This window comes from Gavia stellata, chromosome 9 (assembly GCF_030936135.1).
Source record: "Gavia stellata isolate bGavSte3 chromosome 9, bGavSte3.hap2, whole genome shotgun sequence".
Classification (NCBI taxonomy): Eukaryota; Metazoa; Chordata; class Aves; order Gaviiformes; family Gaviidae; genus Gavia; species Gavia stellata.
Window position 1 is genome coordinate 4,897,337 of NC_082602.1, and position 71,626 is coordinate 4,968,962.

General features: G+C 41.4%; 4 protein-coding genes across 4 annotated transcripts; all 4 read right to left on the minus strand.

The window, feature by feature from the left end:
• Positions 1-3,975: 3,975 nt before the first annotated feature.
• Positions 3,976-17,068, minus strand: KIFBP (kinesin family binding protein). The gene is made up of 7 exons (XM_059821248.1): positions 16,718-17,068; positions 14,166-14,264; positions 10,294-10,373; positions 10,002-10,185; positions 8,753-8,837; positions 6,250-6,362; positions 3,976-5,513 (listed from the first exon to the last, which is right to left on the minus strand). The coding sequence occupies exons 1-7, from the start codon at positions 17,066-17,068 to the stop codon at positions 4,635-4,637; spliced, it is 1,791 nt and encodes a 596-aa protein (XP_059677231.1). The 3' UTR covers positions 3,976-4,634.
• Positions 17,069-17,725: 657 nt separating this feature from the next.
• On the minus strand, positions 17,726-32,292 carry LOC104260491 (nucleolar RNA helicase 2-like). Its single transcript, XM_059821310.1, has 15 exons — positions 31,705-32,292; positions 31,201-31,491; positions 29,646-29,721; positions 28,431-28,609; positions 27,167-27,284; positions 26,305-26,490; positions 24,754-24,899; positions 24,351-24,500; positions 22,899-23,060; positions 22,213-22,332; positions 21,641-21,714; positions 20,348-20,507; positions 19,373-19,507; positions 18,489-18,533; positions 17,726-17,982 (listed from the first exon to the last, which is right to left on the minus strand). Exons 1-15 carry the CDS (start codon positions 32,290-32,292, stop codon positions 17,788-17,790), a joined length of 2,625 nt encoding a protein of 874 aa, XP_059677293.1. The 3' UTR covers positions 17,726-17,787.
• Positions 32,293-32,659: 367 nt separating this feature from the next.
• On the minus strand, positions 32,660-48,367 carry LOC104252967 (nucleolar RNA helicase 2). Its single transcript, XM_059820977.1, has 15 exons — positions 48,243-48,367; positions 47,384-47,650; positions 46,009-46,084; positions 45,109-45,287; positions 43,427-43,544; positions 42,322-42,507; positions 41,621-41,766; positions 40,462-40,611; positions 38,541-38,702; positions 37,651-37,770; positions 36,778-36,851; positions 36,423-36,582; positions 35,982-36,116; positions 33,791-33,835; positions 32,660-32,983 (listed from the first exon to the last, which is right to left on the minus strand). Exons 1-15 carry the CDS (start codon positions 48,345-48,347, stop codon positions 32,780-32,782), a joined length of 2,127 nt encoding a protein of 708 aa, XP_059676960.1. The 5' UTR covers positions 48,348-48,367; the 3' UTR covers positions 32,660-32,779.
• Positions 48,368-49,990: 1,623 nt separating this feature from the next.
• STOX1 (storkhead box 1) lies at positions 49,991-55,547 on the minus strand (the record flags this gene model as incomplete). Its single annotated transcript, XM_009814956.2, has 3 exons — positions 49,991-50,030; positions 51,155-53,462; positions 55,373-55,547. Coding segments are annotated over 3 exons (2,523 nt in total), but the record flags the coding sequence as incomplete, so codon positions are not given.
• Positions 55,548-71,626: the final 16,079 nt, after the last annotated feature.

Genomic DNA, 71,626 nt, shown 5'->3' on the forward strand with positions numbered 1-71,626 from the left:
AACTAGTAAGTCTCTTACAGCAACAATGAGCATATGAAAAGACTTTAAGTATTTTGTGTGTACCAGCTGCAAAAAAAAAAAAAATATCAAGCACTAAACACTTAAAATATTGCTAAAAACACACGAATTATTAAGGTCTGTGGCGTTAAGGGAACACATTATCACTTCTCTCTAAAGAAATGCTCAATACCACAGACATTTTCTGTTCTGAAGGGAAGTAATGTGTTTGCAAAACGCGCTGTGTTTAGTATCCCAACAGTCCAACAGTCTCTCCGGCACATCATCCAGATCTTCAGCTGTAAAGACACAGTCGTACAATGGTTTTGGAAAAAAGGCAGCCAGGCAAATAGTCCTCGTCAGGAAACCACAGACTGTTTGTACGCCTACCCGTGACAAGGAAGAGCTAGAAACCACCAGCCAAACTGCAAAATGAAAAAGTACTAGCAGGCACTTTGGACAGGGTTCCTGGGAAGTACATAAAAGCAGTTTTCAAACCAAATTTAAAATCTGCATTAGTCATTTGTGGCAAGCTCTAAAGTAGTCAAAGATGTTGCAACTGAAGAGGAAAGAAAATTGACAAATGCTTCTCACCACAAATTTATGCACTTGATTTTAACATAACAGTCTTGAGTTCTGTAACATCAAGACTACAGAAGGGCTGGCCTTGCGAGCTGCCAGTCTGGCTAAGTCCTCCTTCACAGGACTATTTCTGGGCATCTTATAATGAAAAGTTCCACGGAAAACATCTACGTAACACCGACTATCTCAGTCTTTAAAGAAACACACGAGTAAAGCTCATCTTCGCTCCCTCAGTGCTGAACGAAAGGACAATACCAAACAAAACTGAAATGTGTAAAGCCATGCGTTAACAAGATCAGTCTTGTTTCTCGTTGTCTGATGTCGAGCTTAATCAGGCTCCTGCAGTATTTCCGGATGTGGAAGTGCAGCAGCAATCACACCCAGTGCGAGCGCCGCACTGATACATTGAGGCATCTCCGTTTTGCAGATAGAGAAGGAAACCACCCGCCTCGCCAGGACCACGCCAGGAGCCTGTGCCGGGGCAGGACCAAAACTCCCCACGGAGGAGCTTTCGGGCGGGTGAATCGAGTGAACCCAGCCCAGTGACCTTTTGCTTTTGCCACACCGAGGCAGCAACCGCCACTGGCTGCTCCCCTTGCAACACGGGGGACCGGCTTTCCTGCTGCGAAGGGGAAGTGAGGGCTGGCTTCTGCCCGCTTCCCCCGGTATTTCAGCTGGCTTAAGAGGGGAGAACAGCAAAAGACACGGCTGTCACCTCCTGCCGCTCTCCTCTGGTCCAGTCCCCCCAAGGGAAAAAAAGGAAGAGCCTCCTTTGACGGGCTTATAGGGAGAGACAGAGAACAAGGCACTGGTTTCTTTCTCTCCTGACATATTTAAACACAGCACAACCTTCCTGACCGACCTGTTTTATAACACATACCATGTCACTAGCTGGCATGAGAACTAAGAGCATTTCAATTAAAACAAAACTGTGTTTTTAACCAAACCAAAATTACTTCTCGTAAGTATTATGCGCTATTTGAAGAAGTACGCTGAGGTTATAGCCTCCGACTTCAGATCTCACACTCGATACAAATTCTGCACAAACATGGGCTTCTTGTAAACCTCGCTGCTTTATGCAGGCTACGGAGAAAAAAACCTAGAACAACAGAAAGGAGGTTTCAGTTGTTGAGATTTTTTTGCCCTACAAAAAGGAATAGAAATGCAGGTTAAATGGAGTTCACAGGAACCTAATCTTTAATTAATCTTTGAAATAAATGCCTGACCTCACACATACTTTACAGTTAAAACTCAACATTCCTGAAGGGAGCTTTGCTGCCTAATCCAACAAGCTCCCCCTCTCCTTTTTTTTTTTTTTCAACTAAATACAAAATCTTAAGTTCATTCTCTCAAATCATTGAACAAACAGGAATTATTCAAAAAGTTTTCTTAAAAAGACATGCCTCAAAAGAACCACAACGTAGCATGTTGTGCTGGGCATCTGGCATGATACAGTCTCCAGTAATACAATATACTTAGCTGGGGGTAGTCTTGAACATTTACTATAGGAGATGAAGAATCGGCATAATTGGTTTCTGTAACTCCATATGCATTTATATGAAATGTATTTACATCGTACTGCACAGTTTTTAAGAAGAGCTGCAAAGCTGAAGCATTCTGGGCTATCTTCAGAGGAGAGAGGTCTCCAAACCACAGCGCCAACCACATAGCTGTGTTGAAAAAGCTCCGATCCCTCTTATTTCTGGGCCTTCTTAACTACGGACCCGCTCCCACCTGTCTGCTGAGCTCTCACTAGGATGTCAGTGAATTCAGGGTGTGCCTCTGCACACAACCGCTGGTTAAAAGGGACACATTGCTCCGCACTTCACTTGGCTTTGCCTACCCTGCTGCAGCTAACTTTTAATACTCGCTTCAGACCAGTATTTGAAGGATATGACAGGAAAAAAACCAAACAAACCTTCTTTTGTATGCTGGGATAGCCCACAATCTATCCTTCCCCAAATGACAAGTAGACTAAGTTTGATGAGCCAATCCTTGCTCTAAAAAAATTTGCTCAAAGGCCCTCAAGGGTGGCATATTGAAGTATACAAGAAAAAAAAAACCCCAAAAACGAAAAAAGCCCCCCACGTTTCGCCACCTTCTACTCAAATATGAAGCTGAAAATTAGTAGAAAAAAACATTAACTGTCAGATTATGAGTTCATGGTAAAAGTGCACACTAGTTTTAATTGAAATCATAGACAAAAATAACGCACAGTACAGCCCACTGAGAACTGTTTCACTGAGAAACTACGGGCTGCCTACCTTCAGGTCACAGGAAAAACTGAATAAAAGATCTGACAGCAAAAAAGAAACTCCTAAAGGCTGACTAGACAATTATTTAGTAAAACAGAAACAACGCACACACGCACGTGTACACACTCTCTCCCTTACTCTATATGCATGCAGGTAGCTAGTCTAGTTTTGAGTTTTGCTGCCTGTTGTTTCCAGGACCCACTTGTTGGCCTATTTGTGGTTAGAAGTCTTCTGTGGAGAACTCTGCAAGCTAGAGATTTTTACCACGCGTAGAAGATGTACACGCTTTCTCACTTGTGCATGCTTCTTCCTCACCCCCTCCAAGCTAACGTCATTTTTCTCCTCCTCATTTTCTTGTGTTTTCCAGAAGAATCCAGTTATTTTGACGATTCTCCTTCAACGCCCTCTATTGCTGGGAACATCTTTCCACGAACTTGACAGCGATAAGACTGCTGGTGCACAGAGTAGCACACAACTGCACACCCCACCACCTTATCAATTCACTTTCCCCATATCCCCTGGCATCTCTGACCGTACTCGCTTAATATACGGCTGGACAATGTGCTTAGCCTACATTTTATCTAAAACAGGTCCTGCTTCATAATCCTTCTATGGATACCAGAAATACAAAGACAACCTCTGTGTACATTTTGGGTCAGAAATGCAACCTGGTCTTCCATAAAGAGTAAATAGGTGGCTAAATTAGAACAAGGCAAAGGTAACAGGGTGTGTAAAACCAGGAATGTTACCAGATCAGCAGGTCTTTAATGACGATCAGGACAGCTTTAATAGAGAAGTCAGCAATCGACGGCACACAGGCAGATTTTGAATAGCACCTCGGCAGCACTGACATCTGCAGTAACTTTAGAGGGGTCCCTACCGGCAGTTCCTGCTAAGACAGCACCTGGGCTCCCTGACCAACACAAGATAAGAAGCATCCCATGACATCCCAGGCCTTTAAGCAGTATTTGGCAACTGTTTGGAGCGCTCAAGAACAGCGCCTCTACCCTGTGAATTCTCTGCAGTGTATTAAGAGCAGGGTATCTCCTCCCACCACAAGCAAGGAAGTTTGCTGCTTTCTTGCTCTTGGTTCTGGCACTTCAGCTGCTCACATGTTTTTACCAAAGACACTCACATGGGAACACTTTTGCAACTATTTATTTTGGCCAAAGTTGTAATGTATATCGTATCTCAGTAAAACACAAGGAAACAGAATTCTAAGGACTCTGAAAAAACATTTAGCCAAGCTAGTCCATTTATTGAGCCTCTACCAACTAGGTTTTGATTAACAGGGGAAAAAAGAAAACACTGAGCAACATACAAAATAAATATTGAAAATAACATAAAGTTCCCTTCATATGGATAAAGTTTTCTGGGGACAAAGGTTAGAAGAGATATATTCTAGTTGGAAGAACGCGCCTCAGGTTTCTTAGAAAAGTTTTCCTAGAGAAACAGATTCTCTTAAAAGAAACAATTTTCATACAGCATTACAGTTAGAAACTGAACCACAGGCCAAAGGAGAAAACCATAAGGGAGAAAAGGTTTATATTTACATAGAGGACAAACAATACAAAGCATTAGCTGGACATTCACTTTACATTTAAAGTTTATACCATTAGTGTGGGTGAGCTACTGAACTGGAGAGCTCCGAGTTCCTCACAAACTTTTATTACTGCAGGCCCTAAGCGGACTGCCGAACTGTAGACACCTTAGTTCTATCAATCAGTAGGGAAGCTGTCTGACAGCTCTGGTTTTGACAGGTACCATTTTAATAGTGCACATGTCCTTCAAGGCAAGTATTTATATGAACGGACACAGCTTTGCTCTTAGCCTCTCCATTCTTGTTGGAAGAAGACCCACCATCTCCTTACTGAGTTCTAGTTCAGTTTCAACAGCACGGACAGCATCTGGGTACTTCTCACAATAGTCTACCAGAAATGTGTAATATTCCAATGACGTCTGCATATTTTCCAGCTGCTTTTTGCTATCCGAAGTAATAAGCTTACCATATAGTCGTGCAATATGAAATTTAGCCACCATTGCAGGGCGAAGAACATCTTCCTTGAGCTCTTCGGGAAACACCTTATCTGGGTTCCTCAAAGAATCTAAGAAGAGTTCATAATATTTGATCGCTAACTGAGCCAGAGAATTAATTTTTTTAATTGTGTGGGAGTCTAGCTCCTCTAACCTGTTACCAATAGCTACCTTTAAATCCATCATCTCATAATAGGTGTCGGCTAGTTCAAACTGAAGCTGCCTACTAATCAACAGATAGTACTGTGGATTCAAGTCTGCATATATAGGCTCCAGCATGTCTATTCTACGCTTGTGCATTTTGCAACGTCTCTCATAGTCTTCTTCAAAGAAAGCGAGTACCTTAAACAAAGCACTGTGATCCTGAACAATTTCGATATGGTCAGTAACATAACCATCAAACTGAAAGAACTCTTTTGCTTCCTGAACATAGTTCTGACCAACGAGGAAGATTTCTCTGGCTTCCTGAAAATCTAAAGGATACACACTGCTCACTTTCTCTTCCACGGCTAAGACAGAGTCACATATATCGCTTGTCCCAAAAAGGACAGCTTTTTTCCTGCCGTTCTCTTTTTCATCCTCTTCTTTTTTCCTTTGGGCTTTAAGTTCCAATTGCCTGTCTGGATCCAGCTCTCCTATGTTATCCTGAAATGACAAAGCATACTAATTAAAAATGCATGTGGCTTCAGAAGAGTGACTTACACTCAATCATTTTATTTATGAGTTACCTTTGAAATACAAACTAGTTAGCAACAAGACAGAAGACACGTTGGCATATTAGACCTTATATTCACAAAAAAATCATGTAAATTACAGTCTCGATTCTGTAAAAACGTAAGACTAAGACAATGTAGTCTCCCTACCCTGTGTGACAATACAGCCAAAGCAATAGATGTAAAGCCCAAAGACCTTGCTTCTGCAAAGCACTTCAGCAAATGCTGAGTTTTAAACACTCGAATGAATGATTAAATGAATGAAGTGAACGCTTGAATGAATCAAAGGCTTGAATGAATGAGAACACCGGCACACAGAACTGTTGCATATTAAGATGTTCTTACTAGCAGTTAAATAAGGAGTAATCTGCCAAATCAAGCCGCAAGAAAATGTGGCAGAGAGGATGGAAATTTGTGAAGTTGCTGTACAAGCTGTACAAACTGATGACCCTACAGAGCTGATCTCCTATCCATGTTTATTTCCAAGGGCCGCACTAAAGTCAAAGCATACTATGAAATGCCTGCTACACTGCAAGCATCTATTGTATTATTCATTGGACAATTGTTTATCATTTGCTACCAACTATGAATCAATTCCTGTTACACATATCAAAACAGACGTTGTTTGTTTTCAAACAATGACAGCTACAGAACAGATTTTCTGTTACCTCAAGTAATTTCCGAGCACTTTGCAGGAGATTCAGGCAATACTTAATCCAGCATCTTGCAATTTCAGCTTTTCTCTGCCGAAGGTCCTGTTGGTCTTGCTCCGTTTCATCTACTGAATGGACAGAAACACATAAAAACCTTAAGAAAAGCACTCCAGCAAGAACCTCAAATGTTACATGCAAAGAATACGTTACTTGTATTTAATTATTTTTTCCTCATTTTTAGACAGAAACATGTTCTCCATGTTAGTTCACATAATAATTCTGTAAACTGTCATTCTGATAGAAAAGCATATAGATTAACATGGATTTGTCATGTATACATTCTTCCAAAAAAGTAGACCATAATGTATGTCTAAAAAAGACCTTTGATCTTGGAGGTGTTTTACTGGAAAAGATTTTCATGCGTCTTTGTAACAAGAGAAAGAAATCAGGACTATTTGTGTTCTGAGATTCAGCTGCCTGCCCAGTAATTGCTTCTGAGGATGATTAGGGCATTTGTATTGCAATGGGCCCCAGACTTGGTACCAAAAAGGGGAACAAAAGTAGGAGAAACCCCCTTTGGTTAATCTACCTGGTACCAGCATAAGATTTATTAGCTCTACAACTTCTGTATTTTTCTCCCCACAGCCTCCCCACTGTTACAAGCAGCAGGACTGCTGATGTCTCAAGATAACGTTTTCAAAAACCAAATGATTTTCAGAGAGGACTCACTTCCCAGTGTCTAGGCAGAAGGCAGTGAGTTAGCTGAACAATGAGGGGATGCTAGCATTCCTGTTCACCAACTAAAAAGCCAACTTCAGACTCAGATCCACTCTGTTCATTATCTTTCATTAGAGCCAACGAAGTTGCTAATCTAACAAAAGGCACCTTTAATAAATATCTCTGTGTTTATTTATATCCCGATTAACGTGATAAAATGAATGTGCTTGAGTGGCCAATGCTGCCTGTGTATTAGTCTTTCTGTAAGTTAGAACCTTCTGCATAAAGATCTTCAAGTCCACAGCCCAGCTCTCTGTACTGTGAAAAGGAAGGGAAAATAGGATAAACGTTTACTCCACTGAAACAAACACAAATATCACTACTCCTGTTTGGTGCAGGAGGAAGTCAAGATAGAAGTTGTTAGTCGACTTGACCAAACAAATCACACAAGGAATCTATAAAGTACAATTAAAAATAGGACTCTTATCTACCACTTCCAGTCTTGCACCTGAATTTGTGACCACAACTGACTGTTTCTACACACCTACCGAAAACATAACCTCATTTTTTGGCTTAAGTATCATATTAATGAACTCTGACAACTGTGCAGTCAGGTAGCTATGGAAGCCCACAAACACTGATTCAGACCTACTGAATATTTTGTAATATACTGTTTTCAAATAGCCTAACAGATTAGCATAACCTGACTCATGACAGCCCTGTTTCCCTGAAACTAAAAAGCTTTTGGACATCATCCTCAAAGTACTTAAATAGTAAGAAAGGCAACTGCATAGAGTTCTATATTTTTTGAGCTAAGAGAAATACTACAAGCAATTAAATTAATGTACTGTCACTGAACTTGAATTAAATAAAACTCAGTTGTGTCTATTCAGGTTACATTTTAACTTGAAATAAAAACATCAGTGGATTAAAGAGCTTATGTTCTAAACAGCTCAAACCATTAGAAGTTAACCAATATATTCACTGTTCAAAGTCAGAGCTATGAACTCACACAGGGGCTACCCTGAGTACTTGCTCACTCTCCACACTTTAAAGCTCTATTGATTTGAAGCTTTCAGTCACCCAAGACACAGAATGTAAAAGGCTGTGCTGCAAATAAGCAAAGAGTAAGCCTAAAACAGAGGATTTATGTTGAGTACTGACACTATCATGTAACCACAGGTCCTTAAAATTGTGGCCAGTTCTCTAGAAGTTTCTTTTATTCATCTTCATGCTGAACCATGAAGTTGTTCCTTTGCATCAATACCCAAAACAACAAGGAGGGGAGCTACAACTCCAAAAACATGAGGCTGCAGCATCCAGCAACAAAAGACAATACAAGTAACTTCTGGATTTGGGGTTTTTAAGAGCTGCGGTTTCCCTCCCTCTTTTAAAATCATCCCCAAGAAGCATCTGTTTTGGTTCATTGAATCATTGCCCTCTGATTACGGAGAAGCAAAGGTAAGCTGCATTTTAAGCACATGTACAAGGACAAATGGGTTAACAGAGACATTGCCACTACTGAAATGGATATTGGTTTAAATTTCACTTCTATTCCAGTATGCTTTCTGCAACACTAGCAAGAAACACTTGAGTTTTTCCTCATAGAGTTTACTCATAACGAATATTAAGCTGCAGTAGCAGCTCTTCAGAAACAATCCACTTTATTGTTAATTAAAAAGATCTTAGAAAGTTAACACTGGCATAAGTTTTGTAGATACTGCTAGTCTTCACTTCTACCAGTATGTATCAATGATGCTTAATTTACAGTATTTTATTGAAAATTTTTGTATGAACTTACTGTCTTCAGCAGACGGCACCTGCCCAGCTTGGCTAAAGATGACACTGGCTGCTGCTAAACAGTGCCGGGACTCCATAAAGCATTGCTGAGAGAAACAGAAACAGCAGCGTTTATCACTGGTATAAGCAACCCCAACATTGCTCTCAGCTTGGCTAAACACCTCGCCTCAGACAGTAAAGATACATGAACACAAGAGCAACGATAGAACTGAGAGGCTCTGGAGCATATTCCCCCGGACATTGGAAGAAAAGACAATTTTTCCATATCTGCTACTGAATACAGTATTTTCTAACCAATCGTTTTCTTTCTACCACAGCCACAACAGCAAGCCTTGCTTTTAATATTAGGTACATACATTGTGAACATTTTCACTGTTTTGATCTACGCTGCTATCCTCTCCTTGTGGTAAAGGAAGTGGTGTCTTGTGGTAAAGATTGTATCACGGGGTGTTAGTCGGAATGAGCTGGACATACAAGTCAACGTTATGAGTCAGATTTAGATTCCTTTGCTTGTATTTGGCAATGCATTGTTTAATGATTAGTGCTATCAATGCATCAAAAAGACATGGAAATTACAAGTTACTATTGAAATTAGCATTAGCTGTCTTAGGTATGGCAGAAGTCTTTTAAGCATCAGAAGAGAGCATCCCAATAGTCTGGAATATAGAAATTCCTAAATAAAACTGAAGCATTTCCTAACATAATGGATTATTTAGAGTCAACACAGATGTGTGGAAGCGAACAGCTACCATCTTACGCGTTCGCTTCAATGTTCACATAGGCTCAAACAAGTCTTAAGCACATGCTAAAGTATGAAGGACAATAATTTATAGGAAACGTACAACATGCAATACCTCAGTCCTAAGATGTTTTTGGTTTTAAACTCTGTATTGTAAGAGAACAGTATGATGACAAGAAACAAATTAAGTGATTATTTAAGTTTTACTTACAAGCATCATGTCACATCAGTGCTAAGACTTTTCTATAGAGAAACTATAGAGCTTCTCTAATGTCTACACCCCTGCTCATTTTTCCCACTGCCATCACAACACCACGGGAAAGCAAAGCCAATATATGCTTTTCAGAAATAAACTAACAGATGTTTCATGTCAGAAGACAGCTTGTGCTTTTACAGGAGGACATTTTTAATTCAACATGGTAACCCTTCTCAAACAGCTGTTTAAACAATTGTCTTATTTGATAGTTACATTTATGATGTAATTACAGCAGAAAAACATTTGGTGTATTACCTTAGAGAGATAGTACTGTGACAAAGTAGCAGCATTGAGTGCCCATTCTACCGGGTAGTAGCCACAATACTCAAGCTGTCGTTTAAGAGTAGTATGGCAATACTGAGCAGCCTTCTCAATCATCTCCAGGTGTTGGTAGACTTGTGCCAGATAATATAGAGTATGCGTATAGGCTTTTTCAAATCTGGAAAAAACAACAGTCTCTTTATACATCTTTCTTTTTTCCTCCTCTAAATACACCCTCATAAATTAAAAAAGTAATAATAATCTAGGTATGCTGTAACGCACCCACCTTTTGGATCTTTCTTGGTCTGTGAGTTTTTCTTCTTCTGCCATGAAATGTTCACTGGGATCCAGGGGAGGATTGCCATCCTGCAAGAATACATGATATAGTCTGTAAACTACATTTCTCTTACTTTGTAACACAGCACTCCCTCTTCTGGCTGCAGATGATTTACCATTTTTCAATCCCAAATTCAACAAAACTTCACATGATGCATCTGCACCTATCTGAATGTTGCATCTCTGGAGCAATTCCATAAAACTCTGGAGATTTAGAGGAAGAAAGCCACAATTCCACATGGAATTACAAGGTTTTCAGCTTGTAGAAGACTTCTGGTTAGATACTTTAAAGCCATGCATGCTGTCTGCTGGATTCTACAGGACTATAATTGGGTATATTTAGTTTGTACTATAACATAATGGTTTTTAAAGCATCAATTTAATACTAAGCATGCCTTCAAGCGTGAAATATTTGTTTGCCCAGCTGCACTAATCAGTAACGAGAAAACATCCTGCAGGAAGTACTGCAAAGAACATTATGCGCAGAGCGCTCAGAAGACCTGCGGTAAAAACTGTGCCACTGTGAAATGACTCCCTTTATTCACAAGCTGGTAAGACTATTTACTCAAATATATGAATGAGACAACAGGCAATGTCTTTGGAGGATGAAGCTGCTAAACCTTGATATAAGGCATGACCTTATGCAAGTTATTAATGATGTGAACTACTTCATTTTAGAAGTGCTTTTTTGGTGTTCAAACCATGAGTTCTGTCAGAATCCTTATACAGAGATAGATCTCGTGACACATGCAAAATAGTTTATTTTCCTTGATCAAGAATGGAAAGTAAGATATTGCTGTGCACACAGAAGTAACTCTGATTTTAAACTTATTTTTGTGCATTCTGTGACATTAGTTTCCGAGATGAATGCAGAACGGTGACAACTATACATCTTTCAGCACTGCTCTGTTCAGCCTTTCCTTAAAACAACTGTCAATAAAGTTACGGTCAACATAACTGGCAAACCCAATGGATGAACATTGCTTATGGCAAAGTTTTATTCGTCTGTGCTTATCTAATTTCCTTTGTAATTGTGAATAAGTTCTAACACACTTCAAATGAAGATGTCTTTTCTAAAGGTGGCTTTTTACCATTATACAGTGCATCCCAAAGGGTGTTCAACGTGTCTGCTAGCAACAAAGCCCCGTTTAGCATGCAATTTTCCTAGTCCTTTCCTAAACCCATTCATATCTTAGCCCAAGACAAAGTAAAGCAATAAATAAGCAGCAGTCCAGAGAAATACTTATCATAAGATAAAAGGGACTCAAGCAGGGACAGGATAAACAGTAGAGAATGCATTAACTTTAAAGGGAAGACGACACACTCTCTCGTTCATATTTCTTCTCGTTAAAAAATCCTGAAAGGATTTGTTTGTTTGCTTTAAATGGAATTTTTTTATTAATCTTCAAAGATGGAAAAAATGGGCCTGAAACAGATAGTGACAAATAAAACTGTGTTTAACCTATCAAAGAGGTATACATTTTTATATGACCTTTTGATCTTTAGGGTTTTCTGTTTATACCTCACTAGTTTTTAAGTTGTGAATTTATAACCCTCCATCTTGTTTTCTTTAGAGATACAAAGGCTTACAATCTTACAAAGGCTCCCAACCTTCCAACAAGATTTGCAGTATATTCTGGCAAGACTACAGCTGATACTCCTGCAAAGAAAGCAACTGAAATGACACAGTAAGCTAGACCTTTGTCTCCTTCCTATATCTACAGATTTATCCGCTGATGTCAAGCCTTACGCCTTTAACCATGCTGAGGAAGAGCTCTGCAACTCTCCTCTTCTAGGTGGACTTTATTAGCCCAAGCTCCTGCCCATAGAGTTTAGCACCCTCAGATTTTCACTGTACTGCACTAAACAATCAAACAGCTTTCCTAATAGCAAGATGCTGTTACAATAACTAATTATTTTTTGAAAACAATTTAAAAATAGATGTGAACTCAAAGCACTCAGGAGCAGAAGAAGAATCTTTTAACTCTACCACAATAAATTTTTTCTGGCAATTGCCTTGGTTGGGTTCTTGTTGCTTTAGCGGGGGAAAAAAACCCAACCACCCAATTTGTAAGCTAACAAGACCCAGTTAGTAAACAACTAAATCCACCAGTTCAGGAAAACACCTCAATCACCAACAGTTTACCAAAGATTCCCAGACAGGAAGGCTTCCCGATAGCCTAAAAATGGGGAACGTTAAGAAAAGTATATTCACATTTTTTCAATTTCAGAATGATGAATGTTGACACAGTTGTACAAATCCTAAAGATCAAACACCACTGCAAGGAACTCAAGTCCTCTTTATAAACCATAAAGCAGCTAGACAAGCTCCCTCATCCCCTGCTTTTTTTTTTTTTTTAATTCTTTGCAGATTATGTCAAATACAGTTCAGTCTTTTCAGAGAAACATGACACAAGCCCGATAAAGTTACCACAGAAACAGTCTTTTGGTGTGGTTGCTTTTTAAAAAAAAGTCTTTAGACATAGATACATTTGACTATATAATGACCTGAAATATAAGTGGCAAATAAAAAAATATTGGGGAAAAAATGTGACAAGTGATGTGATGCGGGCTTATTGACAGTCGTGTATATATACCCTAGCCAGGCAGCAAAGCCCCAGGAGGAATATTCACTAGTCATCACCCAAAAAGGAATGCAGATAACTAACAAAAATTAACCCTTTCAGAAAAGCTCACAGTAAAAACACAACGCATTTGGGAGCATTGTTTAATCCACTGAAATATATGGTAGTACTGGTACAATTCCATAATCAGTGGAGCAAGCGCCAAATCTTTTAGAGGCAATGGGGAAGCCAACAATATCATGCTTGGCTGGGTATAAATTTCTAAGTTAAACATCAGGATTTAATTAGAGAGAGGGTCTGTAGAGAGATGTGGGATTTCTAGCTAGATCAACTTATTCAGAGGCCGGAAAATAAACAGACAAGCTTTTCAGCACAGGTGGTTTTTCTTTTTTTTTCCCGGATCCACTACCTCTCCTATTACTGTAGACCACATGGCTAGAAAGGTGGTAATACAGCAGGATGTAACTGATAAAGACTAACCCATCCTAAATTTCCACAAGAATAACCCGTGCTATAAACTAAGTTCATGTAAAACCTGAACTGCAATTTCATTAAACTAAGTTCTGTCCAGCCTTTATAGCTCTCCTAAGACACAGATACTGCTCCTTTAAGGCCACAAATGTTTTTAGCTCACTCACAAATGGCCCCTGAGGCAAGTCAGTGTAGGAGTTTTGCAAAAAGCTTAAAAATAGCACAAGGGAGTCTTTGTTGACACACAGCAGAATCCACATCTCAAAAGGTTGTTTAATATGCATGAGAGGTTTAGCTGTTTATAAGATTGTCCTCTTGGATATGGAACTAAACTACTTGCCTCTACCCAATATTGTACAGTCAGAGCAAACCATGCAAGTATTACGGGTTTGTTTCCTTTTCCCACTGAAAGCAATGGATTGACATTTTACAGCATTTCCAAAGTAAGATTAAGACTAGTCTTAATCAAAAGCCAAATTCTACCTGGCTTCAACTTTGGATTATCAATTCAAAGAGCTTTCAAAAAGCACCACTATTTTTGAGCAAAATTATTTTCCTGAATAAATCCATTTTGAAATTAGCAAGCAATCCTCTAGTTGGTCTCTTCCTATGCTAGCAGTACAAATCATATCACTAGCCAAAAGTATCATAGCAGCCAGTATAAAGCTCAGAAACTCAAATTCCACGATATGCTTTTTCAAAGATTACTAAAACTACAAGTGGCACATCAAAGTAAGACCTGCCACAATATTAATAAACACAGTACCTCTTTCATGTATTGATTATACAAGGCTTCTGCAGATTCCAAGTAAGTTTGTGCAGTTTTAATTTCATCCCTTTCAGACCACAGGATACCTAGATTGTTCTAAAGGTGAAAGGAAAAATAAAATAGTTATCTTCTCATTATGTTCCATTTACATTACACATTTTCTCCAAACAATTTATCAGTCTTCATCCATATATATATAAAAAAAATACATGAAATGTATGTTCTAATACAATGGATTTGAAAAAGCAAAAATTGTGCCCATTTTTTCATGAGTTGCTCAGAAAGGAAGGTCCTCACACAACAGCAAATACATACAGAAGTCACCTAACAAACTGCAGTTTTCTGTGTTTACTCTGGTGTGTTCAAATAACAAGCTGTTTCCACACAGTATGTTCTGCATCTGATTCATGCAGCTTTAATATTATATATATTAATATCACATACAAATATCATAAGAGCAGCCAAGGAATTAGAAATTTGTCATCATGACTATGCTAAGAACGAATGCCTGTACATTTTTAACAATGAAGAGAGATGAAAAGAACTGTTAACGTGCAAAAGCTATGGATTACTGCCTTCAAATTTAAATTACATCAGTGTACACAGTAACTTATTACTTCATCCGTGAACCCACCTTTTAAAAAAAAAAAAGCACCTCTAATTCTATTAATAAAGATGAAGGCATAATAACAATCCATGTCCGATGTGCTAATTTAATTCGTAGGCAGTGTTGTTACAAAATCCAACAGGGCTAAAAAAAAAAAACCCAAAAAACAACCCAACTTAAAAAGAGTCAGAATGTGTAGTTGTGTGCCAGCCCTGTGTCCCTTTCAATTCCATTTATTTTATTATTTTAAAAGAAAGCACCACATAGCATGATGTTTATGAACAGAAATACTTTTCCCACGGCCAAGCAGTGAAATGGACCAAATTTAAATAGACAGAACCGGTCATACACATCCTTATGCAGAAGCTGAGAAATTAGAAGTAGGGCTACAGAAATAGGCCCAGCAAGAAAACAGAAGTCAGTGCCATGACAACATACTCTACGCAACCTAGAACGTGTCGATGGAGAAGTACAGCCACTGTTGACAATTACTGCTTTTGTATCAGACTTTTTTATTTATTAAATACTCAAGTCTTTTACAGCCCTGGGGACAGAAAGCTGAGGGCACGCTCATTTACCATCATTGCTCTCAGCTGCGTGCCTGATGATAGCAGTCTTCTGTTGGACCACATCACTTCACATGCGTAACACAGAAACTTTATCCTGTTGTTTCCTAAAGGCCCTAAAACCCATGTAAAGGACAGCATTTGTCCCATAGAGAAAAGTACGGCTTTCCAACACACCAGTTCAAAAGCACAGTGGAATCCTTGGCCCTCAACCACAAAAGCAACAAAACCCCACGAACACACATTGGGAAGATGTTATCCTTATTTTGACCGGCTTCTCAGGCAATCTCCGATCCTGTAATGGGTAATAGATTTGTGGTGGTGTACCCAAGTGTCACACTGAAGGGCTATGAGCAGGTGTAACCTCACGAAATCCAGACAACTCAGATAATTTCACCAATGTAAGACAAGTCACTGTTTAACTAGTGCCCTTCCACATGAACGCACAATTCCTTGACTGTTTTGCAATGTTTGACAAGGAAGTACTACCGAGCCTTTTCTAATTAAAGCAGCCATTTTTGACAGAGACATCTAAATAACTGCTCTATTTAAAGTCTAGAGATAGATATCTAACTACATCAGCTGCCACGATGGAGCGGCTGAACAAAGACCCATCCCTTCTGCGAATCTTCATTTGACAAGTAGTAGTTTTGTTAACGGTGTTATTTTCTTCAATACAAAGAGGTGGATATTATTAATTCTAGCCCTACAAAACTGTATTCACTCATCTGGAATAGAATACAATACAAGAGATAACAGGCAAGGCTGAAAAGCAAACAAGTGACAACTTTGGAGAACAATTTATCTTTTCAGGACACTGCATAAGTAAAAGCACCCCACAGTTTTACTTTGACAACAAGTAACAGTTAAGGAATCACAAATAAGTTCTGGACATACTGATGTCTTCTGCTAATTTATTGTTGCTCAGTTGTTACAAGTTCTGTCTCAGTCTATCCTGAAGAGTACACTGCTTTGTCAACACCCGGTTTCTACTAAGAGAGCACGCTGTTAGATGCTCTGCATGCCCAGAGGCACCAGCAGCAAGCTTGAAAGAGAACAGCATCCCTCCACAGCCCTCACCTGTGAATTATTTCTTCGAGCATGAAATAAAGGCCAGCAGCCCCGACATTTACTATTATTAAACAAGCCATACACGTCAGGGGATCAAAGCGCCATGAATCCCCGTTGCCCTCTTTCCAGCTCGTTGCAGAGACCCCGCAGCATGGCCCACAGACAAAGCACGGCCCCCCCGCCACCCAAAGACACCCGTGCCTGCCAGAACCCCTCAGAGCCTCTGGCCGCCCGCTGCCAGGGCAGCGCACACCTCACAGCCTGCGCCAGAGCCACCCCAGTGGGCCTGCACAGCCCCAGCCCACCTGGGCCTGTATGTAGAGGGAGACGCAGTCTGGGGAGAGGCGGTGGGGCTCGAGGAGCTGCGTGCAGCGCTGCAGGTGCTCCTCGCCGGCCGACAGCTCCTCGGTGTCGATGTGGTTGACGCCTAGCTCGTACTCCAGCACGGCCCGCCGCACGGCCAGCAGCCGCGCCTCACCGCCCTCCTCCGCGGCGCTCAGCTGCTGCTTGACCTCCTGGAGCAGCGCCCGGGCGCTGTACTTGGAGCGGTAGGGCTCGGTCTCCGGGTCCTTGCGCGACTCCACGGCCGAGAGCGTCCGGGCGGTGCGGAACTTCTCGCACACCGCGGCCCAACCGCCGCCCGCCACCGCCGCCATTTTCCCTCACCAGCCGCCCAGCGTCACGCGCGCCGCCGCCTGACGCACCACCGGCCAATCACCGCCGCGCGGCGGCGGCGGCCCCGCCCTCTCCTCCCGCCCCGCCGTCATGGCGGCCGCAGCGGCGCCCCCTTCCCGCCGCCACAGCGGGGACCGGCCCCCGGCCCGCTGCGAGCTCCTCGGGGGGTCCCCACGCTCCCCTCTCCTGCTCTTTCAAATCTGGGCGGTTTTCCCCACAGCCTCGGCGACGGGGTTGAGGGCAAACGGTGCCCAGCGTGCAGAATCAGCAGACGACGATGGGCAAGCGGGAGCACCCCCGTGGCCACCAGAACCCCCAGGCCCATGGGACGCTCTCGAGGAAGGGTGCTGAGGGGCTTGAGCTCAAATTTTTCCAGTTTTTTTACACGAGGGCCGCTGAAGAGGTCGGGCACAGTAACTACATGTTCGGAAGAGCATTGATCTCCCACAGCGCTGAGTATCCGGTGAAACGCTCACCCCTCGAGCGGCATATGGCATTTAACAGCAGGGAAATGGCGGCAGCAGCTGGTTTGCTGGGCAAAAAGAAAAATCTTCCAAAAAACCCAGTCATTTCATCAAACATGATTTTTAGCCATCCTCAAAGATAGGCTGCTTTATCAAGGAATAAAGACAAAGAAGGATGTCTAACAGGCTTTTACTTTTTGCTAAAAATCAGCTCAGTCCCATATCTGTACCAGCGGTTAATCATGCGACCTGTTAAAATCGTGTCCGCGGTTTCCATTCTTAAACCAGTTGTTTCTCTTGAAGCCGCCGTCACCTTGCTTCCCATTTCCGAACCTGGAGAACCCTCTTCCCGCCTCCTGGGGGTACTCTTCCAGCTCAGGCAACTCCTTTGCCACCGACAGCTGCCAGCGCCTGGTGTCCCTCCACTGTTCCTGAAACAAAACCAATGTAACGAGACTTTATGTGCCTGCAGGTGTGTCCAAGGTACCCGACATCATTACAAGCAACACTGAATGGAAAGGCATTTCCAGACCGATCCCACCCTCGCCAAAATAGGTCAGCAGATCCCTCTTGGGAGACAACTTCCAGTCCTGTGACAAAGGATAAACAATCCCAAAGGGACAAGAGGAGTGAAATCAACAGAGAACTGGTTAACTCTCAAATACAGTGGAGACGTCAAAACCCAGGCTAGCCAAAGAACATAGGATTTTGTTTAATAAAATCAGGTAATATGAGACCTGAAACGAGAAAGAGGCATGACAGGGTATTTTCTAATGACTGTGCTGTGCTCTTTCTAATGACTGTGTTGCCTATGCAATGCCCTTATTAAAACACAAACCTTATCCTCCCAAACCACCCTATATTCAATCCTATATATGGCAATCACCAAACTCAAGATTCCCAGGTTCCAAAGCCAATTCTGGCTACAGAAACATACCTGTATGTTACTCAGTTCGTCAACAGGGATATCAAAGCACACCCCCTATAACAGGAAAAAAAAAATAATAAAGGCATTTGTTTTCCAAAGACATACCCGAGAACAGAGACAGGTAACTCCAGACAGGCAGCACCTGCAACTGCTCATACACAGTAACAGTAGAAACCAGAAACGGTAGAAAGCATGGTCTTTTGGGGGAAGCTTTTTATAAGCTGAAAAAAAAAAGCAGTTAAAACACAAAAGCTCAGAACAAAACACAGATTTCAAATGCTCTGTGCTGACAGCAACATTGCCTGCAATCAGCCTGTCTGTTTGAAAGTAAGACAGGCGCCATCTGGCCCCACAAGCTCTCCGAGAACACACTTGCACAGGAGACAAGTGTCAACAGCCAGGCTGACAGTCAGGTGATACTGTACCAATCAGGCAGTCAGTCACTGCCCTGCTCTACAGCTGTCTTTTCAATGCAGTGGTATATACTGTTAGCACGAGTTTACAATGAAAATAATAAAGGTCTCAACAACCACTCCCACAATATACACATTTCTGATGCCTTTTTTTTTTTTTTGAGAGAGAGAGAGAATTCCTGCATCACCATTTAGGAGCAATGTCTCCATTCAAATAAGTGTCTTTTAAAATACTCAACTAGCTGTAAGGTTTTGGGTTGGTTGTTTTGTTGGGTTTTTTTGTAGTGTATACATAGACAGCAGTTACAGGGGGCCTCGTGATATGTTACCATGTTCTGAGAAATGAGATTGAGTAGGGGTAGAGTGAGGTATCAGCATTTGTATACTGGGACTTCAGAACTCCTGCCCCAATCACTGCAAAAACTGGCCATATGTGTACACACACGCACATCCTCCTTCCCCAAGGTTGGGCCATCTTACCGTTTTCCCCTTGAGGAAACGCATTGCAGATACTTTGGCATCTACTTCCTCACCGAGCTGTTCTTTTAGTCCTCGCCAGGCATAGCTCATGGTACGCATTTCTATTGAACACTTTAACACCATGGTCACAAAGCCCTTCAGGAAACAAACAGAGAAAACGTTTACAAGGCTGAACTTGGTTGGACAGCCTGTAACTCACTAACTAATGAACTACGCAATAACGTGTTATTGTAATGTAGTATTTAATCCTAAGAAATCAGCTTCCCAGAAGTGAAGCAACTAAAAGCCTTCTAAGAAGCTGAAGGCATCCATCTAACCTAGGACTGCCCACTGATATAAAGGCCAATAGCTTTTCTGTATTTTAGCCAGAAGCAGAGACACATTTATTCAATACACACAGAAAGTTACTGCTAGAAAAGGGGTTAAAAAAACCCCCCAAACTGATACAAGAAGCACAGTCCAGTCAAACGCTATTTCCAAAATTGTTTTACCACGCAACAAACTGGGCCAAGTTCTCCCTAAATGCATCAGAAAAAGGAAGGGCTGTACTTTTCTTCTGTAAAGATCTCTTCGAAATCAGGTAATCACATGCTAGACTTACTTGAAATATTACAGAAGTGTAAAAGCTTCCTCGGAAGGGAAAACTGCAATAGCATGAACCAATCTATTAGCTTGCAAAATGTCATTCGTTAAATTCTCTTAGAGCATCAAAATCTTCTGGCTCTTACATCTCTGGAGAAATTATTTTAACTCTCATTACAAGAAAATTTACTAACTGATTTCAAGTTTCTCTGGTTTCTTGTAGAGTGCCAGTAAAAGCTGATTTCAGCTAAGGAACGAGCAACAAACCAGAAGCTGGAGATAACAGCTATTCAGAAACCCTACTGAAAGAGCCTGAGAAGATGATGCCACACTTGGACTGGATGCAAGCAATTCATTATCCATTCTTGTTAACACAGGTATAATGTTATTTACCGCAGTCGAGTTGAGTAAGGAGCGCTGCTGTATGTAAGATGCCCCAGAAATATGGGCTAATGCTGCAGCCAGGGCAGCAACCGCCCCTTTTTCATCTATGAGCTCTTGGGCAGATTTTCTGAAGTAGTCTACTGCAGAAGGAGGAATGGCCTCCAACAACCTACATGGTGACAACAAAAGTTTAAAAGATCAGCAAAGGCCAGTGTAAAGCGCAGTCATGTTTAAGACACAGACTTCAGATAGCTTTCAAGATCAACAAATTACCTCTAAAAGCCTTGGCTATCATGCTCATGCTTCACTGCCACTCATTTAACTCAACACTTTCAGGATGCTGAATACCCACCTTCTCTGTTCATTAAGCCAAGCCTCTTGAAAGATGTGTTCAAAACTGAGGATGTACAACGTGGCGTGTTCAAGAGCATTGATAAAAACATCAAGGGAAGGCTCTAAAGTATCAGCATTCTTAAGGCCATACCCAGGAATCCATAAGAAAGTGCTGCCAGCAAACCCAAGAATTCCTTGCTTTTACTTCACAAGGAAGAGAAGCAAACTAGTACAATGCCACTGCTGGGCTGGGGCAAGGCACTTCTTGCTCTCAACGCAAGCTCATTAAATTGCTTATTTCTGGGAAAGGCAGTGAAAACAAGCTGCGAAACTGAGAACAGCTACTTCTCTAATGCTATTTTTGGTACACCAGCACCTCCCACCGTTCTTCAGTATGTGGTGAACCCAACACCGTGACCACGATCTCCTTTACACTGGTCAAATCCTTGCTAATTATAATAATCTCTGTCAATGCAATTTCCACCAATGGGGCAGCAAATGTAAACAGAGGTGCATGGAATAAAACACACAACTCTTGAGAATAAAACGATACAAAGAAACATGGGATGGGGCTACAACACCCTCACTACTGCAGAGTAACTCCTCATTATATTAAGTATTGCTCTTTACACACTGCTACTGTATCATCTGAGCAGGCAAAATCAGTTTCCCCTCATGACAGTAATTCCCTGTTCTGCTATTGATTTCTGATGATACAAACAAAGGTTAACTTCTGCAAGAACTTAGAGAACACTATGTTCTATGAAAAGGTCTATGTTCAAGCACACAGAGGTTTATTGATATCACCTTACGAAAACAAGTCAGTGTCTACATGCAAAGTAGCTGAGTTTTACGACATAGGCAAAGACATGCTCACATAAAGGTCTGATTTCCTTAAAGCTTTGCATTAACAGCATTGTTCTTGGTAACATCTCTAGACATCTTTCAAGAACAGGCAAATAAACTTACTTTTTGGCATCATTACTTGAAGCTTTTATTACATCTGTAGCAGAGGGAACCCCTATACGCTTAAATGTAATCCCCTGAAATCAAGAAAACAAATTACAGTTAAAGTTATTTTCAGCACTCTACAACTCAACACTACCTAAGTCACATTACTGAGACCCCTAGTTACTGTTTAGAACATCAACACAGTCTTAATTAAACTTAAATTAAGTTTTTTTCAAAGCTAGACTAAAGCTTTTAAATTCCCGCCTTTGTTAATCTGGAGCTACTTTACATCAGTTTACATGTAGATTGTAATGTGAGGCATGGTCTCCCTCATGCATTCCTGTCACAGTCTGCCTGCTGACATCAACAGAGTACTGCCAACATGGGAAAACTCATGAGACATTAGAACAGGCTGATACAAAAGCATTTACAAACACTTACCAAATATCAGCATTTTGGACCTACTAGTCTACGGGACACAAGTCCCATACTGGACTCATAAACAGCCCATGGTTACAAAGTCTAAGAGTGGCAGAGTCTTTTCAGGAGCTGAATAATTCAATTAAGCAGGGATCTGAAGTACAACTCACCGCTTTGTGCTCAACTTGTTTCAGAAGATCTTCTTCTCTTCTCTGAAATAAACAAATGCAGATCCCGGTCCGGCCAGCTCGGCCCGTACGCCCAGAACGATGGATGTAGGAATCAACATCCTTCAGAAATTCAAATTAACATTAGAAAACCTTATGTCGTTTAAACTGTTGACGTTTATACATTGTAAGAGAGAAAATGCAAGCTAAATTCTTATTCAGAAGACTACGGAGTAATACATTATGTCTCTATACCCAAACCTGTAACTAGACACAAACCACTCTGGTTTGCGTATGCCACCCTGCCCAAGGTATGCTGCCTCAGGTTTAACACTACTGACATAAGGGTTTTTTTAAATAAGAAGCTCCACTGGAGTTTCAAAAGAAGAAAAAAGGTAGCAGGAGTATTTTAGGATTGTTATGAAACTCAACAACATTTAGAAGGGATTCACAAATGCTGAAACTATGTCAAAACCTATCGTACGACTTTCCAGAGTAACCGGAAACCATCACTTTTACTTTAATCAAAGTTCAAAATATAAAAGCTTAACTAGGAAATTCTAGGCCTGCATTTACAAAAAATCCACTTCATTTGTGAATCAGAACATAATTCCGGTGAAACAAAGGAATAACCCACTGTTCTACCACAAAAAAATAAATTCCAATTTTAGTTTCCCCTAATGACTTACTTTCGGTGGTGAACACTGTATAACGAGGTCAACCTCAGGAATATCCAAACCACGGGCAGCTACATTCGTTGCAATCAGAACTTCAAACACGCCATTTCTAAAGCCTTTTAAGGTAACTTCTCTCTGTTTCTGTGGAATGTCACCATGCAATGACTGGGCATCCTGTCAGTGAAACAAACCATTAACATGTCATTTAACAGGGTAGTTTAGGCTGCAGCATCTAAAAAGACATTACAAAACCCAAAACATTTTGCAGAGCGACAGAAAATAATTACACAGCTGATACCAAAGGAATGTAAAGCATCCTACTCTGTGGTTTGATCTGTCTCTGGGACAATAATACTGATAAGCAGTAGTTTTACCATAATTTTATTACTTGCAGCATACCAAGAGCAGACTGTACAATTTGCAGTCTGCAGTGCCAACAAGGACCCACTTCAGCTTTCATTTCCACTGCAACAAATGGAAGCAACTTTACGTGAGCAGCGCCTGTCAAGAGCTAGCAGGACACTTTGCTCCCTTCCCTGGGAAGCCATCCCAAAACACACAGAAGCCAAAGTGAGGTTTTCAGGGCATTCCCAAACCCTACAGGTGATCTGAACGACCTCCACTTTTAATGGGACAAGTGACAGACCAAGTGTTTGGCAAGGAGAAAGAGGAGAGTCACAAGCTCAGAATTCAAATGAGTAACATGCTAAAGCAGAACTTACTAGCGTAAGAGAAAAACACGTCACATACTGCCACAAGAACAAAGTCATTGGATTTACTGTGAAAGCAGTAGGGCCAACAGACAAAAATTGTTGCTGCAAGATTTTAATGTGGATGGTATATGATATTTATCAAATACTGGCCAAACCATGTATTCCCACCACTGCTCTTTCAACATAAATTAGTGTCACTATCAAACAGGATTTTCTCTGAAAAAAATCCAGCACCTTTCTCCACTCTCAAAAAAAGGGTGCTAATTCAAGCAAGCATAGCAAACCTGCTCAATAGATCACTTGAGGTCTGAACAAACTATTAAATTACCTTCCAAGGACAACAGGACATTCTGACATACCATATTAGTTGGATTTTCCTGAATACTGACTGTTCAAAGAATAAAAGCCATTAAGAGACCAGAATCCAAAGAGCACACTAACATGAGATGGAATATGAGCACTTTACTAGCTCCTGTTTATTACCATTATTACTATCTCCTGGTTATTCAGCATAAGCTGCGTATTTTCCATTGATCCGGTCCTGCACGATTTTAAAGCCAAAGGAATAAATTCATAATCACAGCCAAGAGGGTATTTTAACTGGAAAGCTCTACTTTTAGAAACAGCTTTCATTAGTCTTAAAACCACCCACATAAACAGCTTCATCCACACAGTGGCAACCTCGTATTTATTTCAGGGCATTCAACCCCCAAATATCTGTAACTGCTGCTCTCCGTTCGGACCCCAGTACCTGTTTGAGCGAAGCATTCATAGCCAGTTCATTTGCTTCCTTTTTGGTCTCACAAAAGACAATAGTCCGCCCATGGCTGCCACTGTAGACCTGAATGATATCCCCAAGAACTCCTGCTCTCTGAGACGAGCGACATTGTATAGCCAAATGCTGTTTGGGAAACAAACATGATGAGCATCAATCTTAAATCTAAGCCACGCACAGGACAGACAAAATGAATGCAGAAAAATTTTTTTTTAAGCTTGCAAACTACTGCCCCCATATGAAAGCTTTGCTTAAAAAAAGGTGCGTCAATCATGTGAAAAGTCATTCCACATCCCCATTTGTAAAGCCAATGCAGAACCCATCTCATCCAGGCCACAGGCTCTCAGGACCTGCACTGCTCTGCAGCAGAACCACTCACTTCCACAGTCGTGGCAGTCCTTTGAGTTTTCTTTCCAATCAGGTCAATCTGTTCATACTCATCTTTCATGTATTTTTTTGCTACGTCATATACCCATCGTGGACAAGTTGCAGAAAACAGCAGTGTCTGGGGGTTGTTCTCAGAATCTGGAAGGAAAGGCCACTGATTTCAGTCATCGCAACAGACTCGGAAACTTGAGAACTGATAAAAAAGCAACAGAGTTGCTCTCAAATTGAGAGGTTTATACATGCAATAAGTCAGCTACAAGAAGAAAACTTAGAAGCAATGAACACAATTTTAATACCTTTTGGATACCAAAGGCAAAATTACAGTAATTTTAACTGGACCAAACTGAATCTTTCATCCTGCCTGAGAAAAAATGCAAGACATTTCTGGATCATCTTCTAAAAATGGTTTAGACCGTGCCTGAAAGAACTCTTGTCTCAATCCCTCCTTGCCTGGCATTCCAATACTAACTAGCTGTGAACAGTATGGCTATATGCATAGGAAAAAGGCAGGCTAAAAAGGACACTCTGCAGACCGGCGGGAAGAATTATATAACAAGATAAACTGTTCTTACCTGGGATAATCTAACAAACAGTATCTTGAAAAAGTTTAACCTACCTTCATAGCTCCACAGGATCAAACAGAAAGAAACACACATTGCAAAAGAAACCTCCAGAGCTTTATCACAGAAGGCTTCAGTTACTCCCTACAATTTATTTTCCAGTTATGAAGAAAACTTTTAAGATTGAATAATTATAACAGCTCTTCCAAAACCTATACAGATTTCCTTTTTAGAAGATTGTCTAAACTTTTGGGCTGTCAGGACAAAGACCAACTCTGCAGAAAAGGGGAGAATGGAACAGTCAAGTAAAAATGACACTGGCTGTACTGGGTCAAACCTAAGATTCATGAAGCTCATATATTGTCTCCAACAGTAGTCAAGTGCAGTTAACAAAGATGTGAAGAAACACTGCCAGCAACCAGCTTTTTGTAACTTCCAGAGCCATTAGTCATACCCTTGCTTTTAGTAATCCTTGATATTTCTACTTCCAGTAACTTAAGTCACTTCTCAAAACTTCTGGCATTAGTACAACATAGCAAGGAATTTCACGCTATAAAAATAACCTCCTTCTGCTGTGTACCTGCTACCTGGTGGCTTCACTGAATGCCCATTACGTCAGAAAAGAGCAAATATTCCCTAGTTGTCAACTTTTTGTGATGACAAGTGTACAGACACATCATAACCCTAACCCTATGCTCAGTCACCTCTCTCAAGATGAAGAACACTAAGGCTTAGAGAGTTGGGTTTGGTTTGTTGCTTTTTTGCCTTTTTTCCCCCCCCCCTCCCAGAGATGCCACTCCAGCCCTTCAGCCATCTGTCACCTTGCTTTGAACCTTTTCCAACTCTACCTCACCCTTTTCTCTGAGGTCCAATACTAGCATCGCACAAAGGATTCAAGCTGAGGGTTCACTAGCAGTTTTCAAAGAAGCGTAATTGTGTTTTCGGCATTGTACTCTATTCCCCTCCCAGTGTCAGAACTTAACCTTTTTTATAAGCAAATCCTAAGATCTCTTCCACTTGTTCAGCAAAGCCCATGTCTAACATGTGATCAACTTCATCCAAAACAACGTGCTTCACGCTGGAAAGTTCCAGCTTGCTATTCTGAATGTGGTCTTTGATCCGTCCAGGAGTTCCCACTAGAATATCAATGCCACTTTTAAGGAGATCAACTGGAAGAAAAGACAGAAAAAGAAGGACAGTGTCAGAATGCTAAGAGACAACAAGGTAAAAAGCTACCAGTACACAGCAACACTTCCAATTTTAGAATCAAAAAACTACTGCCCTTCACTTTAATCTCTGAATAAAGCACAACGTCCAGTTCGAGTAACCAACAAGTAAGCTTAACGGCGGTCCAAGTTGCTCTGTCAGGAATACCAGCTAAACCACAAGCAAAGTCACAGTAAGATATGCCAATTTCCAAGCAGCAATGAGCTGGCATTAGAAACCTCCAGGGCTTTATCACAGAAGAACGCTTCAGTCTTTCAGCTAAATTCTTTTTCACAGCTACCCCTGGAGAGAGACAGAGCCACACGCAGATACACAGTTCTCTCTTTTCCTTGGACAGTCGTCTAGTCCCAGTATACGTCCACACAAAAAACATACAACACGCAATGAAGAAGAAACTAAAAGGACTAGTCACTTTGCAGACCTACAACCATTATTTTAAATAAAGATTTATTGGCACTAAAATAATTCAACCCAATTCATTCCTTTGAAAGCAATGTCATGGTTCCTGACTGAAGTGAGGGCAGGGGGAAAGAGGGCGAAAAAAGCTAGTTTTATTCATGGGATGCATCTGGAGAAAGTCAACTCCAATCCAGTCATAGTTCCTTAGCGTTTACTTACGCTGTTCTTTATACGGAGTTCCTCCATAAAAACAAGCCACTGACAGTTTCCTGGTGAGATTCTTGAAGTCTTTGGCTACCTGAGTGGCCAGCTCCCTGGTTGGAACAAGAACCAGCACCTGGAGGGAGCAAAAAGGGACAAAAATGCAGCTGTGCTTGGGAGAGGGTGCTAGAAGAAAAGGGTTTACTTCATGTCAAACAGCTTGTACTCCCGTTCTTATTCTACACTTGTTGCAGAGGTGCCCACAGCTCCCCACCGTCCCAGGAATATTTCCTGCCACCTGGAGCCTGCACATCACAGCCTCATAGCCAGCAAGAGGAAATGAGGCAAAGCATTACAAGATAACCGAGACGTAGAACAGCAACATTTTTTTTTCTTAAGTTAATACCAGATAAAATAGACACTTCAGTAACATTATCAAGGACAATGAAGGCGCAGTTCAGCATTAAAGGACAGGAACAGCCACTTAACAATTTGGAGACGTAAGATCTTAAAAGATACATAGCATGATGCACTCTAGACATATATCCTCCGTCTCCACCTACCTGCCTTCCTCCAGTACCTATCCTTCCCCCCTCCATTTTCTTTTAAGAATGAAATGATAAAACAAAGAGCTGAATTATTCTCTATAAATCTTTCAGACAGTAAGATTTTAAAACTTAGAACACTTTTGACGTTAATAAAATAGAAGGATGAAGTGGGCAACAAATCTGCAGACTGTAACAGTTTTTCAGTCTAATGATAAATATATACACTTCATTTGCGTGGGAATACGTTATCTGATCACAGGGATCTGGTTACCAATTCCATCTCATGCTTAAGCAGAAATGTAAACACCACTTGCATCTATTAAGTTGCATCTGCAGACATGAGGGAAAAATAAAAAAACAAAAGCCTTCAGTTATCACCATGGTGATATCACCATAGTGAGAAACAACCTCAGTGAACAGAGACAAGTCCAGCTGACTCAACCACTACCTGAGAAGAGGCAGGGGATTCAACCCCAAAGCCGCACGCTAACTTCCTGAGAATAGCAGTCTCCCAATTAAGGTCACAAGGAACCCTAAAAGTGAAACATGTTATCACTGTGATGCTGCAAAACCTCTGTCACATCGTAGCTCCTGATCTGAGGAAAATGTTCAGTATTGCAAACACCAATAAAGGAGAAAGAAGTCCCAAAAAAGTCCCCACAGCAATTACAAAATCACTTTTGAAAACTGCTGTGTTCTAAGGTTTTGGTGTTAACCCTTAAGTGGTAAGTTACTTTTGGTGAACGGCCTCTTCTCCCATCTTGCGAGACACTCTGAAGCTTTTCAATCAGCGGAACAGCAAAGGAAAAGGTTTTCCCGGTTCCTGTTCGAGCTTGAGCAATTAGGTCTTTGCCGTCATATATGGGCTGAAAAGTCTTCACTTGCACAGGGAACAGGTATTTTACACCTCGAGCTGTAAAATAATCCAAAGAGGCTTCATTAAAAGGTGCTGATTCTACTGTAAGCTGAACAATTAGAAGCTCGCACATATAACTAGCCCAAATATAGGACACATCATGTCAAATCCTGTACACAACAGAAGGTGCAAGTTAGAAAAAACACACATCTGTGTGGTTTCTCTCCTACTCTAGATCAAAAAGTATTCACCCTTAAACACATAGCTAAGTATTTTCATTTATTTCACAATGAAATAAAGCCTTCTTTACGACGTGTGGCATAAGACAACTGGAGGGAAAGAAGGGGAAAAAAAAAACCAAAACATGTTTTTTCTGATACAGCCCAAGATTTTGCGGTAGCTTGGTTTTGAGGGCAGAGGAGGAGGTGAGGGTGTTTATTTTAAGATATTCTAAAACTTGAGAGAGATTTTGCACAGTGGAAGTTAAACAATCCATCCAAGAGAAACTTTGGAGTAAGGAAAATGTAAAGGAACTAGGAGAATTTTGTCTGGGAAACAAGAACCACACAGTTTCCTAACACAGAGTACAACAAGAACTCTACAGTGGCTACATCCACAATAAAACTAATCTAGAAGACATATGAAAATGCCCAAAAGTACAAGAATAATCAGAGACAATCTGTTCACAAGAGCCAAATAGTCCTCATGTAGGAAACCATTACATTTATTGAAGAAGTGATACTGTAGAGAGCAGATACTGGAATTAAAAAAAAGATACATAGTAAGTAAAATGATGCTGATGAGAAGAAAAACACTGTCTAGAATGTATATGTAGGAATAACCACCACACCATGGAAGAATAAACTCACCTTAAAATGACCGAAGTTGAAATGGAACAAAACAGAAACTCTGTCCTACTAACAAAAGTAGATTCTTTGAATCTACAGTGACCGCTCATGTCCGTGTTCTTACTCCACAACAAATGTAAGACGATTTAGGACAATTCACCCTTGGCTTCTGCCTCTGTTTGCATGGGTAACAGTGCAATTCTGGACAAGCACTTACAGAAATTTCTTTTGCCACATTAACTAACCTTTGAGGAGGTTGATGGTGTTTTGGGAGAGAGGAAAATTGGAGAAGGCGCCTTCTTTTGCTTCTTCTGTCAGCTCCTAAAAGAAAAAAAACAAACTTATTACCCCTAAGAGATGAGCAAATAACGTACCCTACATATGCACACAAGAAAAGCTGTGCGTTTACTTTATCACTGCAGTTTTACCAGCTACCTCCTTTCTGTTTGAAGAGAAAGAAAGCCCTTGTGATGCAGGTAACTTAACAAACAAAAACGTCATCACAGTGTAAAGTAGGAAACTTGAATCTAGCCACCCTGTATTAGAAGACAAGACACACTGACACAGGCTGCACCAGTTAGTGTGACGGAATTCCTACAAATGAATCCTGTTTTTACATCAGGCTTAAGTAAAGACTTCCTGTCAAAGGTCTTCCTGCTCTTGTTACCTGCAACAACTTGTTCAAAAACCACAACTACTGCTATCTCATCCCTAGTTCAGATATATCTGCATCACCTTTTAAGACCCATGGCAAGTGAAAGGGAACAACTGCCCGTTCCGTGTGATCTTACCACGTTGTGCACGTACGCTTAGCAAGTCAGGAAAGGGAAACTACTTGTTAAAAATCTTAACTGAAGTCCACTAAAATCTTTAGAAAACTCTTTTTCACAGCAAAACATAGTTGATGTCACAATTCACTGTGTGAAGCAGGAATTTCCCTCTAAATCCCACCTACTCGGTACACCACGCAAACAGCTTCTTAACTTTGCACACCATTACTTACTTAAAACTCACTATTTAGCTTCTGCTTCAAAGATCCGAGCGATCACATCATTACACCCAATGTACAAAAAGCACTCCCTTGATCCACGTTCCCATCTTAAACACAAGAGAGAAAACTACCCACAGAAGGCCCTAGACAGGGAAAGGCAAGCTGCGGGGCCCTCTTGCACGAGTGTGCGAGGCCAAGTGTGAAATCTGAACAGGAAGAACTCCAGAAGTGGGAATTAATGAGGATAACCGTGACCTTTCCTTACAGGATACCTTGCCAAATACTTCTTCAAAGGGCCTGTCAGGAAAGAAAGCGCTGTCACAGCACAAAGCAATGCATATTTACGAGACGGTGACTGCCTGTGCAGCAGGGAGAAGCCCTTGCGCTGCAGGACACAAAACAAGCTGCCGCACAAAGGTGAGCTAGTACATGGAAACTGCTTCCCGATAGCTAGCCTACTCCACTGCAGGACAAGCTATTCCAAACGGCTTGGCATTTACCGCGACAGGGAAAGCACAACAAGGAGAGACAGCTGCCACGTCTTGGTGCACGTACTGCGGTGCTTCACTCACCCACCCGCAGCTTGGGCGAAAACGGGCACGTCGCAGGCACTCCCTGATGCCCAGCATCAGGTGCCGTAAATCTAAGGGGAACAGCGGCAAACGCTGCCTACAACAGCAGCCTAATGCTTCCACAGCCCTCACGCCGCAAGTCTCCGCACAGCACCCAGTATGTGTTATTAAGCCCACTCATTACCAGCGGGACTTTAATTAGGGAAAACATGGGATCTGCTAGCAGAGCCTCACTACCTCCGTGTCGCTGTCCTGCTCTCCAGCGGCTGCATCGCCAGATGCGCTCTGGGCTGCTGGGGATGTCACATCGTTGCTTACAGCAGAAGGCTTCACCGTATGCTCGGGGCTGTCGCTCTCTCCAGCCGGGCCGTTGCTCTTCTCCTTGCCTTTTTTTGTCTTCTTGGGCAGGGGGGGCTCAAGGTCACCGTCGCCCAGCCCGCTCTCCTCGGGCTGGGCCTGCTCGCCCTCGGCCTTACCGCGCCGCTTCAGCTTCTCCCGCCGCTTCAGCTTCTTCTCCTGGGTCTCCTCCTGCTGCGGGAAAGCAGGCGTTACACAGAGAAACCGCCTCCCTCGCCCGCCCCCTCCGCAGCACGCTGTTATCCGGCTTTAACGCCTGAACCCCAGTGCCCGGGGCCCTCCCGGCCCCTCAAGCCCGCGGCGGGGCCGGGCCAGGCCCTACAAAATGGCCGCCCCCGCGGCGGCACGTGGCGCGCGGCCGACGGCTCCGGCGCCCGCTCCCACCTTGGCCTTCCTCCGGCGGCCGCGGCGGACGGACTCGTCGCCCGCCGGCGCCTGCGGCTCGGCGGGGCTGGCGGCAGGGCCAGCGGCGGGCATGGCGGCCGGCTGCTCCCCGGCGAGGTGGACAGCGGCGCTGCTACCCGTCTCGCAACGGCGGCCCCAGGACGCGCGCCCCGCCCCGGCGCGCAGGAAGTGAGGCGCTGCACCGAGGGCGACCGGCGGGCGGACGGGGCCGCGGGGCAGCGCCGCCGCCAGCAGCAGCAGCGGGCCCGCCCCGACGCCGGACAGCCAGCCCAGCCGCCGCCGATCGCTGACCGGAGCCGCCGCCGCCGCCCGGGCCGCGGGGAGGCCGAGCCGCGCCGCGCGGCCCCACACGCCGCCCATGCAGCCGCTGCGCCGCCGGCGCCTCCCGGGCCCGCCCCTTCCGCCGGCGCTGCCCGCCCGGTCCCTTCCTCCGGCTTCCCCCGCGCCCCCGGTGCCGTGCACCGGGCCCCGGCCGCGCCACCGCCGCCACGCTTCAAAATCCAGTAAGCGGGTTGCTGCACCCCGGGCATCTATACCGGCAAAACACCCCTCCCCCTGTGTAACCATGCCTGTGAATGCCTCCTCCACCCGTGAAAAACAGACTCCGCGTGCACACACCCGAACTACGCTGCCCACAGTTGCCCAACACACACACATTTTTATAACCTTCTAACATAGGATATGAACTTGTAAAATAATATTTTATTTTTTTGGAAAATGTACAGGTTTGACCAGCAGTTAAGATCTATATATCATACAGTGAGCCAGGCTACAGGTTTGAATGTGACAGCCATATTCTGGAATAAAGATTTAGGTCTTACAGTTGAAATGGCGATAAGAGAAAGAAAGGAAACAATAAGTTTTATTTTTCTTGTTTTTTTTTTTTTTTTTTTAAATCGAACAGGATCTTGTTTATGACCAAAGTAGTACTGAGAAAAAAAAAAAAACTGAATGACAGATTTTTCCAAGTGGTACGAACACACAGGAACAGCCTATTTTAATGTAATATAAAATACTGCAGTCCCATTTTTTTTCCACTTCTGGATTGTTGAAGTTAACGATCAAATGCTCTGTCAAAACTTCGTTTCTGGCCTCTGCCTCTGAATCTGTTTCTACCGGAGCTACCACGCCGCCCATTCCTGGAGCTTGAGAAGCTTCGGCCATTTCCTCCGTCTCCTCCTCCACGTTGTGATTCTACTAATTCAGGTAATTCAGTCGCCACGCACATACGCCATTGTTTGGAATCTTCCCATCTTGCCTATTGAAATAAAGTCAGACATATTAAGTTAAATGCTAGGAATGCATATACAGAGTATTTCATAACTACTGAATTTGCTCAACTGAAAAGGAAAAATTGTGAGCTAATATATAGGGGATTCAAGTTTCTAACTGAAGTGGTCAATACTGGTTTCAAAACTTTAAGAGCTATAGCTGAGCATACCTCAGAACTGAAACCCACCTTAGAGCTTTACAGACCAGCCTCATCAGTAAACTCTTTCCCAACCTTTCACTTATTAATACCATCACTATAATTATTACTGATCATGAATCTACACCCTCCCCTCAAAAACTGTTTTAGGAGTGAATGAATGCCAGGGCATGAGGGTATGGAGATGCACTAAGGGAGAAATACCTGAAGGAAAGAAAGTCTAGGGAATTTTGGCATGGAAATACTAATTCTGCCAAGCAAAAACCTGGAATTCACTTTTCTGTGGAGAGAATTCTGGAGGAAAAAAAAGAAGGTGGGGTGGAATGGAAAAAAGAGGATTTTATAGTGTAACGAGACTTGTTGCCTACAAAGATTAATCCAGCAGCAGTAACAAGGGGTGGTTTGTTCACACCACCACTCATCTCAGTGCAAAAGTCTCAAGCTACAGATTTTTGGAGAGAGGGTAATACTTTAGGAAAGGAACACTGCATGCTTGTTCTGTTCTTCAATTCCTTCAAAGCCACCCCTTTTGCCACTAGAAAAGGCAGGATACAGGCTACATAATATCATCTGCCTAACCCAGTCCAGCTAGTTTTATCTACAGCCTGCTGTAACCAGAAACGTCAATGAACGTACCTCTATTTCCTTTTGGTCTGCTGCAGGAATATCAAAGCACACACCCTAAAAAGAGAATAATTTTAATGGATACAAGTGTAGCCTTTTAATTGACTGCAACTAAAAAAAACCCATAGAGCCTACAAATCTATGTTCTAGTACTTACATTTCAAAGTGTTTCTTAATAGAGACTTAAGATACTTTGAAATCTTTGAACATTGAGAGAGTTGCATCAATATTTCTCAAACTACCAATTCTTGCACTACCTTAATGTCTTCCTCAGATACACACATTTTTCTTTCCTCTGCATCACCAGTATTTCCAATTCACATTTTCTTGCTCTTTAACAATAAGCTTATAACCCTCTCCATCCCAAACTGTGGTCTGTTGACTTCTGCATTACTCATTTTGTGAATTCTTTCCAATCACAAGCATAAATCTATACTAAGAAAGATCTACATCCAGTAAACTGAATATTTAGGTTCAGACTAAAAATCTGAAGTTAAACTACTTGAATGATTAAGTACAATACATAATTCGCACATTAAAATGCTATTCTTTGTCCAAATGAGCAATCCGGATATTGAGAATTACAAATCTGATGTAGGGAAATCCATTCATAGATAGTGTTCTGACATCAAATATAGAACAATGCTGTGAATAGAGAGACAGAGGCAAGGACAATAAAACAAATCTTACCAATTAATGCAATATCAAACATCATGCATAAAGGATGCATTAAGAAAAAACTTCAGAGGTGGAAATAGTAAAAAGAGTTCACTGACAAAGAAGTGTCCTCAAGTCAAATTTAAAATCAGAAGTGTCTGGCCAAGAGACCTTGTGAACTATGTGTGAAATTCATACAGCAAGACATGCAGGTTAACTTTTACACAAAGACAGAACAAAAAAAAACAGAATACACACAGCACCGAAGACAAGAAAATCTTTTTTTTTTTTTTTTTTTTTTTTTTTTACATCTTTAAACTGTTGTTCAAGTGTAGGGTGCCCCTAGGCCGTCTAGTTTACTAAGTCTGGGTATCCTCATTACTGGCATACAGACGTGCTGTGATTTTGATGATTTGCCGAACTAGGTGTCAGCCACACCTGCCACTTTCACATCCCTCTCTTTTTGGTACTTCCAAAAGGCACATATTCAAACTGCACTCATGCCGATCTTAATGCTCCTATTACAAATATCTACATAAAAGTTCATCCAACATCTGCCTCTGATGTGTCCTCTCAACTCATCTTCACACCTTTTTGGGGTCTTTTTAGTTTGTCTATTGTTCTCCCCACCCCACCCCACATTAAACCACAGGGAGACACAAACTGACTAGCTCTCTCTAACAACACGTGGTATATGGTGTCTGTGATGGAAACTTCAACATGGATATGAATGAACTATGTTGGCAATGTAGGTGTGTGAAAGCACCAGAAAAATAAAACAGCAGAATAAGGGATAAGAGAATGGCGTGTGTTGACAGCACGTAAATAAATTAAGTCATCAAGATCACAGCATCCCTCTGTACGGTTTTATTGATCAGGGTATGTTGAGAAACAAGAAATACACCCAGAAAAACGCAAAGACAGAGCAAATCAGCAATAATGCCTAACAACTCACAAAAGCGGGATATAAACATTCCTTGTCCTCTGTGTCACCACCAATAATCCTGGACAGACTATTTGATCACACATTTTCATGTTTGTGAAAATACATACAAATTCTGAGCCAAGAAGAGTGAGGGGAATCACTTTTGTTGAAAATAACTGTCTCTCAGTGAGCTTTGCTACAGCTGTTGCAACACTGTTAAGTATGCAACCGAAAAAGTAACTTTCCCATGTTTCCGTTTCAGGTACCAGAAACAGGATGGACATGCACTATCACAACTGACTGGCCTAAGAAATCCTGTTCTATGTTTTGTCATTAAGGCCCAGTAATCATGGTTTGCGCCTTTTACCTGTTCTGCTATCCCTATAGCCATGCTATATACTGCGTTATACTACCTCCTTAGCATGTCAGTGGAGCAGAGTCCTAAGCCCCTGAGGTGCCTAAGCCTTAATAAAACATATTGAGGTCCACCCTATCAGAGTCATGACCTTATCAACAGAGCCTGGAACAGGGGAAAGAAAAGCCAAATTTTCTCCCCTGACAATTGCTGAGAAAAGGCTACAACCAGAAGAGCTCAGTAGCAAAGATACAAAAAAAGCTTACCATTTTTCCTTTGAGGAAACACATTCTGTTCACCTTTCTATCAACATTGTCACCCAACAGTTCTCGCAGTCTTCGCCAAGCATAGCTCATATTGTTTATTTCTTCAGAGCAGTGTAGTATCATTGTAACAAATCCCTGAAGAGTAAGAAATTGGGCATGCTCCATTCAGTCAGAGAAATAAGCTTCAGCACATCTATCAGACATGAGAAACCTGCTAATTTACAGTTTATAAACTAAGTTTTCAAGTGGATACTGTTATGGGAGAGCAAGGATATTTACAACCACTATATTCTTGCTTTTAAATAAATCAGTAGTTCCTAGTGGCAGTTCCCATAAACAAAATCATAAGGAGACAGACAAAGAATTCTCTATTTAAACAACACAGAGGTGTATTGGGGTTTTTTCCAGATTCAAGACAGATGTTAAGCCATGCACCCTTACCACATCTGAGTTCAGCAGGGAGCGCTGTTCAATGGAAGTAGCACCTGAAATATGGGCTAGAGCTGCAGCCAGGGCATTAACAGGTCCCTTGTCTTCTATTAGCAACCGAGCAGATTCTTTGAAATACTCAATAGCGGTTTGAGGAACAGAATCCAGACACCTAAGTAATTAAAGAAAAAAAAAAAAAAAAAAAAAATCTATACACTAGTATTTACTAGGTTCTAGAATAGAAGAAAAACAGCAGTCCAAGATTTTAATAGTGATCAGTTCAGAGAGTCAGCAACAAGCAATCCAAACAGCCCATCTGAACTAGGAAGACAGGAAGAAACAACAGGGCTTAAGTCACCGAACACACCTGATGGCATCTTTGCTGGAAGCCTTTATGATATCTGTTGCAGTAGGAACACCAACACGCTTGAACGTAATGCCCTGAAATTTAAAAAGCAAAATACAGATGAAAGTTGCAGACGATAAATAATTCAGTTCTAAAGAAACAGTGGAGTCCAATGGAACAAGCATTAAAATCTATAATTTTTCTTCTTCTTTTCACCTTTTAACTCCCAGCTTTTACAAGGAAAATTACAAGGTGCAGCTTACAGGGAAAGGGGTAACACTTAAAAGCCTTTTATGTACCAGGTCAGGTTAAATGATCCAATGACCTTAAACTGAAAGAGAGACCATTTTGGCAGATTCCAGGGAGAAAAAAAAGTCCTACAAATATAAATTATTAATTTTAGTCTGATTTACTTGGATTTAAGTACAAGTTACACAGCCTTTCTAAATGTAACTCTGAGTTTTATGTGCCAAGACTAAACCATCTCATCCCAACTGAATATTTAACTGGCAAGAAAACTACCATATGGAACAGTGCACAAAGTGCAAAAATGGAAGTAACAGTTCTGGGTAAAGCTACACATATGCAAATCACTGATCAGATGATAAGCCAGGGTGAAAACTACACTGAAATCCTGCTAGCTTTTTCCTCATTTCCACAGGTACAATCTTACTGGCATTTGCTGAAAAAGTGTGGGCGTGAGAATCTGCAGCGTGCTCCCTGCTCCACAGTCACTGACAGTGTACCCAAACTCTGCAAGGTAACCGAACCTCAACTGGCTGCTTTATAAGCTAGATTCTGTAATTGAACTATTGAAAAAAACATGAAGGTTTTACATGCTACCCTAACACATTACATTTGAGTGCTCGTGATTAGAAGACGACTATACTTTACCGCTTTTTGTTCCACATATCTTAACTGATGTTCTTCCTTTCGCTGATAAAAGCAGATACAGATCCCAGTCCGTCCAGCTCGACCTGTGCGTCCAGAACGATGGATATAGGACTCCACATCCTTCAAAATAAATAGCCTTATGAGTTATCTAATTTATTGTAATTTAACCAATTCATTGTATTCACGTAACTTAGTAGAAGCTATTACAGTTAAGCCTGAACAATACACAATAACTCGACCAAAGAATTAAATTAAAAAACATCGTTTCACTAAAGTAAAATGAATAAGGTTTTCCATAACCCTCTAAAAATCACAGTTTCAAAGCCAGAACTGTGAGCATGGATCAACTAAGTCTTGTTTTGGCATCACCACAGAGAATATGAGAAAACATTTTGAGCGTGTATACCTCTACAACAATCCCACTCACCCTCCTGCACATCAATTTGAGCATGGTTACTGAGATATTAATAGTGAATTCACTGAAAAATCATCTTGTTTCTTTTAAACCTTCTTAACTCAGCCAATGTTCTCACTGTTGGGGTCCCCTCCTCATTTATGCCCCTACTTAGTGAATCGTTCTTGCAAGACAAACAGCCTTTCTTCACTTCCCACTGCTTCCAGACTTGCAATCACCATACATGACTGTGAAGGGAGAGGCTTTGAACAGCCTTAAAAGAAGGCATTTTATAGAGACCATCTTTAAACATACTAGGGACTGACACAGTTTGAAAAAATCCTCTAAGAAACTACTTTTATATATCCAGACATTTCTTACCCTTAAATGCAATGCTGATAAACTCTGTGTGGTGAATACTATCACCTGCTAGCATATACTACTTGAAAACAAGACTACAAATTATTACAAGACACCCAGCATAACCATCTCCTACCTTTGGTGGTGAGCTTTGTACAACCAGGTCAACTTCAGGGATATCTAAACCACGGGCAGCTACGTTGGTTGCAACCAGAACTTTAAAGGTACCGTTTCTAAAACCTTTCAGGGTGATCTCTCGTTGCTTCTGAGGAATGTCACCATGCAACGACTGGCAATCCTGAAAAACAGTATTATTATACGACTGTACCAAAATCCAAGACAGTGCTCCATTTTATGGTCAGTTTTGGGTACAATATCTTGGTATTTGACAGATACCATATGGCAAGATACAGAAGAACTGAAGTATCAGAGGTTATATTTTAGGTGTCTCACAATATTTACTCAGTACTTCTTATTCATATACCTCAAAGACCTTTAACAAAGGTAGGAAAACAGAACTGCAACACGTGTCTTACCTCCACCTCTAATTACTGTGACCTATGAAAACAACTATGTCCTAACTTGCCACCCACACCAGCTCTGCAAGGCTTAGCTGTTTCAAAACAGTTATCGACAATTTTCTCAGGCCTTCTTAGTATGCATTTAGATATCTTTTCCAAAATAGTGTTGCTTCTTAATCGCCCTTAAAATATTAATTTCCCCCACTACCAATTAAAGGATTAAAATATAAGTGGTCCTAAAAAAAATTAACTACAGCTTCAAAGATAATTTTGCTTTAATCCAAACATTCTGAAAGTCCTTCTGTATCACAGCAATAACAAGTATGAAGACCAAACATACAAAAATTGTTTTTTCCTCCACTTCACATTTCATAGCTTGCCTGTAGATGGCTACCATGTTTTCCACATGTAAACAGAGGATGATTTGAAAAAATACTAACACAATGCTAGGATCAGCACAGAACTCAAAAAAACTCTTTTTCAGACAGTTTTGGATTAATGTCAGCTGGTAAATGGAATAGGTATATATTCTGTTAGCAAGTATTAATATGCTAAAACAGAAACATCTAAGTAATTTCCTTCCCTTACCTGCCAAAATCAGAGTTGTGCATTGCCTATGCAAGATTTGATATCACTAACACTACCAGTAACATAGGATAAGGCTCCACGCTCAGGTTTAGCTGTTACTGAGGTCATCTAGGAGTGTGGGAGAAACACTCCTGAACAAAGTTGTGGCAGATGAAAAAGCTTCTCCTTTCCCTAGGAACATAATGCTATACTGCCTTCTAGACATAACTTAACCCAACTCCTCAATGGAAACACATACAGAAAAACTAGTTGCTGTGATACCACCACCAAAACCGATCATGCAGTGTCAGTGTCACTACATGTCATAAACATTGCACCACTACATCGAGGTCTTTTCCACCAGTGCTAGAGTGTGCCATAGCACAAATCTCAGGAATACACTAGAGGTCATTCACAAGAAATGGCAGATTGAATTCTTTCTGTGTATAGAACTTTCAACTCTTCATAACAGCTAATAAACATCTTAATGAAAATACAAATATAGCCTCTGTTACACTACAGCTCTAAACCCTAATTGCCCCCCTGACAACACTAATTAATGTCAGCATCACAGCTGAGTAACTGCTATTCCAATATCATTCTCTAGTTCTTTAAGTCTATCACCATTTTTTAATCCAAGAGTCTTCTCTACTGAAAAATTAATTCACAACTGCTTCATTTAATGTGAATGAGAACTCTTTTTTAAAGAAAAAGGTCCTTTGTAGCCCAGTATCTGTTAGTGCAGCCTAGCCCTGAAGACTATAATGCTGTAAACTTGCAACCAGTTTGGCTGGGTTTTTTTAAAGGTTCTTTTTGGCAGTTTTGAAACTGTCTGACCACCTGCAAAAAAGTCTACCGTATCCACTTTGAAAGACTCTCTCTAAAACTTACTCAGCATAGGTCTGGTATCAACAACGGGTTGATACATCCTCTGACAGGTTTTGTTACTTGATACAGATGATAAAATACCTGTTTGATTGAAGCATTCAGAGCCAGTTCGTTTGCCTCCTTTTTGGTCTCACAAAAGACGATGGTCCTCCCATGGCTGCCACTGTAGACCTGAATGACATCTCCAATAACCGCAGCTCTCTGAGACCAGTGACACTCTATTGCCAAATGCTATGGAAAAGAATTCCAGTGTTCAGCTTACATAAAAACACAAGATTCTTTTTTAATACATTTGAAACCGTAAACCCCAGAAATACTAGAGAGTTATACAGTTTCCTGATGGGCAAAATATACTAACTCACATTCCTGGAACATGCAAAATCCATACGGCTCTTATGTTCACCACACTTAATCTAACATTAAGTGAAATAATTACAGTAAGAGAAAAAAAAAAAGATGACAGTCTACAAATCACTTTTTTAAAGCAAGGAAAAAAAAACAGGAGATGTTATACCATTTCTCTGGAGGACAGTCAGGGGTGCAAGATTTTGTCCCAGTTCTATCAACTAAAGCTTTATGTCAGGTAAAGTGAAACAAATAAATACAGTGTGTTAAAAGCTTTTTCAAGCACAAGATTAACATTCTTTCAGTCCCACTGATACAATTATGATGTGTCCAACTAATCTGTCAAAGTAACCACTAAGCAGTACTTAAGCAGAAACTATCTTATTTTATCAAGTAAAGATAATTAATTCAGGCTTCTAGCATATATGTATCTTATTCCTCGCTATGGTATTTACTGCATAGCAAGCAAAGGTCTAGTGAGGTGAGATACCACAGGAAGTTTGAAAAAATCTCCTGTATACAGAACAGCAGAATTTGACTGTGATGTGCGTGGCAATTTAAAAGAGGCGGGTTGATGTTAATGTGTGCCTTTTGCTTCCAACTTGGATAAATTCAGATACCGCTTTTGTCTGAAACCCAACAAAACTAACTTGATAACTGAATCCTCACCCTACCTGAGATGTCTATACGGTTAGCAGATGCTGTGAGAACAGAGACAAATGCTAAACCTAGAAACAGTTTGACTAGCTGTAATGTGCCTTATGCTTAAAAAAATAATTCTCAAAACAACTTTCAACATCATTCTGATAATGTACCTTAGGATGAGATGACCACTTATAGCCTAAAGGAAAAGGGAAAAGGCCTGAAAACATTCCACATTAGATAGATTACTCACTTCTACTGTTGTAGCAGCCTTTTGAGTTCTTTTCCCAATAAGGTCAATCTGTTCATATCTAGACTTCATGTATTTCTTAGCCACATCATACACCCAGTGTGGGCAAGTTGCAGAAAACAGTAGAGTCTGGGGATTGTCTTCAGAATCTTAAAACACAGAACAATGTTTCACAAACTTTGTATGTTTCATCTTACAGATGTATACCAGTTGATTATATGGGTTATTAAAAGTTTGAGGTCAAATATCAGTATATAAAATAAAGAAGGCAATTCTGCTTTTTTAAATTTATGCATTACCATCATTTGGAGAAAAAATACTCTAGAAAGTCTAAATATTTTAAAGATTAGGAAAAAAGTTACTATGACTAAAAATCCAGCCTATTTTCAAGCAGTGAAGAAGGTAAAAAGCTTCTAATTCCTTTTAGCTGAAAGAAGTCCAAGTACAACTTATAGAAAGCTGTCAAAGAAAGCTATTTACAGATCCCTAGGTACTGGATTTTAAGCTTTGCAAAGGTCCTGTGAATGATTCCCACTGTCACAACACTTCCTCGTGTACTGTGAACGCAGTACATTTCCTACAATATATAGTATTCAGTCATTTCAAACAAGGCTACCTTGCAACTTTCAGAAAAATATACCTGAATTTTAGAAGATTAAATTATTACTAATATTTCCTACTATTTGTTTAAATATGGAGATTACCTTTCTTGTATGCAACTCGTAAAATGTCTTCCACTTGCTCAGCAAATCCCATGTCCAGCATCTGGTCAACTTCATCAAGTACAACATGCTTCACCTTGGTAAGGTCCAGCTTGCCATTCTGAAGATGGTCTTTGATTCGACCAGGTGTCCCAACCAAAATGTCAATGCCACTTCTCATGAGATCAACTGATAAACAGGACAGAGCAGAAGAGGAGTTAGCAGTGAACTAGGGAGCATTCTCTACATTAGAAACACGCGGTAGCTAAATAATAATGAAACAGCTTCTTAAACCATTCATAAGTACTCTCCTTACAAATGTAAGTGAGAACAAATGATGAACACTAGGAGAAAACTTGGGGAAAAAAAACGCCAAAACTGGTAAGGTAGAAGTTCTACTGCTCTTCCTGAAGGAAAAAAGATTTCCCCTCTCCCTTCCCTCTCGCCATGATTTAAATAAAGTGGCAAACAAAGAGCTTCTTTTAACATACTTCGGAAATAGTTAGCTCTTCCCAAATTGTCCACCTTAATTACAAACTTAAAAAAAGCCTTTATTTATTTGACTATCCAAATCACAGAAATCACCTCCTTCCTGAAGTTCTGCAGGAAAAAAAATCATCCCTAACGTCTCTAGATATATTAAGATGAAAGAGCTTATTCTCATTCCTGCTCTCATTCGTCTTGTTTACAGCCATCAAGATGGTGAATTATGCTGTCACAATAAAGACATTCTTCTCCACTTTACAAATCCTCTAGGTATCCTGTTTCACACAAAAAACCCACACCCACTCACAGCCCTAAGACTAAACATTTTTTAAAGAAAATATAAATGTTTACAAGAACCTAAACCCAAACACTTTGTATACACACAGTATAACCTCTTTCACTTCAAGTACATGAGTAGACAAGGAACACCTAGAATATAATTGAGAGCTATGGTTATTTCTCGCCATAAGAAAATATATCCTGAGCTACTGAATCCCCCATGAATACTCTACAATACTCTCCAGTTCCTGAGTTAAAAGTGTGTGTTTGGAAGGACCCAACTGCATTTCTCAAATATGTCAGTCAATTGACATTTCAATTATTAGTGATAAGTGTCACTTACTTTGTCCATTATATGGAGTTCCTCCATAAAAACAAGCTACTGTTAGCTTTCTTGTGATGTCCTTGAAATCTTTGGCAACCTGGTTTGCCAGCTCTCTCGTTGGACAAAGAACTAGTACCTAGACAGAAGAAAGAAAAACAGATGTTCTCTCAGTATGGCTTCTGCCAAGAAACCACTAGACTTCTAATCATTAGTTTAGGCCTGACCATTTACACAATTCAAAAAAAAAAAAATCCGGTTTAAATAGTTATCTAAGCAAAGATTAGAGAAACACACTGCTTGTCTCTTGTAAAATCATGAAATTCCTTCAGCACATACTCATTTAGGACAGGCTAACTTCTTTTTAAATAAGATAAGTAAGATTTAAGTACCTCTTGTCTAACTTTAGATCTTGAACAGATCAGCTACAAGTTTTCTTCTACATGTGCATATGCTGTTTGAGTACAAGACTGAAGGATTTGGGTAATAAAATGTTTTTTACACATGCTCAGTAATGCTTCACAGTCCTGCGAGAAGGTGTAAGAAAGAGCTATCAACTGTCTCTCAGTTTCCCTGTGACTCAGGGAAACATATGTTCAGCCTGCAAAGCTGGTGTTCAGCATGTTTCTGGAGGCTGTGCTGATATCCCCACTGAAGCAACCAAGGAATCATCCTCTCTTCCAACACACAGGCTTCATCACAGGTGATGGACAAGCTACTAGCTAGGAGTTTTAACTAATTTAGTTTAACGTGTGATTGCAGTACTGGTCTCAAACCTGGCATCAGTAACTTGACAAAAGGAACTTTAAAATCCTTACCCTGTTACTTCTTTCAACATTGAAACACAGTACAAAAAAAGAAAGTAGTAGTGTGCTATAGTAGAGTGAGGTCTGATGTCTTTTTTTAAGACTTGTGACTCCCTCAAAGAAAGTTTTCCCTTCTCTGCAAGACTGTGCCAAATCTAAAGCCCAGCATTCTCAGTCAGACAGCCAACATGATGGGCAGATGCAAATAAAACAGCTAGTACTAGTTTTGGAATGAGTTTCAGGTAATCTGTGAGATGGGTGACAAGACAAAATAAACCAACAAAAAAAAATCCCACTATTAATGGGGATACAATAAGCTTTGGCCTACCTAATTTTGGAGGACATAAGAATTTGGTCAAAAAACATATGTGGTATTCCCTAGCAGAATGCAGACAGCTCATAATGAATCTGCATTCTCTGGAGCAGAAGCTCCAATATCTGGTGGTGGTCCTAGAGAAAACTAAGTCTATTTTTAAAATCTCCCACAATTTACATGTTTAAACAAACATATTTTAAGTAGACAGCTTTTACCAATCAGAAAAATCACTAATCTGTTACTAATTTGGGAGAAAAAACAAGCATCCAGTAACCATTGGACCTGAACAGGTCTGAACAAAATTAAATAGGAACAGGTTGAACACCTGTAGCTTTGGTCTCCCTGTAAGCAGAAAAAGGAATTGACAAGTGGATAGAGCGATTTTGCTCTTTACTCTTGATCAGAGGGTATGAGGCAGCACAGAATGCAGGCAAAGCCCAACACACACAACTTTCAAAGAATCTTTAATGTGGGTTAGCTTATCCCTGCACAAACTTGAAGAAATTTTCCAGCGAGTTAAAACTCTGAATCACTCTGACATCAGACAAAGCAAAATCAGCATTCTAACTAAGCATAGTTACCTTTGGTGAACGGCCCCTTCTTCTTTCCTGTGAGTCTCCCTGAAGCTTTTCAATTAATGGAATAGCAAAAGAGAATGTTTTCCCTGTTCCAGTTCGTGCTTGAGCAATTACATCTTTGCCAGAATATACTGGGTCGAAGGTCTTCACTTGCACGGGAAACAGGTACGTCACTCCTCGAGCTGTGACAATTTCAACAGACTTCCTTAATACGGTGATTTTACAAGTGTTCTTACATGCTCCTCAGAGGAAGTTATTCCAAGCAAAACTTCCATCAACTCTAAAGTAAGTCAGAACTACATTATCACCTTCACTGATTCATTTAACCACAGAGGTCATCTGTAAAGATGTGCCTGGGACTGTCCATTTTATTCTCCCACTTCATACCCCCACACATAGTACTAGCTAGAACAGATGAAGTTACTAACCTTTAACAAAAGCTTTTAAGTACTGTGGCTTTATTTATGTAATAGTCCCCACCTATCTATGAAAATCTCTCCCTTTCAAATAAAACATATGTCAAAACCACCTCTATTTTTCTCTTCATTCATACTAAGTCATGCCCAAACTAATGTCAGAGATACTAAATGTAACTGGTTTTCCTTTAGTCACACTGAAATAACTTTTAATTTAAAAATTCTCGCACAGAATTAACTTTTTTTTTGAGCTTATGTTATTTAAAATTCTACTACAAAGGCTGAACTGGGTAATATTGCAAAGAGAAAAGTCTATGTTCAAAGATGTATTTAGAGTAGGCAATCAATATGCCTTCTGTATAGCATCTGTGCCTGCATACGCACAAGCAGAGCACATCTCAAAGCTCATTGACTGAATATGTTGAGCATAAAAAAACACGTCAGAGATAATTTACTTTCTGTGGTCACGTCACGTCAAGAAATTTACCTTGAAGAAGCTGAACAGTCCCTTTGGAAATAGAAAAATTGGAGAAAGCACCCTCTTTCTGTTCTTCAGTCATCTCCTGTTAGGTAAACAATAATTGAGATAGCATTCCATGTGAATATCATATGACCACCAGAAAATTCAAGGTAATGGCACAAGGCACTGGTGTCACACCCAAGGGTCAAATTTTCACTGACAATATCACAGCTGCAACTAAAAAGCCTTCTTTGTTTTACTTACTACCATATTTCAAAGTTAGACAAAAGTGATCTGTAAGTTAAGACTGTTTCATATCTAATGGCATAACCCTGTAAATGCAAAACGTCTGAATTAGAACTCTGAAAACTCTTAATTAAATTTTAACATTCTATTTTAAATAATTACCAATAGCCTAACAGATTATGATGTAATATGCAAGAATCAGCCTTGATATCTAGCCTATTTCCTACTTCCCAATTAATACAGCACGGTGATTTACAGATACAGAAATCGATCCCCAAAAGAATAACTTTACGAAGTAGAGCATCAAACACCCCTACATAGTAATGCATCACTTCCATATATGTTTTAACAGCAGAGTGATTAAAATGCTAAGCGTGAGGAAAAAATGCTAACCCTGGAAACCATGGAAACCCTGGATGCTTTGTGAAGCATCAATTGGAACAAGAAACAAAAATCAAGCAACAGCAGAACATACAGGTATAAAAACTTTTCAAAACAAATCCTAGGTACAACAAGATATGTTTCCCTTAAAAAAAGAAATGTGGTTCCTGTCAAGCAATTTTAAAGGAACCTAAATCAAATAGTCAGACAAAATAAAAACATTCCTACAGAAAGGCTTAAGAACACTTACAAAACTGTTACAACGCACTATTTTATTACATTAAGGACCATCTTATCACAGTAACAACTACTATTTAATAAGATGATACATAAAAACGTATTAATACACAACTTTTCTTTTTCCACTAGCTAAAACCAAATAATTCACTAGAGGAGTACTCGTAATACCAAAAAGAAGTCAATTAAACTAATTTGTGGCAATTAAAATCATATCTAATGATGCTGAATCACATTAAAGCACCATCTCACTGCAGTTTGTCCATCTGCCAACAGCTACCACAGTACCAGACTGTTGAAATGAGGAAACCGTGGTGCGCTGATCTAGAACTTCAGGACTTTCAGAATTTAAAATTTTTGCAAATAATCAACAGAAGGGACAGTTCAAGTAGCTTTAAACCCTGAAAAATTTACAGCCATCTTTCCGCTGACTGGGAGGAAAAAAAGGAAAGATAACCTGTTCTAAATGTAACCTTGTTGCAACGCAGGAGTTGAAAGCTAAATACATCATGATAACAAAATCGATCGCTAGTTTTACCTGCTCTTGCTCACTGTCACCATCACCACTTGACGTTTCACTAGAATTATTGTGCCTTTTTTTGTGGGTGGATTTACTGTTTAAGGAAGATAATCTTGTGTTCTCCGGGCTTTCCTCTCTTGCAGCACCGTTTTGCTTAACTCCACTCCTTGATTTCTTGAGTTTCGGGGAATCAGCCTCATCCTCCGACTGCTCACTTTCATCCGTCTGAGTCTTTCTCCTCCGAGATTTGTCACGGCGTTTAGATTTCTTCTCTTTTTTCTCCTTCTGGTGAGGCACAGAGCAACACAGCGGTAAATGAAAATACACGCACGTGGATCCAAGCGACACGAAGCAGAGAAGACGTTGCAAACCCGTTAAAACTAACAGCCTATGCCCTAGTTACTGACGGGGGGGCGGCTATGAAGCAACAGATCCCCCGCAGGTGCCGCCAGGAGGCACTTTCCTGACCACGCGACACCGGGGCCTTCATTTTCGGGACTCTTCCCCCGCCCCAGCGTGCACCCGTAAGCGCTCCCCGGGCCGCTCTGCGACGAGGACGGCCCCAGGCCTGCTCCGGCAGGCCCACCACCACCCCGGGCAGGGCCGTCCCGACACGAGGCGGGGGCCGTGGCCCAGCGCCACAGGCCGTGCAGCCCGCCGACCTCCCCGGGAGGCCCCGCCGCCGCGCACGTGGCCGCCCGGCCCGGCCCGGCGCACCCCGTGGCCGCGTCGCGCAGACCCGCCCCGGCCCAGGCCACCGAGGGGGGCGCGACCCGAGGCAAGACCCGCCGGACACGAGCCCCAGCGAGCAGGCGAGGCGGCGCGGCGCGGCCAGGCCGCACCCGGCCGCGAAAGGCCCCGGAGCCCTCCCCGGTACCTTGCGCCGCCGCCGGCTGCTCTCCAGGGCTGACTCGCTCTCCATAGGGCACTCAGGATCCGATTCGGCCCCGCTGCTAGCGCTAGACGGGGTGGCTTCAGGCATCTCCGCTCACCGGCAGCCGCGCCGCGCCACGCCGCTGCTGCTGCTGCCGCTGCCGCCGCCGCCCGCTGTGTGACAGAACCAGAAACAGAACCCGCCCATTGCCCCGGCAACGCGGGGCGGGGCCGCGCCGCTCAACCGCCGCCCGGCAGCCAATAGCCTGCCGCCCCCGCCGCCGGACTACAAGGCCCAGCATGCCTCGGGCCTCCCCCCCGGACTCCAAGACCCAGCGTGCCCCGCGCCCGCGAGGCGGTGGAGCTCGTGGGGAGCCCCGCGCCTTCGCCGTGAGGCGTCCGCCATGACGGGCGCGGGCGGAGGGCCGGGGAAAGGGCGGCCTGCGCCTCTCCCACCGGCTTTCCACTGGGGGTTGCGTTATGCCGTACCCCCGTTACGCCTGTAAGCCCCTGGGAGGAGTTTTTTAAGGAAGCGAAAAGCTGCTGCCAGGCAGGGGCAGCGTGAGGCGCTGAGGGCAGAGAGCTTCTGGAGAAGCCTGAGGGGGAAATCACGGTACCGGCGTGACTGAAAGCGGCCGTGGACCGAGGCGGACGGGAGAGAGCGCTATAGGGCTCTCCTCGGCCCCAGCCAGCACGAACGCAGCGTCTTCCACTTCTTCACAGCCAGAGACACCTTCCCTAAAATAAATCTCCAGTAGCTTTAAAAACTGGTAACTGCAACTTTAGCCTTCTGTCCCCGTAACTCCTGTAGAGAGGTTTTCAGTAGTGAAACAGCCTAATGTAGTCAACAAACAGTATGACCAAGTGCCTCTAAGGTTTAAAACGATGACAAGCCTTTGGTGATTAGCAGCATGAAACCAGCACAGTCTGCTTTTAGCTACAGGAAGAAATCAGGATTAAAAAGTCAAAATTAGTCTTCTGAACTAAAAGTTGTAAAGTAATCCTGAGAGCTGCCAGGATATTGATTCCTTAAGAGAAGAAAAGGGGTGGTCAGGAGCAGAGCGGGAGCGTGCTGGCCCGCAGCAGGGTTTCTCTCAAAGCAATGCCACTGACCTTACCTGTTGTCTTTTGTGCCAACACATTTTCATTTGCAAAGACTAAATCCTGCTTGCCAGATACAAACACACCAAGCAGATTCAGGAGGACAGCTGAGATTTCTTCAGGACACAGTGAGAGAACCTCAGGATTCAAGGAATTTTTGTAGTAACACGGTGCGTGCCAATCTAGTTCGTTTGCTTTGTTTTCTGAGATGGAGCATGCTGTTATTTCTGTGGCACAAGTTAGAAACATTTTCAAGAATTAGTGTAACACAGTCCTGTCCAACTGATACAGTTCCTATTAGAGTAACCCATACCCTTTCCCGGTTAATGGTGTGATCTGAATGAAGTATAGCAGTTCTCATTTTTATTATCACAGGGACGCAAAAACTAATTAAAGGTGAGAGCAACAGAAATACACATTAGCTCTCCAAATGCTATAGTCAAAAGTTTTAACTAACAGCTTTGATTTAGAGACAGCCTCGCAGGTGTGACTGATCGCATTTACAGTATGGTTACATTGTTACAAAGAGAAAGTTTACAAAGCTCATTAAAAAAATAATCAAATATTCATGACCAGAGTTAGCTGAAGCAAGGAATTTTGTTGCGATTTGCCTTCTACTTAGTCCTCCTCTTTGCATTAGTATTTATGCTTTCAGAATTTGGCAGGAAGCTTCATCTTCTTTTCAGTCCATCTAAAATAACGGAATTATTAAACATCAGACTTCACATTCTAAAAATAAACTGAGTTGGCTTAGCTTCTGGTACCACAGGTGGCATCAATACAAAAAATCAAAATGACCCTTTGAAATATATTTTGCTAAAGAGCATCCAACAGATTTCAAGTGTTCTTGTCCAGGTAATACACTAGAAGTGTGCTTGAAAGAGTGCACAGCCAAAAGCTACTTGGGGGGGGGGGGGGGGGGGGAGGGTGTTGGAAATCAGCAGAATTTCCTTAAAAACTGTAGTATGTCATTTGTTCCTTCATATACTAGCTTCTCAAGGTGACACTACATATCTAATGAGAACTTGAATGGTTTAATCACACTTAAATACCAGTCATTTAAGATCTTAAGAATATGTGATGCTATTAAAAAGTTATGATTTTTCCCTCACAGCATTTTAACTTACATTCTTGCCAATTTAGTTAGGAGTTTTGGAGGTCTTTTCCACATGCAACTGTGTAAAGAATTGTTTCATACCGATTTGTTTTCCATTAAGGGATTTTTCAAGTATAATCACAGGCAAAATGTACCCTATGAAAGGAAGCAGAAGCTTCTAGCTCAAGTGATTTACACATTCTCCTGTCTATTGTGAGCAAGTCAGATGGTATTTTGTACTTTAAATTTTGATTGAACACCTTTATAAAGAACTTTTTATTCTTCATCTACAACTGGGGAAACTATGACAATATCCGTAATGTCGTATGGCAAGATCAATGCGAGCTGAACCTGCCTTCTAACAGGAGTTTATCAATCACCATGTTTAACACTCAGTTTATCAATCATCATGTTTCTTAACATTTCTGCACTTGGCCATCTCCATGGCAGAGGTCATATTATTTTCTTGCCTCATGAAAACAAATGCAAAATATAAACAGCAGCATTTGTATAGCTGACCTAGGGGGAATGTTCATGTAAAAAGACATGGTAGAACTATACAGTTTGAGTGTTTCCAGGACGTAACACTGAAGTTTTTAAAGATAATAAGAATTTTGTTGTTGGGGAGGGGGGTTTATGATTTACAGCAGCATTTCTGCCTAAATCCGATTGCTAATTTGAAGATAAAACATCTAACATAGTTACAAGTGTTTTCTTACCTTGGGGAGTCAATTCCACTGTCTCCTGTAATGCTGTGGTTTTCTGCCCCTTCTGAGTGTTTCTGCCCTGATATCACAGTGCATGCATGCTTAAAAAACAGATCTTTTTTTCCTAGGGGGTTTCTCATTTCTTTGGTCTGTGAGCCCAAAGCACAGCATGCCACTACTTCACCCATCTCATAGGTGAAGTTTTGCAAAGTGTTAGCATCTGCCTCAGCCTCATTAGTGTGGCAGAAATCTACTACACCTGAAGCCTTTGCCCATTCAGTAAGGCCAGTTTCTTCTTCCTTTCTGTGACCTCTCAGAAGAATCTGACTGCACAAACAACTTTCTTCTGTGAAATCTGGTTTTGGATGCTCTTTTGAGCCATCTATTGATTCTGCAAAACTAGCACTTTCCTTACATCCATGCTCTCCAGAGTCATGTTTATTTACAGTTGTGTTATAAAGGGTGGGACAAGTATTAACCTTACGGTTTTTTAGGGACATAGCTGTCCCCAGCTTTTGCACAGTTTTACTCCAGTCTCTTGTACCTGAAAAAGCATGGCCAGGAGGCAGGTGACATGGTTCATTACCTTCAAAATTGTCATCCAGATATAACAAGTTACAGGTGTCACCATCATGTGCTTTTTGGTACAGAAGATGGCAGTTACCAGTAAATCCTTCACTTTCCGGCTTCATTGATAGGGGATGGCTGGCACAGTCATGTTTAAATGTAAGTTCACTCTTTTTATCAGTCTTTTGTCTGTATTTCACACTAATTTTTTTTTTATTGGGTGTATAATTTGAAAGATGGACATTTTTAAAATCATTTGCTGTTTCATCTAATAACTCACATACAGTGTCAGCTTTGCACCTGCAATACTCGTCTTTCAGATGTAATGAAAATTTTGAATCTTCTTCGCATACACCATTATCCTCAGTGTAGGAGTGAGGGGATTTTTTAATATCCCCAGGATTTTGTTTCACTGTTCTTCTGTAGATGTTGTCTTCAGAAATATTATTCTCCAGAAAGTGTTTACTTTTATTATCTGTTTGCAAAGTACTGCCTTGCGGATAACTGAAGCTTTCACTTAAACTGTCTTTCTTTAGTTGGAGGGAAGACCTATTAGCATGGAGTAGTTTGTTTTGCTTAGCTTTGTCAGCCTGCGTTTCAGCAGCCAGCTGTTCAGTTTCATAGTTAAAGGTTTTTGAGGAATCCAAGGACCGTGGCCTCTGTAAAGCTCTTTCTGGCTTTTGAGTCCCGGTCTTCAGCTGACAGTTAATAGTACCTTTGTACCCTTTCACATAAAAGTTGCGTCTCCATGACAGACCCTGAAAAGGGTTCTTAATTTGTTTTTTATATATGACATGGGATTCCACTGCTACATCAGATGGCTGTTGGTTTCTGATAGGCAGTGACAAGTTCTCTTCCAGTTTCTCATTTTGGGATGTTCGCTCATGTATTTGAGATTTCCTGTTGCTTCTGCTTATCTGCTTCTCTTTCTTAGATTTGGTTTTCCTGGTGTGTTTTGCTGTTTTACTTTGTGTCTTTTGAATACAACCCTTTGAAAGATGGGTTTGCCTTGAAACTTCAGCTGAGGTACCCTTACTGATACATTTTTTCTGCTCCTCAAACTTCTGCATTAATATTGTGTGTTTAATCAAATTATCAACTGTAAGAGTAGGGTTAATACGCTTGATAATTTCATGTTCAATATCACGTGGAATATTATCTAAGTCATCTTCATCCCTGACTGGCCATTCCTTGGGAGGAAACTGGGCTGAAAAAGTGGAGTACTCCTTCTTAGATTCTTCTTTTTTAGAAGCACTTCTCCAGAAAAGGCCAAGGCCAAACTTCTTGCTTTTCAGTTTCTCTTTCACAGATGTCAGGGATTTGATGGTGTCCCGGGAATGGTTTTCAGCAGATGTGGAGATCCCTTGAGTTTGAATTGAAGGCTTCAATTCACTGCAGCCTTTCTTACCTCCTCCATTAGGTTCATGGTTCATTAGCTGCAGATGTCTTTGTTCACAGAGCGTATTCTGGTCAGGGAAACAACGGCAGGATCTGTAACAGGATACTGCAGGAATGTTTTCTTTCACTAGGTCTGCACAGCACTCAATGTTCACCAGGTAAGTGACAGAAGGCGATGAACAGCAACAACTGTCCTCCAATGAGACCCTTCTACTGTCTTCCGTGGCATCATTTGTGATAAAGTATGTGTTGGGAGTCACGATGAAGTATCCTTCTCCCGTATGATAGATTTTTCTTTCTTTAATTAGAGTGCCAAGGATATTATATAAGATATTACGGGAGGGAACTGCAATGCCTACAACAAAGATACAGATATTTCAAATCAGAGATAAGTTTTCAAATAAATGGGAGCTGGTCAAAAAATAACTTACACACAACAGATCTGGAAGCCACTGGACATGAAATTCCCAATGTATTTAGTTCACGGGATTCCAAAAGAAGTTTGAAACTGACCTGGCAACTGAAGTTTGAGTAGGGCATACTCAATTTCAACATGAAAATGTCCAGTATCACCGGACAAAAAGCAGGATTATTTTTTTTAATACATCACCACTCTGCTGAGCTTCCAAAGCCAGCAATTGTTGTTGCACCCAGCTGTCCCCACCCACAGCCCTGGGCTCCTCCAGAACAGGGACAGCCCCACTCTGCAGTGGTGTCCACACATGCAGGGCAGCGAGGGCTGCCCCAAACCCTGGGGCCAGCACAGGCTGCAGCACTAAGTGAGGGAGAGCCTTTCTGGGCCAGCCTGGTGAGGGCAGCACGGAAACATCATCCAGCCGCGGGCTCTGGTAGGTGCAATCCTGCCGGTGTCTTACAGATCAGCAAACCCTTTTTAACTCTGCCAAGGCCATTCCTCACTGATGAGGCAAGGTCACCCCTGAGGAAGAAGGTAAAGGCTAGATGCATTTCTGATTGTCACTGCAGCACCGCTGTGATGGAGCTTAGGATGTTCTCCTTTGAATAAGCAAGGATGTTCTCTTTGTGTCTGTCAGGATATGATATTCATGAGAGAAACCTTCTGCCAGGTACAAACCAAACAATGTGTTGTTCAAAGCATTTCCCTCTTGGCAGGTTATTTAACAGTGGTTTTTATCACTCTCTCTGAAGCTTCTGGTATAATTTTGTCAGATGACAGTTGCTTACCTCACTGAGACTGATCTCAGCTACTGGTTTTCCCTCAGGTGTCACAGTCCCAGAGTCATTAGTCTAGTGACATCTGATCTACTGCCCCAGGCTTCTGCTGATCTGCCCACAGGAATGAAAACTTCCAACAAGATGAAAACATAGCAAGAAATATGCTCTCTCCCTACAAACTTTGAGTGTCCTATTCCTGGCTGACCTAAAAATCTACCTGTGGTTGTCTCAGTGCACATACAGACCACATCACATTCCTGGCAGGGTTCTGGGCCAGTTTATGGGATTGGATTAAAATTTTTCGCACTAGTGAAAATGCCTACCACATCAACCTGTAACGTTTGCAGAGCTATAAGGTTAAGAAGACTCAAAAGAGGAAACTCAGTATCAAACAAAGCAACCTCCTGTAGAGGGCCATAATGAGCCTTTACAAAGTCTCACATGCACACGCACACTTCAATATTGCAGATCTGAGGGAAATTGAAAATGCAGCGTTTAAGGGAAGTGGCTGCTACCCCATCAGAAGAGAAGGATTCAAGCTCATTTAGTGTAAGTAATTTGCTTTCAGGAAGGAAGGGGCTGGAATTTGAGCAACGAACCTGAATTTAAGGCAGTTGTATTTTTTGATAGCAAACACCAGATGTAGACTCCTACCCCGTCCCTTTGCCATCCAAGTCAGCTGTGTTCCTGTCTCTTAAAGGAGGACTCAAAGTCTTTGTGATCTGACACACAGTCTATTTTATGCTGTTCCATATCTGGCACCTAAATACCTCATCTATGCTTTCCCACCCTCTAGAAAGCGCATACTCTCAACAAGCTACTGCACTCAGTTCCCTCTTCTCAAAGAAGATTTATTAAAATCTGTAAGAAGGATTACATACAAAACAATGTTAGTCATGCTCACAGATTGATGAGGATAGTATGCACATTCATATTTTTATGCCTATTAATTTATATTCTTTCATATTGCCAGCTTTGCTTGCAAAAATTCAGTGATCACTTGCCCAGTATCAGAAACTCAAGCTTCATGATACAGTCACTTTTAAACGGAAGGAGAAACGAACACATTACCTGGATAATTTTTCACTAACTGCTCCGTTAAAGTTTCCTGTGTGACCATCACATGATCTGCGTTCATGTCTGATATAGTACGGCATATTCCTTCTGCCAGAGAAATGGAGTGTGACTGCGAGAGAGGATTCATGAGAACAGGGGTCACATCACCTGAAGTCCAGAAGGAAGGAGAAAAAAAAAAAAAAATTGTTTCATTCAGTTTGAATGGAATAGTGTTTCATTTTTCCTATTATCTGTGACAGATTTTCAGTGAAAGTTTTTTGTGTTGCCTCAGAACAAGCTCCTTATCCTCAGCTAATTTTCTTTGGCAAATTACTCGGAAATATTTCTCAGAGAATGGAAATGGCTCTAGCACTTTTCAAGTGCCTTTGTAATGAAGGAAACAGAAGGTTACCTTAAGCACGTTAGTTTGTTTGGTATTAAATTCCAGCTTAAACCATCATTTAGCTTAATAAACAGGGACCTGAGAGAGAAAATTATGTCTGATGACTGCTGACTTTTTAGATGACTGTTTACATATGAAACCATGCAGAATCTGTATTTCTCTAAGTAGCTAATGAAAAAGTCAACAGCCAATAATCTAAGTACAAAATCTTTCCACTGAGTCAGAACGCAGAGAAAAAAGGACCAGCAACAGGTTGCGTCCCTTGTCTAGCACACAAATTTGAACAGAAATGGTAAAAATGCCATTTTTATAACCAGGCTTTAGAACTAGAGATTATCTACTAGACTAGGCAGAGGGCAAAAACTCTTGTTAGAGCTGCATGCATTTTTTAAGCTACATCACCATCTCTCCTGGTGAGAGACAGTAATGTTGTCCCTGTTCTGCATGACAAAAGCAGAAGCTCGGAGGGGCTGAGAGCATGGCCCAGCTCCCCCAGTAACTCTGAAGCCCCAGCCCAGGGGGCTGAAAAGGGTCTTAGTTCTTCGCCTCAACTCCCCCGTCCATAAAACACAAAAATAAGTACTGCCCTCTCCCATTCGCAAAATGGCAAGAGCAAGCCCAGCAAGTACTTCTGACACGGTACCAGCGAATGATGTAGGAAAACCTGAAATAAGTATTTTCCCTGAAAGCTGATGACAAAGCACGAAGCAGGGACTCACCTGAGGTCTGTGCATACAATAAGACAATGAGCGCATACAGCTTCTCAGACAAAAAAAACCTCTTTCTTCTTTTGTTTAATTAGACCGATAATCTGTTCCCACTACCTGGTGGTGTTCTGTGCTTCCCGGTTCCGTGTCGCACAGAAAGCCCCTGGGTATCCTCAGCTGCCAGAGCAGGCAGAAGACAGCAGGGACTCCTGGTTACTTCACAAGGCAAAAACTAGTGTTAAACGCTAACAGTAATTTTCCTGCAAGTAAGAAGTGACATTTTCGATTACGTGATATTCACGTTTAACTGAACTGCAATTGGATAGTCTGTTGGATGACTCTGTAACCCGATATTTATCCTTTAGGCAGAAAACTACAACACAAATATTTCTCTGAGCAAATGAATTAAGCAACAGCACTTTGAAGAGCTTGAATTGCTCTTGACCTTTGTTTTACAACTGCTGCTATGTTCAACAAAAAGCACTCAGAAAAACGTCCTGGCTTACAGTTTCCTCAGTGGTGTTGCTAGGATACTCCTTGCAGGTGCAGAAACCATTGCAAGCTTTCTTTTTGTATGGGAAAAGACCATCAGCATCCAGTAATAACTCTTGTGAATAGTTTGCTGTCTCAAGTCTCTGCTGTAGGCACACCATGCTGCTGCCAGTTTTACTATTTGTTCCTGCAGAGCACCAAACTGCTAAGGAGTAAACCACCAAAATTTATTCGTTATCTTTATTATTATTATCTTGCTATCATTGTCTGCATCTGTCTCTCAGCCTCAAAACCCATGTCTCCATTCAGGGAATGCCCTTTCAGAATAATACTTAAAACAAAGCATTAAGCAAAAGCCAGCCTGATACTGAAGGAAAAAACCTAAACCACTAAAATCGTGTTCAAACGCAATTCTGTTTAAAATGATTGTTGCAAATCAATAGTGCCAGAGTACACACATGCTAACAACGCAAATATTAGATAGCATTCCCTCCTGACTTCGGAATAAAATCTGAAATAGTGAAAGCAAGAATTAGAACATGGGCAACATTGAAAAGCAATGTGGGAAAAGCCCAGGCAGCACCCTACAAGCATCTATCAATTTCTTATTAAAAACTTTGTTGAGTTACTTTCCATAGCTAAATAACTGTTGCAGTTGCACTTCAGACGTTCTCCCAAATTTTATATAAATACATAAAAGCTGCATCCCTTAGATTTGCGCAGGAGCAGTCTTAACGATTTGTGCAAGCTATGTCTCACAGGCCTGATGCAAAATCACCAAAATGCCATGCTCGTTAAAGCTCTTCAGCATCCGTCCCTTCACAGCTCAAAAAAACCTGCAGAATCCCCTGCCCCCTTTTTTACTCTACATAAATCATCTGATGAGAATCATCTTACTCATTTCTTCATAGTTTTCATGAAGGACTTGCTTATGCCTATGTGCAAGGTACCTGTCAGCGGTCAAGGAACTCAGGCTAATCCTCTTGGTCGTTTAAATACAGCACAGTTCCCATTTCACGCTCCACAGCTCTTACAGAATCATGTTTACCAACGCCAATCTAGGCAGCTCGCCAGTACTCATGTGTTATTAGCCTTCAGTTTGGTTTACCTGTCTATTCAAACTCTGCTCATTACCCGGACACCTGAAATCCAAGAATACCCTTTTGGAGAACATATCGTATCGGTCACAATGTGGGGAAGTAATCTGTAATACAAGCATCGGGTAACAAAATTCAGCACACAGAAAAGCCTCTGGGTATTCTTGACTAGCACAAAGTGATTTTTTGTTCCATCTCTGTAATGTGAGCTTTACCATTTTTCACTGAGTTGTTTAACAATTGCGGAATTTTTGCATTTTCTGGCTCTAAGAAAAATTACGTACAAGATAAGTTTTATCTGGGTAAAAAACGGCTAGTTCTGGGGAACTGAGCAGAGAGGCGTTTTATTACAATAGCACTCAATTTACTTCTTAAAAGTTTGGGTAAACAATTTATATAACAATAAAGTTAACAGTAAATTAATTCCAGGAAAAAAACAAACAAATGTAAATCAAGAATAAACTCCCTTATACAATTCCACTTACATCTGTTGAGACAGTGAAGACACAACATGTGGAAACAGAAGATTGACCTTTCTGTTTTGTAGCTGGGAAGATCTATCTTGGAATTGCTTTGTATGCTCTGTTGAGTTGAACATACGAAAGATCCCACAATCCTGTGCCTCTTTGCGTGAGAGCCCTGGTATGTTTGATGCACTTCACTTCTTGCAGAAAGGCACCAGAAAAGCCATAAGCAAGTGCAGTTCTGCTAGAACTGCAAGGCTTCTGCTTTTCTATAGACTAGAGCGCATTGTGGGCACATTTTATAGCAAAAATCACATTTTATAATTAAAGACAAAGAATTTTAAGGAACAAAATGTTAATAAGAACATCATAGAAAGTCGGGAACTGTAGCAAAACCACTTTTTGAACATTAACGGAGACTTTACAAGATGTTTCCTTATTAAAGAATAAAAGCTCTATATAGGTTCTAAAGACAGAGTTAAGATCAGTAAAACATTTTCAATTTTAAGTATATAACAGGGAAACTATTTTCGCATAATTATTGTGTACGAGATCCTCTTTTCAGAAACATCCTTTACTGAAGCAAAGAGTAAATAATTCAATTACATTAAAACTGTCAAATCTTGTAACACATTTAATCTGTTACGGAAACAAAAAAAAGCTCTCAGGAACAGCAGACTTCTGTTGTTAGATTATTTTGTATAGCTCTCAAAGAGAGAAAAAAAATGGTTAAGCATCAGTTAAGGTCACTGACACTTCATCAGTTGATGCTAAAGAAGCAGCTAAAACCACATAAAAATGTCAGATTTCCATATCTACGGATTCCTACAAGAACAGACACTCCCAAGTCAGGACAATTAGGCAAACAATGTCCTCCATTTGGACTCAATTGCTGATTTTTACAAACAGAGGATGATGCCATGTAACTTGGAAAAAAACTCCAAAAACATAACACTAAAAACCCAAGCACTTTTTCTGCCTTCCCAACGCTCAGAAGTCTAGTCCCAACTGCATGTGTTATGAACTTTTAAAAATATGGCCTATAAATGCTTTCTGAGGTTCCTAGCCAAGAGCCATTAAATTCTTACTCTAATCTTAGAGCTAATGGCAACCCACAGCCATCTTTTCTTTCATCAGCAATAAAAAAACCCCACAGGCAGGTATGGTGAAAACAAAGCAGGATGCAAGAAGAAAGGCAAGAGCTCTCTCCTGCAATCTCAGTTCAAGCCCCCAGATAGGAACAAGTTACACAGTAGACACCAACATGTTCAGTGTGGTACAGTTTTCCTTAAGCTGAGCGCAGTGGGAAAGTTTTTGCCATTGAAACATGTATCTCTGATTTTCAGAGAGATTAACACCTTCAACACTTACCAAGGCCACTGACATGTCCACTTAAATGCTCCAAGAACATCTTGAGAGCGGGTTTCAAGGTTCAAAGGTACTGACCAAACACATGAGCAAGCATGCAGCTTCAAATAGACTGTTTAAAAGAAAACAGCACTTCTGCTTGCTTGAAGACAAGCAGGCAAGTTGTCCAGCAAAGATCTGTGTTTCAGCTGCAACAGCTGGCAAAATAGCCAACAAGCAAAACCATAGAAACACATCTGCCTTTGGGGCACTCCTGCTGTTCACTGCATAACTGGCAGAGAAACTGAACTATGAGCAACTCAAGATAATTATTTTTCATATACTTTAGCATGCCGATAGCTTTTAAGTCAATTCATGTATGGCATTGAACATAACCAGCACAGCTGACAGCAAGGAGAATCATCTTTAACCATTTCAGCATTCAGTGTCAGGCTTGATCATAAAAAACAGATTGATTCAAAAGCTTCATTGCAGTGAGATAAAAATAATACAAAATGAAACAGTCCCAGGTAAGCTGCAAAACCGTCAGTGACTAGCCCATGGAGCCAAACAACAGAACAGGAACAAACAAGTCACTGGCAACATGTCTGGATCTTTTAACTGTCTGCAGGTGCTGCCATCCACTGCTACAGGAATTTGACACAACCACATCTTTTCCACTTGGCCTTGTCTAAAAAAGCCTTTTTGCAACCCTGGCATTTCTCCACCGAAGCAGTTCTGCCTTTTCCTTGCTCCCAGCCCTGTCCTCTCTTCTGCAATAGATCTCAGACCATCCAAATAGCTCTTTAATGTTGAAACCTCTGTTCTAAGTAGAAAGTGTTACTGGGCGTTGGTTAGGTACTTACCTATCCAGTGAAAGACTTACTATGAAAACACCATCACACAGTTGTGCATTCCTGTGCCTGTTCAGCTAAAGGTCAACTCCAACTGCTGTAATATTCCCAGGGCTGACTCCTTTGCCTGGAAATGTGCTGTCACACAAAAGGTAGTCACAAAACGTAGTCACAAAATGTATACAGTATAAAGCTATGGTCATGGGAGTAAGATAGACCTATGGTCATGTCATGCCTCCCCTCCCCAGAATGGACCAAAATTCACTTCTTTGCACACTCCCTGGCTTCATCTCACATTTACCCCAGCCAAGGAAAGTCACACACTAGTCTTTCAGAGGAACAGCACCCACAGAGCTATTCAAAAGAGAACAGAGCCCTCCGCAGAGGGTTTCCAGCAAACCATGAATCAGGGGACACATGACAGCTATTATGTCCAACTCACTCCCAGGCAACACTTGGCCAAATCCCACCAACCGCAGAAGAAGCTGTCAGAGAGCTTGGTGCAGTTGGAGCTTCCGTCAGACCCAGGCCCCTGGCTTGCAATGAGGACAGGAACCACCATCACATACTGAGGTGGAATGAAGCAGGCCTCAGATCTTGTTTCAGGATATATCCCACTGCAGGGAGGTTTCTTCATTCAGCTGAGAACAAAGATTTGATGGTATATGGGCAACTTCACAGCTGCCTGAGCAGCTCGTGATGTTGATGAATGTGCACAGCCTCTTTTCCTTCCACTCTCCCTAAATGGATATCCAACTTTGAAGGTGTTTCCTATGGTAGAAAGTAAGTTTCTGCACCCTTTCGTTGGGCTGGAATTTATGGCCCACAGAAGAAAAAAAAAAAAAAAGAACCCAAAATCCAGTTTAGAAATGAAAAGCAGCATCTTTACCACCACGAGGGGTCTCAGAGGAGTTGTTTGAACACTGCAGACTAGACAGCACTAGTTTGGACTTGAGGACCTTAGCCCACAGTTTCCCAATCTTTCTCCGTCGCTTTGGCACTATTAAACACCCTTTCCATGTTTCAGTTCATCTAAATTTCAGCCAAAAGGAGGTGATAGAAGACAAACAGAGCAACCAAGCACCTCCACTGTATTACAGAAGACTCAGTAAATATCTTTTCAAAAGCCGGTTTAGCAGAACCCTTACTGTGAAGATACTGAGTTGTTGGATCTCACAGACCAAGGTGAAGCCTCCAATGAAAATTATAGAGATCTGCAAGTGCTTGCGGGATGTTGAAAATGTCAGAGAACAATTTCAGGGTGAAAAATAAATGATGCAGTCCATGAAGTACCTAAGCAAGTGATCTGAATGACAAGCTAGCTTTGCTGCAATATTTTCTTGGTAACAAGCAAAATATTTCACAATTTCAACGGAGTTTTCAACCTTGGAAACTCAGCATATAGCTGGCCGTAGTCCACAAAAGAGAAATCCGGTATCCAGAAAAAAAAATTGCTACAAGACAAAAGATAAAGCTCGCTTTTTCTTTTTTAGAAAAGCAGAATAAAATTCACAGAGGTTCAGTTTATTTCAGTTTTTCAAATAAACAGTGTTTCAGCTTTCAAAACAGACCGAGTTTGCTAAACAAACAGCAGTTGCAGTTTCAGTTGTTCCGTTGCCCAGAAATCCTTCTGCTTCAGCACAAATCAGGCTGCTTACAGAGAAGCTGTGCGCCACCAGTGAATCGAACATGGATTGCTGCTGATGCATCAATATAAGATAAAGCATACTAGGAAAAAAATTGTTTCACATCATATATTAATTATTCCCTGAGGGCTTAACTGTATTCTCACCAATGAGGTGAGATTTTGCTTGATTTTTTTTGTTGGATTTTGCATATTGAGCTTTCTGTGCGTTAGCAGTTTGATAGCACTGTGTGAGTCGCATTAATGATACACACTACTAGCATCTCTTTACTTCAGTTCTGTCAGGTGTGTTTTTATAAAACATAGTAAGGAATTGGCAGAGTGGCTCTGGATGTATGTTGTTTCAGAAATGCAGATACCTACATTTCGTTAACCCGATGTTTAAAAAAAACTAAAACAGATAGCAAGAAAAATCTCGTGCAAGTACCACAGCAATTTTATCAGGTTAAAGAAAACGATGCCATTATCAACCTCAGTTTCTCTGCGCACGTCATGCTTTATTCTGCAAATTTTTAGCTCATGGACTGTATAATCAAAAGATCACTAAAGCTCTCTAAGTATGAAACTAGAAGCAAAGCTGTCTAAATAAAGCCACTTACCTCTTTCTGCTGATACTTCTAATCAATTTTTATTTGGTCTTGAATGAAAGCAAGCCTTTTAACAAGGCTCCTCAGTATTGAGGAGGCTCATATTACTCACACAGCAACAAAGGCCAAGAGCATCCTGGCCTGTATTAACAGGAGCAGAGCCAGTAGATCAAAGAAAATTATTATCTGCCTCTACTTGGTGTTTGTCAAACCATGTCTGGCATGCTAAGTCTAGTTTTGGGCCCCCAATATAGAAAAGACATCTATAAATGGGCGCGAATTCAGCAGAGAGCCACCAAGATGGTCAGGGCTGGAACACTTGGCCTGTGAGCCAAGGCTGAGAGAATGGGTCTTGTTGAACCTGGAGAAGAAATAGCTTTGGGGGCACCTGACAGCAGCCGCTTGAGAAGATGGAGCCAGGCTCTGCACAGCAGTGTATGGTAGGAGGATGAAAGATGACAGGCATCAGTTGGAATATGACAGGTTCAGACTGGCTATAAGGAAAACCTTTTTGCCTTTAAGGAGAGCGCAGAAGTGGAGCAGGTTGCCCAGAGAGGTTGTGCAGTCTCCAATCTTGGGAAGATTCCAAGTTGTGACTGGATAAAGCCCTGGTCAACCTGGTCTGACTCCATAGCTGACCCTACTTTGAGTAGGAGGTAGGATAGGCTCCCAGGAATAAAACAGTAGAGTCCAGTCATCTGGTTTAGTTGGATGCTGGTACCTGTGCCTCCCACAGCCACTCTCACCCCCCACTTCGACCACCCTGCTTTCTGTAACCAAATCCAACGGCACTTTTGACCTCCACTAGCTGTGAAGTTTTCTTGGGTTACACCAAGTTAAAGAAAAAATGTTACACTTACATCATGCTGTTAATGAGGCCATGCGAAACAGCTTCCGTATGGTAAAACTATTGGTTTTCTCTTCAGCCTTCAAATAAATAGCTACTGTTTTCATAACATTTTCTTCATAACTGAACTCCATCTGTATGGGCTCGTTGTTAGAGCTGGTGCTCTCCACAGTGATGGAGTGGGCATGTCCTAAAGCAAGATGGCAGTATAGAAAAGCTAAAACTAGCCTTGAAATGAAATCTCTGATTTTGAAACCATATCAATGACGATAGCAGAAGCGCTACTAATTAATGCAGCTTGTTTTATTAACTACATGGTTTTAACACAAAGTGTTGTCTCTTCTGACTGACACAGACAAAAAATTAACACTGTTCAAATTACCCTCATCCTAAAAGAGCATTAAGGCAGTTCAGATCTGCCATTGAGGATTCAAGGTGCAAGAATTCAGAAGACTGAGGATAGCACAACTCAGCCTGTTTTCTTGAAGTGTGTTTTCTCACTGAAAAGACAGAAGCAAGAGCTGCTTCTGCTGAAAATCTTTAGCACTGAGAAATACGCAATACATATCAAGTTATTCACAACTAATCTTGTTAGAGGTTATTTTTAGAAAAATTCAGAGTAAATTAAACTGAATAGAGCTTACTATAAAAAAAATTACACACTCATGTTCAGTGGTACTTGTTAAAAGTGTGACTAGAGACTACTTGCTGAGACAGTGCAAAAATTTGCACGCACAAATGCTTTTGCAGATGACACCTTTCAGGTAATTCAATCTGAGCAGATCTGGTAAATGCATCAGGATTTTGAAGAGCGTTACGGTACCTTGTACCTTGCTGCTGTGAATTCAATCAGTAGTTCAAATATAGCATTTGGGTTTAGTGCAATACATATTCAACTGAGAAAAGGCTTTTATAATACAAGATTAATACCTTAGTAAGAATTTGTTATGGAAATGCATGAAACATGCAGGGGTCTCATCTGAAGTCAGTGGTAAGGGCTGAATGGCAGCTAAACTTAGGTGCTAAACATTATGAAATAATGTAAGATCTACATAGACATTAAACAGAGATAATTAAATTAGTAAGCATATAATAGCAAGGTAGATAAAAAGTTGCCCTTCAAGGAGTACAAATGTTTTCTTCCTTTTTCCCTCCTGAAAATGTATTGACAGAGTCATCACTGGAACAACTGTAATAACCAGGAAAACCCAATTACAACAGAATATGCAAGTTAGTAAGTTCTGAATCAGATACCTTACTTGAAAATAACTTCAAAAGTAATGTTTGAGAATAAAACCGTTAAAAACTCAATTAAAATGTTCTTAATGTTCTGGTAGCCTATACACAGCAGTGCAAAATAAAGCACCATTTTAGGTCGTCCACTCTTTTCAGGCCTGAAGAAAATAAAAAGGAACAGAACTCTAAATAATCCTAAACAGTCCAATACGAAGTATGACCACATCCTGTGAGTTACACTTCACAGAAGCCAGCACCATTGAAGTACAAAATTATTCTCCTTTGACTTGCAAATCTACATCCCTGTTTGTGAGGCAGGATGAAAGACACTAGAAGAAAGGGACTCCAAAAGAAAGGAATCCCATGAAGCACATGCCCAGCCCTCTTGCTGAGCTGCCATCCTTATTAAGATTGTGTGTTCCTGTGTGTAACTACAGAGTGCCTGACAAAAACCATCCACCCCAGAGTCATGACCTTTTGTAGGCAAAACAGGAATCAGCTACTCACAAGACCATAATTTCATCTGTAGCTTTATTAGACATGCAGCAGAATGATGCTGACATTGACATTAATTGCTGTGAACAAATTTAAATTAGTAAAATGAAAATAAATCTGTCCTAAAAGCTTGCCAGGTCCATTTTGGAAAAAAAATTGTCTCTCATTTTAACCAAGGTTGAGAACACTAAGAAGTAGAGACTTCTCAATTACACAGTTATAGATGGCCTCCAGTGTCCCGGTTCCACAGGTGGCACTTAAAAACTGTTCCTGAAAGCTGGCACAAACATGCAGAGAAGCTCAGCATGTAAGGACCTCCACAGCAAGGTGGCCAGTGCCTGCAGAGCCACGTGTCAGCACTGCAGAGGTCACTAAATAAGTTACACTTGGGAGTCATCACACAGGAACAAATATAGTTCCCCAAAACTGCCCCTCCCGCCCCGGGCAGGTAATTACAGCCCATAAATACAAAAAAAGTTTTACTCCTTACTCCTCAAGCTGTTGCTGAATCTTTTTCAAGAGATTCAATTCCACCCCTCTCCTATCACAGGGATTCTGTCTGAATATCAAATTAGCATTAACACCCACCCCACCCCCCCAAAATCAAAGAGCTTCAGAGACCATCTCTGCCCATTTTTTAGCTCCTTTCCTAAGTGCTTGTCTTCTCCCTAAGCTCTGGGAGAGACTCACACAAGGGAAAGAGAAGTGAGGAGCTAGACCTATCAGATTACTCCATCAAATGCACAAACAGGAACACAAAACAATTCCTTCTCTGATCTCATTCCAGTTCAGTCAATACCTCCAACAAAACCGGCTAAAACTTAACGCTTCACAGAAAAGTGTACTGTCCTTTCAATGTCCCTCTTCAATAGGATATTTTCCAAGTGAGATACATTTACAGCCTGCAGTAGGGACTTAAAGGCTCAGCAGAGCCCTTTCTGACCACAGAAAAGTCAGTCTGCATGCCAATCCCAGCCTCAGCCTAACTGGGAAGTGCAGGGCTTTCTTGGCTTTCCTTGTGAATAGTTTGTAACCCTGCAACAGAGTTGCTGAACCGGCAGCTAATTCAGCCTCTAAAGGCTAAGCAAAAATGTTTCAATTCTCTGTTGTTTGCTTTTGCCCGATAGGAACCACAAAAAGGGAGGGAGGCAGTTCAGGCGCATGGAAAATGCTGCTGTCAAGGGAGAAGGCAGGCTAGGATGACAGAAACGAGCTGGTTATGACCAAGGACAACAAACAAGCAGCTACTGAGATGCATTCTCCTGGACGGATGGCCAGTTTCTCTCTTCGAAGGCTCTGGAGGTCAGTGCCTTCAAACTGAGTATTTTCAATTGTATCTATAAATCTCAGTTGAGAGCCCCCTACTCCTCTCCCAGCACTGCCCTGCATGCATCCCCCGTGGCTGTACAGGAAAGGTGGGAGGGAGCAGTCTGCTCCTCGTTTGGTTAACAATTGACTGAACAACTCAGCTAAGCACAGGAGATGGTCCGACAGAGGGATGTTAGCATTTTGACAGAGACTGCTCAGCTATCAGATCAAGAGGAAAAGGTTTTTTTAAATTAGCCCCTACTTCACCCTCTGAGGGCGATCTGAATTGCCGTGATTTTCCCCTTCAATTCCATCCCCCAAGGAGGATATAACAGCTCCTACCCAGTCCTGGGTGTACTACACAAACCAGAGCTGTGCTCCGCATCAGAAGGATAGAGAAAGACATTTTCGATTTTACCTGGGAATAAATACAGAAGGACAGTTTGTGATTCTTTATAAACTTTTGGGAGTGGATTTTCCCTTTACTTCATTAATCTTCCAGTGGCCGACATAAGTCAAGGTGTAGTCTATTCTGTAAAGTCAGGATGTCTAAATCCTCAGTATGTTTCTCTAGAACAAACCTCATTTGAACTGCTGGGATAAAGAGCAACACAAAGATCTGTGGGACCACAGTGTCTTCTGATGATGAGCAATAGCCAGGAAAGCTCCTTGAGATAGAGCAGCAAGGAGGAGTTCTGAGTGCCGAGGGCTTTAAAACTAGCGTGCAACAGGGACTGGAGCATGCCAAGACCTTAGTATAATTCTTTGCTGAAATATGACTTGGCAAAATTAGTGCTGCATGCCCATTGCTTCTCACTTACTGTCCAGCAAACAAGTGGTTGTGGATTAAAAAGGAAAAAACTCAAAACGGTTAGCTGATTTTTTTCTCTTGAGTCTGAAAACTCAGCCTCAACACTTTTCATGTACCATGGCCAAGGATAAAGACACTGCAGGCCAAGTGATTCCCATCACTGACACCTGGTGCCCCCAGATATCTGTGAAAATTCACCAAACTGCTGGAGTTTGCAGACACTGCTATTGCTAGGTGCTGCAGGAAATGTTTCCTAAGAACCACTTAGGACATTGCTTGGTTCCCGACATCCCAGCAATTAGTCACGAAGCATGAGAAACCCAAGTGGATTGAATTCCACATTATTGCAAACAACAACATGAGAGCAGGTAGATTAAAAAAAGCAGTCAAACCTCTCTCTGTGTAAAATAAAGACAGCAAATGTGATACCAATAGCTTCATTTTTTAATATTCCCAAGTAATTTAAAAAAACCAAAAACTAAGAAACATTTGTCCCTTGCATTTTAGTTGTCTAACTTGTCACTTGCTTTCCTAGAGCAAAAGATATGTAAGGAATGGGAGAAAAGTCTTCCAAGAGCACTAAACAGTCATTATGATGACTGATAGGAGAGAAGGCACACAATACATCTGTTTTAACCAGAAAATTACCTAAATAAAGACACTCAAATTGCAAACTGGTTTCAGTTAAGCTTCCAGAAACTGAAGTAAAAACCATGAAAACATTGCTTCAACATCAAATGTCTGAAAAAGTGAAATTTACAAAGAAGCTTCTTCAAAGGCATTTGATTAAATAAACTGTGAGAGAACTCTAACTTGTTAGAAACCCCTTTGGGTGTTACTGCAGCAAGAGAGAAGACAATAGGGGAAATTATGTAATACATTTACCAAAGTAATTTACATTTGGATTCAGCCAGCCATGCTATGCATCAGAAAAGAGGTTACTGGGAAGCAAGGAAGTAAAAAACAAAGGAGTCAAGGACTCTCTATATCATCCCCAGGAGACCGGCAAGTAACATATCAATATTCACCAGTGATATAAAACTTAACTAAAGTAAGAGAGAACCATTCCCAACATACCTAGAGATATTACTGCTTTTTAGCTGGAGACTAGTAAGTAAAACATTGTTCTTCCTTATAATACCTCACCTAGATTAAGAGTCAAGAGGTCAGCAGGCTACTTGTGATCACGGAAGATGAACTCATGCTGAAGCAGATGTTACCAATTTAGTAAAGTTACCAGAGTGCCTGAGAAATGAGACTGCATTAAGAGATCAATTTTCTAGTCAGAAAATGGGGCTGCAACAGGGAGTGGCTATTCTGTACAAATTATTGGGAAAGAAGGGTAAATACCAGAAGTAGAATAAAAAATAAACTATATGATTTAAGCTAAAGCCAGTGTTAAGAGAAGCATGAAGAGGTTGACCTGGCCAAGGGCAACACAGGCTAGACATCAGAAATTTTCCTATTAAAAATGTTGAAATAGAACATTAAGAATTCCTCAAGTCTTCCAAAAGTTGACAAATTTCTTGCTTCGAGACAGAATTCAAAACTGCACTTTTACTCAAAGAACTGCTAGTTAGCTTCAACAAAAAGCTTTTGTGACCTAATTATATCCAGTTCTGCCTGAGGTAAAACGTACTTTTAACAAACTATAATTCATCCCAGGACAGAGAGGGTTACAGAGCTACACTCAGGGAAAAACAACAATAAACCTCTCAAATAATGACAGCTATGAAAATCCTTACTAACCTTTGGAAATCCAACTGAAAAGGGATTTGTCTGCACTTCACCAAGTACCTAGCAGTTAATATGGGTTTGAACAGCTGTAAGTCTTCACTTCAGCATCTTCTACTTGGTCTTTGTTAGCAGCATTCCTGGTTTGGCTGCTAATGCTTCCGATCCTTTAGTTTTGGGAAAGTTAAAGCACAAGCGGTTCACATCAAAAGGTTAAAGCAGACATCTGAGCTGACATGAAGCAAGGACTACACACTTATCACTTACCTGCATTATGGTCAGTAATTAGAACTTGGTATCTCCTGTAATCAGCCTCAACAGAGAGCAATCCTAATTAACCATGTCAAAACCACACAGAAATTTGCAAGAACTACGGAAGTGCCATGGTATTGTCTCCTTCTGCTAAAGGTCAGTCAGAAAAGAGCAGCCTTCCAGGATGCTCCACAGGACAAACTGATACAAGCCCCACAGGACCAAGGGTAAGATAGACTCAAGGATTAATGACCCCAGCATACCGAAGTCTGCCCCCTTGCCAGGAATTGCAAACAGTAAAGCGATTTACTGACCAAACCCAATGCCTTGAGTAAAAAATGAAGAGCTGTGAGGCAGCAGTCAATACCAGGAACAGAAATGTAATCTGCCCTGCTTGTGAACCACAATTATCATGCTGGCTAGTGTATTCTGCAATCACTAACATTTCAGAGGACTTTTCGTGGCAGCCTTGCATTAAGAGCACTCAGTAATCCAGCAGCTGTACTTTTATGTATAGACTAAGCCCTTGATTGCCGCCTGGCCTCATTAGACTGCAGAGGTCACTAGCACAATTGATTGGATATGAATTAATTGCAGGTACCAAACAGAAAAGATGGCTAAATATCTACCAGTACGATCTAGTTAAAAATACTCATAAATTTCCCTTCAGGTTGTTTTGCTGTCGTTGTTACTACTGCCAGATCTGACAGCATCTTCTCTGTGTATCCCATTAAAGTTAATAAATTCAATTTAAATGAAGGGGGAAACAAGGCAGTGCTGCAATATGTCATCTTCTGCAAAATTCTTGTCTTCTAAATTTTTAATGTGAGTAACTACATATTTAAGGTAGCATCCTGAATGTGTCTGAGTCTGATTTCTTCTTAGATCTTCCATCGATTTCACTTTTATGCGTTTTTAGAAAGGATTTAACAGATCACTTTGTAGGTTGTGGTTTTTTTTTTTTTTATTTTGGTCAATATTTCCAGAGGAATTGAGACTAAAAGCAGCTGCTGACTTCAGAGCATCATGTCTGCATTAGGTAGCAAAGTGCCTTCCCTCCCGGGCAGCAGTTACCCCACCCATGGTGCTGTCTGCCCTCCACCTTTACCTTCTCCGGTGGCAGCTTGTTCTGCAGCTCTTTCTCAGAGAAATCTTTGTGCTGAGTCAATCCATAACATCCAGCCTCAGCGTTTCTTTCTACGCATCATCCTTTGTCTAAAAACGTTCATGATGAATGAATAATTTAGTCTTCCACTGGTTATGAATGCATCTTCCAGTTCATTGCAGTATCAGTCTCTGGACACATTATATCCAGTCACCTCCTCCAGGAAACACATTACCCACAACAAAACACTGAAACCAACCAGCACATCTGCTTCCCATCACATTTTTCCTAAATACTGAGTGCCCATGTCTACATTGCAACGACTCACTGGGTCACCACTAACTTGACTTCAAACCAGACTACCAGCAGTTGAAACCCAGTTTTCCCAGTGTCTGTACTGACAGGGAGGCTGTGCCTCTGGATAAAACTGTGGTGGTGATGCCCTGCTTGCTCTCTGCTTTTCCGCCAGCCCGGCTGCAGGATTTTTGCCTGCCAGGATTTACACTGATACTGCTAATCACAAAAAATGCCACAGGCAGAAGTAACCTGCCGTGAGAGGGGTTTGGTACTTCCAGCTGATAAAGCTTCTGATGGCAGCTCAGGCTACCCTGCTTGAATCAACCAGCAGCTCTGCAAAAGAGAGAGGATCTCACCATCGGGATCACACAGGCAGGCAGCAAAGGAAGAAATAGTCAAGATGAGAGCAAATAAATTCAGTGGCACTGGAGGGCTCCAGCACTGGCTATGTGCTGCTGCCACTGGTCAGCCTTGCCCCAGCTCTCCCCTCCTGTCCCTGCTGCTCCAGGGTAGGGCACTCTCTCTGCAGAAAATCCCACTCTGGGCTGGAGGAACCTGCCTGTATTTCACATTCAAAAGACTCCCTCT

Coding starts and splice junctions, on each gene's coding strand:
- LOC104260491 (XM_059821310.1), bottom strand. CDS start 32,292: ATGGTTACACAGGGGGAGGGGTGTTTTGCCGGTATAGATGCCCGGGGT. Junction 20,508..21,640: donor TCAAGTAATGATGCCAAAAA/GTAAGTTTATTT, acceptor GTCACCATGTAG/GTTGTTGGAGGCCATTCCTC. Junction 18,534..19,372: donor GTTTCCTCAAGGGGAAAACG/GTAAGATGGCCC, acceptor TTCCTGTTATAG/GGGGTGTGCTTTGATATCCC.
- LOC104252967 (XM_059820977.1), bottom strand. CDS start 48,347: ATGCCTGAAGCCACCCCGTCTAGCGCTAGCAGCGGGGCCGAATCGGAT. Junction 42,508..43,426: donor AACTCCATATAATGGACAAA/GTAAGTGACACT, acceptor CCTGTTTATCAG/TTGATCTCATGAGAAGTGGC. Junction 41,767..42,321: donor ACGAGTTGCATACAAGAAAG/GTAATCTCCATA, acceptor CTGTGTTTTAAG/ATTCTGAAGACAATCCCCAG.
- KIFBP (XM_059821248.1), bottom strand. CDS start 17,068: ATGGCGGCGGTGGCGGGCGGCGGTTGGGCCGCGGTGTGCGAGAAGTTC. Junction 10,374..14,165: donor ATAATCAATACATGAAAGAG/GTACTGTGTTTA, acceptor GTATTCTTGCAG/GATGGCAATCCTCCCCTGGA. Junction 5,514..6,249: donor GTGCTCGGAAATTACTTGAG/GTAACAGAAAAT, acceptor TTGTCATTTCAG/GATAACATAGGAGAGCTGGA.